The sequence below is a fragment of the Grammomys surdaster genome, unplaced genomic scaffold (genome assembly GCF_004785775.1).
Source record: "Grammomys surdaster isolate TR1022 unplaced genomic scaffold, NIH_TR_1.0 60, whole genome shotgun sequence".
NCBI lineage: Eukaryota > Metazoa > Chordata > Mammalia > Rodentia > Muridae > Grammomys > Grammomys surdaster.
The window spans coordinates 759019-814920 of record NW_021604562.1 but is presented as its reverse complement, the minus strand read 5'-3'; the positions used below and the strand labels follow the sequence as shown (position 1 = coordinate 814920).

At 39.3% G+C, this 55902-nt stretch overlaps 2 protein-coding genes across 4 annotated transcripts; one reads left to right on the top strand and one right to left on the bottom strand.

Moving 5' to 3' along the window:
• Positions 1–9903: 9903 nt before the first annotated feature.
• Positions 9904–42922, top strand: Slc25a14 (solute carrier family 25 member 14). Of its 3 annotated transcripts, none has more exons than XM_028766189.1 (11): positions 9904–10152; positions 10285–10530; positions 15325–15418; positions 16971–17118; positions 22074–22168; positions 24441–24526; positions 27622–27717; positions 34122–34246; positions 35361–35496; positions 41131–41211; positions 42499–42922. In XM_028766189.1, exons 2-11 carry the CDS (start codon positions 10456–10458, stop codon positions 42538–42540), a joined length of 978 nt encoding a protein of 325 aa, XP_028622022.1. In that variant the 5' UTR covers positions 9904–10152; positions 10285–10455; the 3' UTR covers positions 42541–42922. The 3 variants fall into 3 exon arrangements, with proteins under 3 accessions (XP_028622022.1, XP_028621942.1, XP_028622097.1); XM_028766264.1 differs by lacking the exon at positions 10285–10530 and adding an exon at positions 14183–14231 and having other exon boundaries at positions 10104–10152; XM_028766109.1 differs by lacking the exon at positions 10285–10530 and having other exon boundaries at positions 10005–10152.
• Positions 42923–48179: 5257 nt separating this feature from the next.
• On the bottom strand, positions 48180–54492 carry Gpr119 (G protein-coupled receptor 119). The gene is made up of 2 exons (XM_028769284.1): positions 53259–54492; positions 48180–49225 (listed from the first exon to the last, which is right to left on the bottom strand). Exon 1 carries the CDS (start codon positions 54268–54270, stop codon positions 53263–53265), a length of 1008 nt encoding a protein of 335 aa, XP_028625117.1. The 5' UTR covers positions 54271–54492; the 3' UTR covers positions 48180–49225; positions 53259–53262.
• Between the last annotated feature and the right edge of the window lie 1410 nt (positions 54493–55902).

Genomic DNA, 55902 nt, shown 5'->3' with positions numbered 1-55902 from the left:
TCTCTCTCTCTCTCTCTCTCTCTCTCTCTCTCTCTCTCTCTCTCTCTCTCTCTGCCTCTACTATCCTCTCCATTCCCCTCCCCATGCCCTGAATCAACTCTATTCTATACTATACCGTCCTGTGGCTGGTTCCTCAAGGGGAAGGAATGCCTCAGCATGGGCCCGCCAAGACAAACCCTTCCCCCATACCTGACTACACACCCACCAAACATATTCCTTCTCTCCTTATCTTTTCATAAAACACAACACCCAACAAACAATAAATATCTCTACATGGCTACTTAACTGGCACTTTAAAAACAACTCTCTCGCTAGTGATCTGTAGGCTTTCCCCCTCCCCACTCATTCTCTTGATGCCGGAAAAGCAGCCATTGCCCACCCCCACCCCCACCATCATGCTTCCACTGCTTGGGACTCATTCTGCGGTTCTGCTGAGACGTGCATGCATGCTCTTTTGCTCTCTTGCTCTCTCACTCTTGCATTGCCTGCGCAACTCTACAGTTCTGCATTTTGTGACAGAGGTACTAAGCTTTCTCACACTGCCTGAACTGAGTTGCTAGAAGACAGAACTCTACTTCAGGTGCTTCCCTTTCCCTGCGGATTTCAATGGGCTGGGCCGGGGGCTTCTGGCTTCGAGGAGGGAGCTCAGCCATATGGGACCAGCCTGGTGCTGCCCTGCCCTTTAATTCTGCAGCCATGGAAAAGCAGCTACGGCCCCCTATCCCCACCCAGAGCTCTGCCTGAGACACTGTTCTGCTGGGACTTTCCTGTGGCCACCTGCCCCACCTGTGCTTTCGTCATGCCTGGGACTGTGGCTGGAACTACCTCTTGCCCTGCCCGACTCGCTTGAGCATATGCAGTCCCGCCCCCTTGATTCTGCTGCTAGAGCCACCGCTGAGGCCTCAGCAGCCCCTGCCACAGCCCCAGGCTGCAGCCCTGCTGCCCAAGCCACTCCGTGGCATAGGCTGGAAAATGGGCCTGTGCACTGGCTTTCTGTCCCTGCCCACAGCTTGTGAGTCACCATCCTCTGTACCTGTGCTGTTATGCCCGATCCTCCATCTCTATGCATTTCCCTGAGAAGACTGCTCAAGGAGAAATCCAAACTTAGGTGGTAGGCTGCCAAATGTATCTCCTTGTTCCTGTTTTGATCCTTGTTCTTGTTTTTATTCCTGTTCTTGTTTGTGTTCCTGTTTTGTGGGGAGTATAAAAGGGAGCTACGCAGTTGAAAATACAGCATTTGGTTCTTTACCAGATGACTCCTTGTCTTTGTTTCTCTCGCCCTCAGCCCTCTGCTGATCCAAGGAACTCAGTTAGCTATGCTGTCGTAGCTGACAACAGCTCACACCACAGCTGTCAGCTCTCTGGTTTCTTTCCATTCTGGTCCATATAAGCTCTAAGCCAAGTGTACACTAGACAAAACTTGGCCATTTGTTTCTTTGTATGTGTGTCTCTTCATGTGTTTTTCTCTGTTGATACATAGCTGCAAGGCTGAGATTTCTAAACAGAATAAAGGTTAAAGATCACTGCTTTATATATGTTTAGCCTTGGTTTTGCTATTGCCATCAAGTTACAATATGTTCTCTTTATTTGCTAGATGCATTCTCAAATGAGTAATTAAACAAACACAGGTTGTCTGACTCAGATTCTGCTTAATAGAGACTGCTCTCAATCTTGTCATAAATCTGCTAAATGTAATACGTTTAAGCTTATAACAGAGACTGATAGCTTACAGCCCAAGGTCTCTGAGGAAATGATGGAAACAGCAACAAGAATCTACCTGGACTGTGGTATGATAATCACTGAGAAACACTACTCCATTGCCTTGTCCATGGCCAGGGCTTGGTCTACACTGTGGACAAAACAGGATACCCTAAGAGTCAAATGTCTCATATTGCCTAAGTCAAGGAGGGTCATTTCGCATTTCACAGGCATCTCCTCCACAGGAAAAAGTGTGTGTATGTCCAGGCAATTACTACAGGACAGCTCCAGAGAAGCAACCCCCAGATGCTCCAGTCTACTCTCACAGACACAGATGCCCCTGGAATTCTGCCAGGCTAGTTTCTCTAGGCCAAGGAACTTCATAATACATACATACATATACTTTGTACTATATTGCCTCACACTTATGATGCTACACATTCTCCGATCTTTAGTTTTGCCTAGAGCTATGCTTTGTTCAGTTTTTGAAAGTCTAATCTAAATGCTGGCAGATCTGCACATATATTAAAGACATAACCTTTGAATGGTAACTCCTTCTTGCAGTAACACTTAGTTCAGGTGCTACACTTGAAGGTCTGGTGATTTTACAGGAACTATGTAGGTCACACCAATCTACTGTAGTTGTTTGTATGTAAAAGAAAGCATTGGTATACTTTAGTGAGCTATGCAAATTGCATTTGTTCCTTACACGATTCTCAAAGTGAAATATAGTCTCCATAATGAAAAAAGAAAAAAGAAATTGATGTGTTTGTATGTAAAGTTGACAAAGGATGGAGTTGTTTAATTTTCAACCTGATACAACTTAGAAACACATGCAAATAGCACCTCAATGAGAAATTGTCTACATGCTGTTAGCCTGTGGTCTCATCTATAGGGAACTGTAACAATGACCTTAGTTGATGTGGCTTCCACTTAGCCCACTTTGGGTAGCACTAATGGCAGGGAGTTCTAAATTGTATAAGAGTAGAGAAATTGATCTGAGTGCTAAGAAGTAAGTATGTATGTATACATTTTCTCTGTTCTTGACTGTGGATGTGATGTGCCCAGCTGTTTCAAGTTCTTACTACCATAAATTTTCCTCATTAATGCCCTGAAACTTGAAGTAAAATAACCTTTTTCTCCACTAAGTTTCTTTTTACTAAGATATTTTTCATAGTAACACAAATGAAACCAGAAGAGTTACTCATGAAAACCTGATAGTAACACCCTGATGCTGAAGACACCAAATGAATTTGATTGTAACAAATTTCTAAGTTACATTAGAATTGGATTCCTCTGTCCTCTTGAATAGCTTATATTTTAGGTAGAATATAAGTTAAACAAAACTCAAGACACAATATGTATGGTTAAAAACTGGACTTTTGGGAAGAGACTAGATAGTAGAAGGCAATTTATAAGAAAAATGGCCAACTTTGAGAAGGAGGATTATGTTTTTGTGTATTATAGCATTAAAGATGCTAAAACTGAAACAATGCAACCAAGATGCAAATGTATTAGTGTAGCAAGATACTTATTCTTCTACATTGTATTCACAGTGGAGCTCAGTGATTAGGCAGTAGAAGAGGAAGTGGAGCTGGGAGAAGAAGAGAGGAAGGGGAGGGAAGAAAAAGAGAAACGGGAGGAGAGAAAGAGAGGAACGGGAGGAGACAACTGGAGAGGAGGTGGTGTGAGACAACCGGAGGAGAAAGAGGTGGAAGGACAATGGAAGAGAAGTACATGGCCTGGAAAAACCTCAAGTTATAAGGGATCTTATAGATGGGGAATAAAATAGGGTAGTGGTAAATCTGCCCAATTTAGGCATGCAGTTTGTATTCATCAATATTGAGTTGTGTTTTCTTTGATTGGTCCTATTTGGGTTGGAGATTTAACCCAACAAATGGTGCCCAACTTATTGCTTAGAACTCAACTAACCTGAGATAAAAGTTCACTGCTCCCCCCAACCCCCTGAACAGACATCCAGGGGCAGCACCTCAATCTGGAGCTGGGCTTGAGCAGTGTAAGAATTGCAAGGAGGGACAGGAGACCATGGAACACAACTGCCTGTGTGGTAGTTTTTGAGCAGACACAGTGAATTAATCTGGGCATCTTCACCCTGAGAGTCTTTCTGTGTTTGCTTCTCAGTATCCCCAACCCCCAGAAAAGAAAGAGGGGCTCTGGATTATTTGCTTGTGCTGCAGGTGGCCTGAGATCAGCACATAAGTGAGATATATAACCTTTTGGTATTTAAAGATGAGAAACACAATAAACATCTTTTGGGCTTTATATGATGATATTGTCAATGGTTTGACAGGAAATAGACATCTTACCATTTACCAGTATTGGAATATTAATTCTTTTGATTTACTATGTCTTTTCAAAAGACAGGGCCCTAGATAAAATATTCCTTGCCTTAGAAAAGAGATTACAAGTAACACTGGAACTAAAGGTTTAGAATTTTATTGGTCAAAATAAGCAACAGCAAGGAGATAGAGATAAAATTTGGAAGCAAAGTATAGAGGAAAATTTACTAAAGCTATCAAATCAAAATAAAGCAGATGCTGCAATATTAGAGTTACAACATAAAGAGAAGCTAAGATTATGGAAGCAGGGCCTAGAACAGAAGATACAGGAAATTATAGAGCAGCATGAACAACAGAAAGAGAAATTTAAGACTTGGCAACATGGCCTAGAGGAAACACTAGAAATGAAGACACAAGATATTATAGATCAGAATAAGAAACAGAAAGATGAAAATGAAGGTGGGAGACAGGAGGTGGAAAAGATGATAGAACAGAGGATGCAGCAGCTCACTGATCAGACTGAGCATCAGAGAGAAAATGATGAGAATGGAAGCAAGACTTGGAGAATAACCTTTTAAAATTAATCAATCAAAATAAAACGGATAACAGACTATCAGAAATGCAATATACAGAAAAAAATAAAAATGTGGAGGCAGAACCTTGAGCAGAGGCTACAGGAACTCAAGGAACAGGAAGAGTGACAAAAGGAGAGATATGAAACATGGACACAGACCTTTAGGGAGGAATTTAAAATTTCAGTTAAGGAAAATACTCAGGTAGAGACAGAAGTTAAAATTAGAGGAAGCCAACCAAAGTTTATGAGAAAACAAACTTTAATCTATCCGGTTAGTATACAACAAAGACCTCCAGATATTGATTATCCACAGAGTTATCAGGAATTTGAATGGCAACCCGTAGATGTGTTAGATCTGAGAAAATTTAAGGAAAGTGTCACTAATTTTGTAATGCATTTGCCATTTGTAAAACAAATCCTGACTTCTTGTGCTATTAAAAATAAAATAATCCCCAAAGACTGGAAAGATATGACAAAAGCAATACTAGAACCTGCTGCAAATTTACAATGGTTTGAATGGTGGAGAGATGAGGTGGGGGAGATAGCATGACAAGATAGAACCAGGGGAAGAGAGATTTCCATAGACCAACTGCTTGGTGAAGGTCGCTTTGCTGAGTTAGAGGTGCAGGCTATATATGATGAAGAAACTCTAGCCTTGTGTCAATTGTCAGCCTTAAAGTTCTGGGACAAAATTGCAGAATCAGAGAAAAGACTTGAACCTTTTACGCAAGTCATACAAGGTCCAAAAGAAAGCTTTCCTGACTTTTTACAAAGCTTTCCTCACTTTTTGCTTCAGCTGTGGAAAGGAGTACATCAGATTTAACAGCGAGAAAGGCAACAATCAGTCTTTAGCCTTTGAAAATGCAAATGCTGAATGCAAAGAAGTAATCAGACCACTGAGGACAAGGTCAGCATTGATAGATGAGTGGATTAGATATACAGCTGATATGAAGGTAATGGGAGAAGCTGCCACTAGACACCTAGAGATGACCCAAGATTTCAAATGTTTTAATTGTGGTGAGCAGGGTCATCTCAGAAATGACTGCAGGAAAAACCAAAGTAATACAAAAAGGGGGCCTATGACTTCTGGAATATGTTCAAGATGTGGCAAAGGCTGACATTTGACTAGGGAATGTAGAGCAACAACAGACAAATGGGGCAACATCTTACCAAAAAACTCCCAGGGGGGCCTCTCGCAGGTCCCAGTGCCAGGCAGGGAGAGTTCTCTTCCTCAGGACAATTAAATGTCACTGCTTCAAAAACAGATGTTCTGAGATCAGACTATAGATGCATAGCATATTTGGGATTCCAATGGGCAACTGCCTTAGCGTCAGAAAAGGCTGATTCTGTAATTACACATTTGTTAGAAGTCATGGCCATTATGGGGCTACTCATACAAATTAAAACAGACACTGGTCCGGCCTATGTCTCTAATAAGATGAAGGTTTTTTTTGCATATTATAATATAAAACATGTTACAGGCAGATCACACAATCCTACGGGACAAGCAGTTGTGGAGAGATCTAATGGAACTCTAAAGGAGATGCTTAATAGGCTAAGGGATCAACAAGAACCCTCACAGATAGATTACATAGTGCTTTATTAACCTTAAATTTAAAAAAATGCTAATGAACAAAACACCACAGCTGCTGAAAGACATTGGATGGTGGAAAAAACTATTGAACTAAACCAACCTGTTTATTCTTTTATTTTTTTGGTTTTTCTTTTTTTTCTTTTTTTCTTTTTTTGGTTTTTCAAGACAGGGTTTCTCTGTGTAGCCCTGGTTGTCCTGAAACTCACTCTGTAGATCAGGCTGGCCTTGAACTCGGAAATCCACCTGCCTCTGCCTCCCAAGTGCTGGGATTAAAGGCATACACCACCACTGCACAGCTACCAACCTGTTTATATTAAGGATATTCTGACATCAGAATGGAAAATGGGAAATGTGTTATGTTGGGGGAGGGGTTATGTCTATGTTTCCACAGGAAAAGAAAAGCTGTGGATTCCTTCCAAGTTGATAAAAATCAGACATGACAAGGGGAGACCTCCTGAAGACCTTGGCAACACAGAAGAAAAAGGAGACCAACACAACCAACCAAATAGATTCACGATGGACTCTAGTGCAACTACATCGAAGCTGCTTCTTTTAAAGACTTGCTTCCAGAACTTTTCCAGAACGGCTGGCTTGCCTGTCCAGCCTTTCAGACTGTCACAGTCACAATGTCAACTAAGCAATGAACTTTCTCAGCACATAGTGACTGCAAGGCAAATGATGCCAGGTAGCTCTCCTTTGACTAAGCCAATATTCCTACTTCTCTTTGGGGCTTCAGACACTTTTTTATTAAAGATTATTTGACTAGAGACCTATCTGCTCCTGACAGCTTCCCCTTCTTGAATAAGAAGAAATTGAGTATCTTTGGAGTTACTCCAGTAGTGGTGAGACAGCCACTAGGCAAACTGCCTCTTCATCTACAGACAAATTACTGTCCAGAAAAAGGACACACTTGTGGAATAGTCGACTGATTATATCAGTCAAGACAAAGTAATCAGCCCTTAATAATTCTGCATCACTAGGTCTGTCAGATGATCCTGGGCCAGAAGGCTGAAGATCAAATGCTTCAACATTTTGTAGTATAAGGGACTGTTCAAGTAATCAGCAGTCTATATAATTGGCTATGTTTTGGAAGCTATGCTTTGTGCTTCCCGTATCTTCAGTTAATTCAGTCATTCTGGATTTCTGACGGGGTTGAAGACTTATAGTCTCTTAGCTAATCCAGGCTATTTACTTTGAGAGAACATATTTGAGAGGATGATTTTCAGATGGCATTCTTTCTAGAGCCAAGACATAAGCCAGGTACAGAACTATAGTCTTCTAAGTCAAGATCAACAATGGTCTTTTTATTGACAATATTGGATTGGGTATTAGGTCTGTCTTGTACCTTACTATTACAAATTGGTAATAGTTGTGCTCTAATTATATTTTGAGGGAAAGTTTTTTCTTTTATTCTAACAGAAAGGTAAGATACTTACTCTGCTACATTGTATTCACAGTGGAGCTCAGTGATTAGGCAGTATTAGAGGAAGTGGGGCTGGGAGAAGAAGAGAGGAAGTGGAGGGGAGAAAGAGAGGAACGGGAGGAGACGACTGGAGAGGAGGTGGTGTGAGACAACCGGAGGAGAAAGAAGTAGGACGACAATGGAAGAGAAGTACGTGGCCTGGAAAACCTCAAGTTATAAGGGATCTTATAGATGGGGAATAAAATAGGGTAGTGGTAAATCTGCCCAATTTAGGCATGCAGTTTGTATTCATAATTATTGAGTTGTGTTTTCTTTCATTGGTTCTATTTGGGTTGGAGATTTACCCCAACATATTAGTGTGCTGTATGTTTATAATGTTTCTACAATTGCCATTTTTTTACTTACATGTAGAATTTAAAAAATGAGTCATTTGAAAACAAAAGGCCTTTTGAAAATTTACCTAGTGGATGACTAGATTAACTGTTGGTAGAAGCGGCTGAGTAGGAAAATATAGTCTTCTACAAAAACTAAGATAGCAATTTGATCAAGGGACAGAGCATAATTCTACAAGTTTCAGTGAGTTGGATGTGAGACACAAACCTAGGAGACAGCTACACAAATACTTCATGTCACTGAAGAGAGCCCAAACCTTCCAAGTTATAAGGACATTAAGGTATATTTTCCCATCCCTCATTTGTCTGAAAGGGTGTTGCTTTGCCGATGTCTAAAATGAAAGTGAGTTCACCTTTTAAACTAAAAACTCTATTTTATGTGTAAGGGTGTTTTGTCTATATCTGTTTCTGCACACCACAGGAGTGCCTGGTGTCAGTGGGGGTCATTGGTTCCCTTGGGATTGGAGTTACAGAGCTTTATTTGAGCCTTGGGAATTGAGTGGTAGGAATTGAACCCCTGTTTTCTAGAAGGGCAGCTAGTGCTCTTAACTGCTGAGATGTCTCTCTAGCCTCAGAGAATTCACATGTTGTAATGCATGCAGATGTTTCTTATTTCTGGAGTAATGAAGTTTCTGACATTAACAGAGCTTGGACTCAGAAGTCAGTCTCACGTTGAAGTTTGAATTCTGCCAGTTATGATTATAACTCTGCTTAACTTTTATAACCTTATTTTTTTAGTTGTTAGGAGGGCAAAATAAGTGTATCCACTTTATAAGGAGGTAGCAAGCAAAGAAGCTCTTGCCATCACACAACTGTTAACGTTAACATGGTTAAGTACTCTATAATGCTGTCTACTATTATCATATGTGCCGCAGTAAGAATTTATTTAAGTGAAAAAATGTGAATGAGATGAGGAAGATTCTTTTGGAATAAATGAATTTAAAACTTCATTCAACAAATAATCTTTTAGGACTATGGGCCTTGAAGTCACCTATTTATACGTATGTAACAACAATTACTATTATTAACTCTCATGTGATTGTGAAATGGGCATAGCCTTAATTTAGCTAACGGATTCACCTAGAAGTTTGTGGTTCTCCTCTAATGCCACTGGGAACTGGGGTCCTAAGCTGGGGTTTAAAGCTTTACCTAGCTGATTATGAGGGGCGGATTAACTGCTACATTCTTTCAATTATTCTCTCCAGATTCATTTGCTTTAACTTTGCATGGTTCCTTTTTTGTTTCCAACTTGTTCCGAAGTTTGTCTCTGGGCTTTGAGAGCAAGGCATGTACATAATTTTTCAGCCACTGCTGTCTGACATTCAGCAGATGAGAATTATTTGCTTCCTCTATTTTTATTTTTCTTTCTGAGCCTAGGTTCAGTCTGTAAATTCCGTTCAGCTTCCAGTCCTCAGTTTCATCTTAAAATCTCCCACTTAAACAATATTTATTCTTCTCTCATACATTAACATCCTAACCACAGTTTCTCCTCCCGCTTCTCATCTCAGTCCCCTACCCCCTTCCCCTTTCCCCTTCCCCACTTCCTTTCAGAAAAGAACAGGCCTCCCAGATATATCAACCAAACAGGACATATGAAGATACAATAAGACTAGGCACAAACCCCCTCATATAAGGCTGAATGAGGCAACACATTAGTGGAAAAAAAGGGTTCTAGAAGCACGTGAAAGAGCTCCTCCCACATTTATCTTAAATCCTTTGCTCCACCTTCCTCCACGTGACGCTCCGTCCGCCTTCTCTCATTTTTTTTTTCTTTTAAAGGCAAAGCGGAGGCTCGGGTCTGGCTGGTAAACACCGGTTGGGAGGGTGACAAGGCGCCTCCCCTGCTCACACCGGTGAGCTCCTTAGCTGCAGAAGCTCCGATACCCTCACGCCTTAGCTCCCTCTCCCAAAGCCTCCTGAAAGGCAGGTGGCTGGCTGCCGTCCTTTTTGCACAGGCTTCTGGACTCTGGCCTTTAGAAGTTAATGGTTCCCATTCATTCGCGCCTTGTTTTTTCAGGCTAGGAGTGGGCGGAGTTAGAATGGCTGCGCCACTGTTGCCGAGGCGACGCCTTGGTTACTTCCGCTGGTTTCAATGCTTCCGGGTTGGCGCTGCGGTGGCGTTTCCTACTGTGGTTGCCTCCGCTTCCCAGTCGTCTGCTGAGCTCGAGCAGGTGAGGGGGAAGCTCCTGGATTTCCAGGTTAGGGAGCGGGGCTGGGCCGCGCCAGGCCGCGCGGGGCCGGGCTGGCTTGGTTCGCGGCCTGGGAGGGACTTAACGGTCCTTTGATCTCTCTCTCCCCCTCAGCTGAGTCCCTTCCCTGTCTTTCACTCTTCTGGCATCGGTGGCTTTACTTCTTCGATTGAGCTCTGCTTCCTCGACCCCCCCGGGAGGCCGCCTCCTTCAGGCGCCTCCCTTCTCTCTACGAACTCGCTCTGACAGCCGAGGAACTGGCAAGATCCTGCACCCAGAGGGTGAATGGGTATCTTTCCCGGAATAATCCTAATTTTTCTAAGGGTGAAGTTTGCAACGGCGGCAGTGATTGTAAGCGGAGTAAGCAAACACCTCCATTGTATCAGTGTGAGGGATGCTGTTGAAAGATGCTCCCCATCACTTTCTATCCCCCTGTCACTCCTGAGGTTGAGGCAATGAAGGCATCTATTAAAATGCAGTTCAGTTACTTGATTGGGATCACAGCTGTTATCAACATGAATTTTGTTTCTCAGATAAAGTAGTAGCAGGGACATTTATAGTTTTCTACCAGTGTTTCCTTGCCCAACCCTAGAGATGCTTAGATTAGACATTAACTCTTTCCTCCTCTTCATTTATATCATGAAGTACTTTTTGTCTCCATTTCAACACTTTAACCTCATTGTCAACTAGCCTTCTTTTCTGCCTACTTCCCACTCTTAAGCTATTTCCCTACCTCTTCTGTTTGCAATCCACCGTGCTTGGAGTCCCCAGTAGCTAATTACAATAGGCTATTACCTTAATTCACTTGCCTATTAATAGAACTAGTCTTCCTCCAGCACCTTGTTTCCAAGCCTTTTAGTAGAACCTACCCCTTTACTTGTTTCAGCGAACAAGCTTATTGCATACTTTGCTTGGGTCCTTCATTTCTGTCTCAGTACAAACGATATTGATGTGTATTTCTACGTAATTGTGTGTGTTTGCACATTTGTCTTTATACATTCTATTTACCCCTCCTAGATGTCTTCCTTACCTGCTCCTATCCAGATTCAGTCTGCTCTGTGGAAACCCAACTTCAGTTCTCTCACTTCCAACAGCTTTTACAAATCTGTTTACAAGATTGTCTACAAGATTGTTTTCTATGTTTCTCTTGCTCTTATAGACTGCTATACATTTTAAACACTTCTTTTTCTCTAAGAAAGTATTTGATTTCATCAACCAGATGATTGTGCAGGAAAGATAGGAAGAATGGCAAATACTGTCTTATGTTAGATTATATTTGTCAATTTATTTTTGTTTTTTGCAACAGGGTCTCACTCACTGCGATCTACCTTTTTTATCTCTCATGTGCTGGATTCAAGGACAGACATAACCACACCTGGCTGTGATTTTTTTTAAAAGACCAATTAGATTCATAACAAATGGCTGGTTTGAGTATCGTATGCCTTCAACACATAGTTTTAGGCTCCCAATTGCTATCTTCCAAACATGAGAATCTCTAATACCTACTCTTTCTTAAAGGAGAAACCAAGAAGGTTACCCAGAATTTCCCGACCAGACTTTGAAGTAAGTGTAGGAGCTATATAATATGGATTCCAGGATACTTTTATTATTACTTGTTAGGTTATCAAGATAGCCAAAATCAGATCTTATGAAGAGATGTACAAATCCTGAAGCCAAACTTTACTGGCATCTTTATATAATAAACATATTTAAGGTATGGTATTTATATTGTTTCATAGATATGACTTCTGTACTTTCACCAAAACTGAGGTTAGCCTCTACAAATCAAAATAATTTCATGAGGATTTTGGTATGCTTTACAAAGCAATTCTCTGCAACAAAACCAAGAGGCAAGGGTTTGTAGGCATAGAATCTGGAAATGAGAGTGTTGAACAGGGTATATAGTATTGTCCAGGTCCAGCAAATTTCTTTTGTGGCTTGCTCTGTAATTGTTTATATACAGTTGCATGTCAATGACTGGTTTGTTTGTACTCATTCTATGATAGCTCCTATGAGGTTTATAAGAAGTTTTGTGAAATGTGGTGTCATCTTTTCAGGAATCTTACCTATTTAAGAGGGGAAGAGACAGGACACCTAGAGAATAAACCTCAACCTACTCATGTAAAAGAAACAAATTTCTCAAAAAAAATTGCATAGCTGTAGAACAGGTGGGACATAACTTGCATACATGATATACAGCCTTATGTGACTCTGGTGTTTGCTGGAACATTAATGTTTCAGTTGTGTGATATGCCTCTCTCAAAAGAAACTGAAGTTTTCAGCTAAAGTAACTGAATTAAAACACATAGGATGAAGAAAATGATGAGGATTGTTTAGCCTGAGGAAGAGAAAATATAGAACCATGAAAACTGACTTTAACTATTTGAAGGGCTCCTTTGGGGAAAATTAATTTGTTCAGTGTGCCTCTAAATTGTCCTAGTGTGAAGAAGTCTAATCAAAGTCTAATCAAAAGTGATACAGAATTTCTTTCATGACTTTTCATTTCTAACATTGGAATGAAAAATTTTACTATCTAATGTGACTGGGGAGGTGCTATAAGGGACAGTCTTGATTTTGGTCAGTTGTCTACAGGGTTGTATAATTTTATGGGCTAATGAAATTTAAATCAATGTATGGTTGAGGGGATACTGATAAAGATCAATATGCTTATTTTATCAAATGGGATTAAATATTATCAACTACTTGCTACCATTATCATTTTATATGGGGTGATTTGTCACTATCCCAGAGATAATGATGTAGTAGCCATTTAAATGACATATATTTAGCTGAAAAAAAAAAAGCTCTAGGCATTTTTTTTATAAACCCTGAATTGTGAAAGCTTCAATGGGGAACCCATGAGCTACGGGACCTAGGATCCAGTGACTGATCTTTCTGCTTCCTAGTGTGACTCTGTCCCCAACTTTCAGCAATTCATTATTGTTCCTGCGCCCTAGGCACGTTTTCCTTAATTAAAAGATTGGGTAGGGGCTGGAGAGATGTCTTGGCTGTTAAGAGTAGCAGCTCTTTTAGAGGATCCAGCTTCAAGTCTCCGCATTCACATGGCAGCTCACAACCGTCTGTGACTAGTTCCAGGGACTCAAAACAGCCTCTTCTGACCTTTGTGGCTAGGAGATATTCATGCAGTACAGAAACATACACTCAAAGACATAAAAACCAATGATGAAACACTAACTATCTTTTAAAATGTTGAGTAGTAGGTAGTAAGGTTGTGGTAGCGTTCTTTTGTTTTCTCCTGTACTGACAAAGGATGCATGAAGTTGGAAAGGGAAAGATTGGTGGGGCAGCACACCAGATATCTGAAACATCAAAGGCTACTTAGGGAAATCTGGAAATTTGACACCAGAGAGTAAGTTTTTCCCTTCTCTTTTTTTCCCCATGCATTCTTTTGGAGACAGTCTTCTGTGGCCCAGGCTAGTCTCAAACTCCCTTTGTAACAAAGGGTGACTTTGAACTACTGATCCTCCTGACTCTTACTTCCCAAGTGTTGGAATTACAGGCCTGTGCCACTATGTCTGATTTCAAATTTCATTTTCTTGTAAACTCAGGAGGTATGCCATAGTCTTATTTTTTCTGTCAATTCCTAATTTGTTCTTTAGAGTTTTAATGAACTTTGCTCTGATAGGGGTTATCTCTGACATATGCAATATGTACTCTATTTGTAGTGTGTACCTAAGGCATTTCTCCAAATGCTCACGAGCCTCTCTTTGCTTTGTTTCAGAGAATTACTTTTGTAAAAAAAAAAAATCAATCCAAACCCGGTTTCCTTTAGGAGCAGACTGTGGCTCCGAGGTACTAACCCAAATTGGCAAGGGGAACATTGACAGCAAATGCTATCTACTAAGATGTAAATTCATGTAGTAGTGATGATAAATACTACTATGTAGTATTGATAATTAACTTATTAAGCAGATTTTTCTAGGTGTTAGATATATATTTATATACAACACAACAACCTTATGACATAAGTTTTTATTATTATTATTTTCAGAAAAATGGAGGCAGAGAAAGATTGAATAACTTTCCCAGAGCCACAACTAGTAAGTGCTAGACAAGCATTGAATCTGGACCCATGATTCAACTTTAGATGATCTAATTTCAGAGTGTTCCTTTTTGACTGTAAATCCTTTTGAAAATGGGTAGTTTACATACTTTGAAGCTCTAAAAAAGAAAGAAATTTCTAAAGAAAATTGGAGATTGTATAAGAAAAAAGTATTTCCAAGTGGACCTGGATTTAGGAAGTGATGCATACAGCAGTAGTTTTTAAAGGAGGAAGCATTGGTATTCTTTGAGAACTGTCTGATTCTCAGGGCAAGACTTAAACCACAAACTGTGGGGAGAGGCTTAGCAGTCCATGTTTTAATCTACCTTTTAGATGATTTTTTTTTTTAGATAATTCTGTTACATGAGGCATGTAGCAAAGGGTGAGTTTGAACTACTGATCCTCCTGACTCTTACTTCCCAAGTGCTGGAATTACAGGCCTGTGCTATTGTGTGTGATTTCAAATTTATTTTTCTGGTTAACTCAGGAGATATACCATAGTCCATACAGGCAGAAGCAAGGTGAATTACTGCTTAGCTCAGCCTGGGTCTCACCGAGTACTGGGTTTGGTGTATAGCTAGTTTAGTTCCTAGAACTGAGATGCTAAATTTCAGTGGAGAGCTGAGAAGACTGAGAACATTACTGGGTAGTGTTGGGAGCTTGTGCTTTGTGCCTAAATCAAGCTAACTGAATACCACGAACTGCTTTTATAAGATGCCTCAGCCTAAGTAACTTGAGTTCCAGTTTCCTTGACTCGTGATTGTCTAGTTGAATGTCAGAGATGGGTGTGCTGGATGAGCTGAAGCTTCTTTGGGTGGGGAAGAGTGTAAAATTAGAGAGAATGAAGGACACATGTTGATTTTTTGAGTGATTGCACGCCTCCCCTGTAGAATGACATTAAAGAACAAACTCATGATCATCCAGCACATAAAACAGGCCTCTCCATGTTGTCTCATTCCACTTGGTGGTTTTTATTTTTTTCCTCTACATTTGTTTGGTTTGCCAGTTTTATTTATTTAAATCATATAATCAAGTATTAACAAATGCTCTCTTCGTTCTTGTGCCCTGTTCTGATTCGTGTTTATTTTTAGCATCAGAAAAGTTCCACTTTAAGCCATGAGATGTCTGGTCTGAACTGGAAACCTTTTGTGTATGGCGGCCTTGCCTCTATTGTTGCCGAGTTCGGTAAGAATTGAGAAGAATGACAAATCTGAGTTTCATGCCACAGACCGTCATGTATGGTATTAATTATTTTTGGAGAAAACCAGCGGGGGGAAAATATTGTCATCTTTGTTTTAAAAATTGCTGTTGCCCGGTTATCAAGTAATGTTCCTGAGGAGGTTCTAGTGATGATATGGGGAATGAAATTAAGAAGTCAGATTTTGAACTTTTTTGATAACTTAGTGAATTGTTAATTTTTTCAAGTCAAATACGCATGATTGTAAAGGGCTATATCTGATGGTGTTTTCTGTGTATTCCTGTACTAATGGTCTTTCATTTATGCTAAGGTTATAATTTCTTCTAATCCAGGCTTCTTTGTTGCAAACCTCTCTTCCATTTTAGAAGTAAACAAGATCATTAGATTGTGACTTCATTTTCCAGATTCTTCTTTTTCCTAAATGATTCCTCGGTGTCTACAATCCAGCAGTTTTTATTGACTTTTTTTTTTTTTGATTTTCTAAAACAGGGTTTCTTTGTAGCCCTGGCTGTCCTGGAACTCACTCTGTAGACCAGGCTGGCCTTAAACTCACAGATCTGCCTGCCTCTGCCTCCCAAGTGCTGGGATTAAAGGCGTGTGCCACCACTGCCCAGCCTGTTGATTTTCTTGTTATATGCTCTGGTCTTATACAATCCAGGTCATAAAAGTTCAGGACTACCTACATAAAGAGCTTATTAGTTTTCAATCTTTAAATCTTTCTTAAATCCCATTTTGTTCATGCTGATATAAGAAAAGGGAGCTTTACTGAAGAGTCATGCTAGGGAGACAAGATGGCTCAGCAGGTAAAGTAGATGCATGCTGCCAAGCTTGATAGACCGGAGTTTGAGCCATACAAACCATGTGGTTAAAGGGCAGAACTGACTCCCGTAGATTGTCCTCCACACATGAGCTGTACCCACACGCATACATACATGCTCACAAGTAAATAAACACAATTTAAAAATGGCTCAAATACTCTGCTGGTATTAGTCTTCAATCATCTAAGGCACCATGGTGAGTAGACCCACGTGAAACTACCATTTTCTCTTATAATATTAGGAAGTTGTAAACATTCTCTCTCTCTCTCTCTCTCTCTCTCTCTCTCTCTCTCTCTCTCTCTCTTGTAATGGCATGTAAGAACATCTAATGCTTTTCTATGCTTGTAATAATGTGAGTTGAGTAGGTAGGGAGACTTGAGATGGGAGAGGATGGGAGGAGAAGAGTAATAAATGCCATTGACATTGACATTGGTATGTTAGAGACAGAGTCAAAGACATGTCTAAATTCCTTTGCATTTATAGTATATTATCTTCAAGCGTTTTCTGTGTCACAGTGTCAGGTATACTGTATGGCAAGTTGTATTTCCTAGAGAGGCTAGTACATTTCACTTATAGCCTTTGTCCTCTGGCAGTGACAGTGGAATAGATATCCAGGTGTTATTAAAATGGCTGTCCTATATTTCCAGTATTTTCATTGCCCTTATATTTAACCATAACATAACTGTTTTTTGTAAGTACTTAGGAATATGTTCCTTCATAGGCACTTTCCCTGTGGATCTTACTAAAACACGGCTGCAAGTTCAAGGCCAGAGCATCGATGTCCGTTTCAAAGAAATAAAGTATAGAGGGATGTTTCATGCCTTGTTCCGAATCTATAAAGAAGAAGGGATCTTGGCTCTGTATTCAGGGTAAGGCTGGCTTCTTTTTTATATATATATCATGAACAGAACATTTTGTTTTTAAAGAAACCATGGATTTCATCTGCATGATAGTTTACACCCTTCACGTCCACCATTTCATCTTATAGTTCTGTATCGATTGGCTTTTGCACATTTCATCTGCTTGTAAGTCTTGAGCTTTGGATTTTGTGTTAATCTAGCTGTACATAATACATGTGAAAATGGATAATATCATTGCAGCAAAAGCTTTTTTCCTGGTTTCCTGGCATTCTTTGATGGCTGTTGTGAAAGCAGCACCAATTAGCTGCATGAATCCTTTTTTTGGTTTTTCGATTTTTTGGTTTTTCGAGACAGAGTTTCTCTGTGTAGTCCTGGCTGTCCTGGAACTCGCTCTGTATACCAGGCTGGCCTCGAACTCAGAAATCCGCCTGCCTCTGCCTCCCAAGTGCTGGGATTAAAGGTGTGTGCCACCACCGCCCGGCAGCTGCATGTATTCTTGTGAGCATTTTTTCCGGATTTGGCAAATGTTAACATTCTTTAAGATTTCTTATATGAAAGAAATGTTATGCTGGCTGCTTAAATAGTAGTGAAGAATAAAAGAAAGGGAGAATCATCTTTTTCCATCACTCTTTGATTACCTGTCAGTTTATGATTTAGTGTTCAGTTTGTCGTTCACCTACGGCAGATTTCCTAGGTCATCCTAACTCTAGGCTACCAGTATTGCTGAGAGGATTGAAATAAAATTTACCAGTAACCTATGTTGGACTTATTTGAAATATAATTTTCTTGGAGAAAAACAGCAACAACCTAAGCCAGATCCCCATGCAGAAGTTAGTGATTCCTGGTTCACCTTTTACTTTGTTCTTTCATTAGCATAGATAACCTCAAGATTTTCTTTTCCCTATACAAGTTATGGAGTCAGAAATATGCATGTTTAGTCATCTGTTTCTTTTTCCTTCTTCAGTCCTAACCATTTGAGCTGTTGCTTTACTTCTATTTATATCTCCTAAAGTGTAGTTCTGCAATTTGGAGGAATCTCAAAGGAGGCATGAGTGAGAACATCTTCAGTTTATGAGCAGAATTTAAGTAGGTTGAGATCTTGGCATTATTGCTTCCTTTTTCATTGGGTTAAAGATGTATCTACAGTTGTTAGGAAATAAAGGCTGATTTTATTTTTTTAAATCTGTGTCGTATGGGTAATGTCTGACTCTTTTTTGTTGATACACTCAATTTGTTCATCTTTTCTAAACGATTTTTTGCATCTAAGTTTGTGAGAAATATCGGTGTGTGTGTTTCTTTATGTCCCTTTTAAAATTTTTTATTTCTGTTTTTTTAATGTATGACCGCTCTGTTCACATGTGTGCATGCATGCTAGAAAAGGACATCAGATCCTATTATACATGGTTGTGAGTCACCATATGGGTGCTAGGAATTGAACTCAGGACCTCTGGAAGAGCAGCCAGTGCTCTTAACCTCTGAGCCATCTCTCCAGCCCTGGGTCTATGGTTTTTATTTGTACTGTTTTTGTCTGGTTTTTGCTATCAAGATAATAATAGCTAAAATGATTTGGGAAACATTCCCTCTTCTATTTTTGGAAAGTTTTTTTTTTTTTTAGTAAGATTAATGTTAATTTTTTTATTGAAACATTTTTTTAAATTTATTTTTTTAAATCAAATCATAATTTTTACTTATTCACACAGGGGTTATAAACACAAAAAGGCAGGATGTGGGGAAGGGGATGACACTGGAGTGTGAGTGTTCAGGGGCAGTACGGATATCTTCCAGAACAGGGTATTGGTTGGGTGAAGGTTCAGGGGACAGGTCACTATGACTCTGTCTATGATTCACTTGTCCTTATCTAAGCTGGTATTATCCACCAAGAATATCTATTTACAAGGTCAATGACTACTCAAGCTGGTAAATTTCCACAAAAGCTGCCTATTTACAATAGCTTATAGCCATCTGTTTCAATGTTTTTCCACAGAGACCCAAGACTTGGTGTTAGTATACATGTATGACAGGCCTATTGCTGATTTTAGGCCTATGGCTGATTTTAGGCCTTCAGTGTATAATCAGGGCTGCCCCAGACATCTCCTCCCTTCTCTAAGTATAGAAGGGCTGTGGCGATTCTAATCTTGTGAAGGTGGGGATAGAGGCCTGACCTCTAGTATTTGAAGGGGACCTTGTAATGGCTCCAGTCCCCCTGTCGTTGTCCAGTGAGGCATGAGGACCATACCCATCCCTATGTCTTTTTCCTGAGAGGGGATACTTTTGACATCAACTCCTATGCAGTCAGGCTTGTCTCTCAGGGAACCCAGAGAGATATTTTTAACTATTATTTATATTTCCTTGTAGTGCTTAGCCTCGCAGCCTAAGCAAGAATTCAGATCTCCAGTCAGAGGGGGTTCTGTGTGGCCCCTCTCTGCTTGGTCTAGGGGCAGAAGTCCCCTCTTTTAGGTTGGGTGGAGATGGGTTTTGGGAACACACTGGATAGAGTAACAACCTCATCTTGAGTCTCGTGGTCCTCCATAGCTAACTTATGATAATGTATCTGAATAGGTTTTGCTACCAAATTATTTATCTGTTGTTTCACAAAGTTAGTCAGCGTATTTAAGGCCCAGGGATCAAAAGAAATAAGCAAAAATAACCCAATTAATGGTCCCAAGATGGGAGAAATTAGGGTTGACAACCATGGTGAGGCTGAAAACCAATTCTTGTACCAGCTCTCATCTTTCTCTTTCTCTCCCTGTCTTTTCTCATGGCCTTCTCTGACCTATTTCATGCTCTCTTTAACCCTCCATGTCTTGTCTATGTAAAGGCAACCTTCTTCTTTAAGAGCTGTACACAGTCAAGAGCTGTACACAGCCTTTTCTATTGTAAAAGAGTAAATCAAGTCCAATAAAGTCCTTTGAAATTTTTGGAGGTTTCTTCAGACAGCATAACTAGGGATTTCTTCAGATTAATGATGTTAATCTCTAGCTGTTTGATATTCCTGTCAATGGCCCGTCGAAGGTCTGAGTAGTATAAGTTTGGAGGCCAGTGTCTGGATTAGAACTTCTAACAGCAGACATCACGGGTGATTCATTTTTACCTGGAAAGGAAAGAGAAGGGAGTTCTCAGGGAGATTTCTCTTCCCTGGATGTAAATTGCTATTCATCTTATTTATGGTTGGGCCTGGCTTTGTGGGGGTATCTATTTCATTAGACTTTTTGGTAGCCATTTAGCTGTGCCTTCTGGGTTATCAAACAGACATATCAATCCTTGGCCCCATAAGAGAACTGGGTCTGGGCCATTCCCTTTAAGGGTAAGAGGGTCCTCCCACATAGCTGTGGCATAGTTTTTATTGGTCTCGGTGATGCCAGCGGCAGTCAGCAGCAGATTTGCCATGAACTTTCAGGTTTAGAGAGTTAAAAGTGAACAAGGCATGATGGAGAGTATTTTGGGGGACTCCTGGTGGGGTACCATTCCCCCTCTTTTATTTTTAAAGCCAATTTTTCAGAGTTCGTGTAAAATCAGGGCAGATGTGCCAGCAGCCGCTCCTTCCACACTCAGAGAGTCATGAAGACACTGAGATACTGCCCGGGTTAGGGCTCCTGGGAGGCCCTCTTCCTCTAGGTTTTGTGAGGTTGGGTACAGAGCTACCGCCTGGGATCTGCTCTGTGCTCGGGCCCAGACCGAAAGTGCAATGTTAATTCTTTAACAGTTTTGTGGTGTTCTTCAGTAAACTTTTTTGGACTGGGAATTTGTATTTTTTTTTTTTAGCTTTAATAATACAATGAATTCCTTGGGGCTAGAGTGATGGTTCAGTAGGTCTGCTTTTCCAGAGGATCTGAGTTTGATTCCCAGCACCTACATGGCGACACACAGCTGTCTGTAACTCCAGTTCCTAGTAGATCTTGTGCCTTCCTCTGGCTTCCATGGGCACTGCATACATATGATATACAGACATACTAGTAGGCAAAACACCCTTATATATAAAATAAAGATAAATAAAATCTGGAAACTTAAAAAAGTGTAAGTTTAATTATATTTTTTAAAATTTTAGTACTGTTTGGGCTACTGTAAGACAGTGCCATATACTTGGTGGCTTATAAATAGCAGGAATTAATTTTCACAGTTCTAGAGGTTAGATACCGGGGAGTTTACTCTGTAGTTGTAAGCATTTAACTATAAATTATTCTCAGGTATGCTTTGGCTGTGTATCTTTCCTGCCCCCATTGTTTCCTAATATTGGTGATTGAACGCAGGACCTAACACATGGTATGCAAGTACTCTATCAGTGAGCTACCTAGTCTTAGTTTACTTTTTATAGTAAGAGAGGGTCACAGTAAGCTGTTCAGGCTGGCCTTTTACTACCCTAGTTCAGACAGGCCAGGAACTCCTCATTCTCCCACCTTAGCCTGCAAGTAGCAGCTGAGATTGCAGACCTGTATTGCTAAGCCTGGCTGTGTCCCATGTTTTTAAATTTTTTTTATAATATTTTTTATTTTATATTTATAATTACATAATTTCCTCCTTCCCTTTCTTCCTCGACCCACTCCCATGTATCTTGTTTCTCTCTCTCATATTCACAGCATCATTTTCTTTAGTTGTTATCATCCCATGTATTTTATAGGATATATTTGAAATTTTACTCAAGTCTGTACATTATTTTTTTTTACAACTTTCTATAACCCACATGCTGTTTAGGTGCATGTTGTTTGATTTCCAAGCGTTTGAGCATCCTTCTTATCAGTTTCTGATTTGTTTCCACTATACATTCTGCATAATTTCAGTTCTTTTAACTTTGTTGACATTTGTCTTATGATCTGGGATGTGAGCTTTCTTTGACAGTTTTTTCATGGACGATTGAAAAAAAAATGCTTGTTAATTGCTTGGAAAGATACAGATATAAAAATTATAAAATCTACAAATGTGTGTTAAGTAAAATTAACTTTTCTTTATTTCTCTCTTTTTTTGGGCAGAATTGCCCCTGCTTTACTAAGACAGGCATCATACGGCACCATCAAAATTGGTATTTATCAAAGCTTGAAGCGGTTATTTGTAGAACGTTTGGAAGGTCAGTATGCTCAACTTTCTTTTGAGGTTATCCTCAAAGGGATTGTTGAAATCATGCTTAGTGTGAAATGTTTGTCATCTTATGCTGGCAGTCAATGAAAGATACTTACTGCATGGATAAAGGTGAGCTTGTGTTGATTTGGGCTAAATCCCTGGAGAGGGGATACATGTGTTAGAGGCACCTGCTCTTCACATTTGTCTTTTACTATCAACTAAAAAACTTCTAGGCTGGCAAGATGGCTTGATGGTAAATTTCATGCAAGTGTGACTACCTGAATTTTATACGTAGAACCTATGGATGGATTGAACACATTTCATAAAGTTGACCCCTGACCTCCATACATGTGCCATGATATATGTCCTCCCCCAAAATAATAATCCATTTTTTGTTGTTGGTTGGTTTGTTTTTTTCCAGAAGGGTTTCTCTGTGCAGTGCTGGCTATCTTGCAACTTTCTCTGTAGACCAGGCTGGCCTCAAACTCGGAGATCTACCTGCCTCTGATTCCCAAGTGCTGGGATTAAAGGTGTGCATCACACCACTTGGCTTAAAATAAAAATTCTTTTTTTTTTCTTTTGTTTGTTGTTTGTTTTTTGAGACAGGGTTTCTCTGTGTAGCCCTGGCTACCCTGGAACTTGCTTTGTAGACCAGGCTGGCCTCAAACTCATAGGGATCTGTCTGCCTCTACCTCTCAAGCAATGGGACAAAATGTGTATACCACCACCACCTGGATAAAATAATTCCTTAAAAAAACTAAAAAGATAAAAAGCCATATTGTCATTCTTGAAGAATCCTAGATCAGCCATGTCCTTGAAAAAGAATGCACTCTTCATCAGTTAGAGGGCTTCAAGGCACTTTCTAGATGTTAATTTTGGTAAGCTTTGGGTAGGTAGATAAATTTTAGTCTGTTATAGTCTGGATTCTGATACACCTATGGCCAGCCACCTTACCCAATCCAGAGTTGTTTTATGTTTCTCCATTTCAACTGGATATTTGCATGATGGCTATTTTATCAGAGGCCTGAGTTTCCTGGTGGTTGGGGAAGCTGAAGAGACTTCCTATTAGCAGTATTTCTTGAGACACTTCATTATTCTAAATCACTATTTTCTGGAGCCTCTTCTGTAGGACTTCTCAAGGATTCACTTTCATGTTTCCTGAAAATATTTTCCTTTCATAGATTACTTATGTTGATTTACTAATTTTCTATTTCTAGACTCTTCTGAAGAGAAGGAGTGGTGAAGATGGGATTTTTCTCTGTAGAACACTATGTTCTGTTGTTCCTCTCTTTTCGTTCACAGTTGAGGGAATTTACTTGTAAATAATTTCTTCTGGACCTGAGGGTATTACTGGGTAGCGGAGTGCTGTCCTAGCATGTCTAAATCTTTCCATTCATCCTTCCAATGCCAGGGATTTTACTACTGCTTTTTGATATTTGACTATAGAAGCCTTCTGTACATAAATGGAGGCTGGGAGATACATAAAGCCATTCAAAGTTAATATTTAGATAACTTTGTTATACATAAGATTTTATTTTTTAACATCTAGTTATGGAGTCTTTAAAGTTGACTATCCATAAAGAGACTGAACAAGGATGTTACCAACTGATATGCCAAATTAGACAGGGAAAAGTCCACAAGGCTTCAACCATAAGCAGCCGCAGAAAGCTGGGAGCGAGGAGGTGCTCTTCCCTAGGGAAGAACACACCAATTGGTCATCCAATGCCAAATGGTCAGCCCTGAAAACATACATGCAAGTAATGTTATGTAGGGTAAACATTATATTTAGGGATGTATATATAGATCCATATATACATGTAATAACAACATGTGAAAAGAGGGCATGAATTTCAAGGAGAGTGAGGAGGGGTATATGGGGGAGTTTAGAGGGAAGAAAGGGAAGGGAGAGATGTTGTAATTAACTTATAATCTCAAGATAAAAATCAGATACGTTAATATGTTTGGAGTGGTTGAAATGGAAATACCATATTCTAATTTATGTAGTATACTGACAGTTAAGTAAAAGAATATTATATATTTAATCTTCAAGATAATGTTTTTATGGAAATAATGGTTTATATTGTATAATTTGTATGCATTTTGTATTGATTTGGGATTGTCTATAAATATTTGAGTGGTTTTACTTTGATAAACCTTGAAGTTCATTTTTAAGTCATTGCTTCAGACAAGAGTCCCTTCATACAATATCTCAGGTACTCCAGAAATCAGTACTTAATAAAATGAACCTTCCTTTACGTGTTTCTTTTATATTTTTACAGATGAGACTCTCCTAATTAATATGATCTGTGGGGTAGTGTCAGGAGTGATTTCATCTACTATTGCCAATCCTACTGATGTTCTAAAGGTAAGAGATATGGCTGTCATGGAAGTTGAAAGGCTGCAAGCTTTAACTCAGATTCAAATTAACATTCTTACACTGTCTACTGTTAGTTCTAAAATCTCGGGCAAATCTCTTAACTATGTGGTGTCTCATTCAGTCTTTGTTTTGAAATGAAGATAACAGTGTTTACTAGCATTATCCTTCATAGTAGATGTTCAAAACTAGTTTAATGTGATGTGCATTAATCCATTGGTTTTCATACTAGGATTTGTAATCATATAAGTTTGGTTCAAGGCTAGGTCTTAGGGTTTCGTTGCTGTGAGCAGACACCATGACCAATGCAGCTCTTATAAAGGACAACATTTAATCAGGGCTGACTTACAGGTTCAGAGGTTCAGTCCATTATGATCATGGTGGGAACATGGCAGTGTACAGGGAGACATGGTGCTGGAGGAGGAGCTGAGAGTTGTATGTCTTGATCCACAGGCAGCAAGAGGAGACTGCATGTCACACTGGGTGGAGCTTGAGCATATATAGGAACTCAAAGCCAGCCTCCTCAGTGCCATACTTCCTCCAACAAGGCCACACCCACTCCAATGAGGTCACATCTCCTAATAGTGCCACTCACTATGGGCCAAGCATTCAAACACATGAGTCTCATGGGGGCCATCCCTATTCAAACCACCACAGAGCCTGTGTAGTTTAAGGGAATCGATTTCGAGATTTCTTACTTTGTATTCTTGCCTTCAAGTGGTGTGAGTGAATATGTTTCCGATAGCCCCTTTCCCGTTTTACAAAACAAAAGCATATTCCTTATCTATTCCAAGTCTTCAGATGCTGTGTTGACCTGTTGCATAATTTGGGACGTCAAAGGGATAGATTAAGGTAGAGATCTTTACAGGAGTTTCTTTTTTATAACTGCTTTACTTTAAATTTATATTATTCCTGTCTTTCCTTATCTTGTCCAAATTTTTATAAGGATGAGCTTTGGCTTGTGCTAATTTGATAAGAATTCAATTGTACTTCTATAGTGTTTTATCGATCACAGAATGAAACATTTATTTTAACGCCAGCCTTCATCTTTATCTGGCTAATGGTAAATTTTTATTTAATTAAAACACTAAATGTATGATTAAACTGTGAGGGAACCTCGAATTAGGATTTTTGTTTGTTTTTCCAAGACGGAATCTTATGTAGCCCATTCTAGCTTTGCACTCACTAAGTAGGAAGAAATGATCTTTAATTACTGGTCCTCCTGACTTACTGGGAATAGTGCTATTTGCAACTGTGAATCTCGGGTTTAAAAAGTATTATTTTATGTGTGTGGGGTTTTGCCTATATGTATGCCTGTGTGCCGTGTGCATGCAGTGTTCATGAAAGCCAGGAGAGGGAGTCCCTAGAATTGCAGTTAAAGATTGTGTGCGACCACGTAGGTACTAGAATCAGACCTGGGTCCTCTGGAAGACCAGCAAGCACTCTTCGTTGCTGAGTCTGATCTCCAGCCATGAGTTAGGAGAAAAAAATTCAAGTTCTTTATTTATAATAGAAAATACAAATCAGGATCGAGGATAATTCAAAGCAAGTGTAGGAGACTCAGCAGTTAACAGCAGAGCTTATCAGGCATAAAAAATACTAATCCTTCAGAATCTGTAAGGGTTTTGCTTCCAGGGCTTTATGCTGGTAACAAAATCCTTGGATGTTCAAGTCCCTTGCATAGACCAAAACACTATTTGTGCATAATCTGAGTGTATTCCCTTATATATTTTAAATCCTCTTTAGATTACTTGTGTTTAACATAAATGTATATGAATACTTGCTGTATTATTCCAGATATAATGATAAGGAAAAAATCTACATGTGTTTATTACAAATACAATTTTTTGGGAAATATTTTTTGATTGGTGATTGGTTGAATCCACAAATATAAGAAAGACTGTTGACTATTTTGATCATTGTTTGATTGATATAAATTATCATTCTTTTAAAAATTAAAAATTTAAATATGTTTTGTATATGTGTGTTTTGCCTGCATGTATACGTGTGTACCACATGTGCCTGGTGCCCATAGACCGTGAAGAGAGCACTGATTCCCATGGTATTGGAGTTAAGGAGGGTTGTGAGCCACCATGTTGGTGTTGAGAACCGAACCCAGGTCCTCTGGAATAACAGCCAGTTCTCTAAATCACTGAGCCATTTCTCTAGCCCTTAAATTATTATTGTTATTATTATTATTATCCATCATTATTATTTTATTTGGGGAGGGGCACAGGTATGTACATGTAGAGGAAACTTTTTGAAATCAGTTTTTAACACTGATAAGAATTATATATACTGGTTTGGAGCACTTTTCTGTTTAGCAATCAATTTTTAACACTTTTTTAACATGTAAAGTCTATGTCTATTTTAAGGGAAAATGTTATGATTCCACACTATTCTGTTAAATGAATGTGTCATCATTTATGTAACCAGTGCATTGTTGCTATTAGTTTTTGGCATTTGAATCACCCCTAATTTTTTACTGAACTAATTACATATATTTGTTTGTTTGTTTGTTTCTTTTGTTTTGTTTTTTTCCAGACAGAGTTTGTCTGAATAACAGCCCTGACTGTCCTGGGACTTGTTCTGTAGATCAGACTGGCCTCAAACTCACTGAGAACTGCCGGCCTCTGCCTCCAGAGTGCTGGGATTAAATGTGTGTTCCACCACTGCTTGGCTAATACATATGTTTTTATTTAAACAGGTTCTAACTATGTAGTTGTGAGTGTCCTGGAACTCACTTTGTTGATTAGGCTGGCTTTGAACTCACAGAGATCCATCTATCTCTGCCTCCTGAGTGCTGGGATTAAAGGCATGTGCAACCAAGCCTGGCTCAAACTAGTTATATCTCACTGAATACTCCAAAAATTATAGATTTAGTATGGGGAATATGAGGTCTAATGGAAATCTTCATAGATATACCTTGGCACAAATTATGTTATATCTGTGTACAATTTAATTCATTAATTTCACCCTAATAGTTTTAAAAACATTTTCAAAAATCAATTTTGTTAATTTTAAAGGAGTGAACTTTCTCATTTTGGTTTTCTCTGTCAAAATAAAACATTCCCGTTTTGTTTTAGATTCGAATGCAGGCTCAAGGAAGTTTGTTCCAAGGGAGCATGATTGGCAGCTTCATTGATATATACCAGCAGGAAGGCACCAGGGGTCTGTGGAGAGTGAGTACCCTTTTATTGATGTTACATAACACACTATCCTTGAGTCTTCATATTAAGCTGGGAGATTGTGACTTACAACTTCAAGCAAGGCAAGACGCTCCTGCTACCCATGAAAAGACCAAAACTTACCAGTGGTTCCTATAGTGATACATATGGGTTGTATGTGTGAGAAACATGTATAATTCGAGATGGTCATTTGTTTTCTTAAACTTTACAGTGAATTTGTTTCAATATAGTTTTGTCAGTTGCAGATTAAATACATTAATATTTGTCTATGATGTTCTCTGTAGTACGTGTGTTCAAAGAGTATAACAGTATTTTTAACCTTATAAAGCGAAAGATATATGGTAAAATATTAAGTTTATAAAAATATGAGGAACAATTCCAGTACTCCTACTACTTAAAGATGATCGTTTTTATCATTATCTTCTAATCTTTATTTATATTTTTCTTTTGTTGTATTATTACAGTATTTTTTGTTTTTATTTCGAGACAGGGTTTTCTAAGTAGCCCAGGCTGATCTTGAACTTGTGAGCTTCCTGTTTCTGTCTCCTTAGTGTTGAGAAGTCAAGTCTCTTCCACTGTACACATCTTCTGCTGTAGTAACTTTCCTTTTTGAGACTGGAGCTTACTATGGTAGTCCCGGCTGTCCTAGACCTCACTCTATAGATCAGGCTGGCTTCAAAGTCACGAGCTTCCTTCCCCTGCCTCTACCTTCTCAGTGCTAGAATTAAAGACTTGCGACGCCAGAACTAGTTATTGGATAACTTTTTCCATCTGTTGTGATCACTGAATTATTCTAACAGCAAATAAGAGTATTATTAGAATATGCGGACAGAGAGAGAGGGAGGGGAGGGAGGGAGGGAGAGAGAGGGGGAGGGAGGGAGAGAGAGAGAGAGAGAGAGAGAGAGAGAGAGAGAGAGAGAGAGAGAATGAGAGAATAGGATGGAAAGCTCATTGATAGTTTTAAATAAAGTTTTGTTATTTTCTTTATGCTTTTTTTTACAGCTAATTTTACTTTAAAACTTCAAACAAAATAGAGCTGAAAGAATTGAAGTAGAAACACATATCATCTAGATTAGACAACTGATAAAGTTTTGGCATAATTATTTGATCAGTCTCTGATTAGATAAACTCATACGTTATTTTGCAAAACAATATAATTGTATATTGTAGACATTATAAAAGTTCCCTAAGCCGGGTGGTGGTGGCGCACGCCTTTAATCCCAGCACTTGGGAGGCAGAGGCAGGGGGATTTCTGAGTTCGAGGCCAGCCTGGTCTACAGAGTGAGTTCCAGGACAGCCAGGGATACACAGAGAAACCCTGTCTCGAAAAACCAAAATAAATAAATAAATAAATAAATAAATAAATAAATAAATAAAAGTTCCCTAAACTGTCTGTGATGTGTCTCATAGGAAAATGGAGAGATGTCTCCGCCGTTAAGATCAAGACTGCTCTGGCAGAGGACAATGTTTGGGTGGCACAGGATGTATGCACCTCTGTTCATGTCTACAAACCCTTTCAGACATACACATAATTAAAAATAAAAAAATAAATTAAAATTTAGAAAAAGAGCAAGATTCTCTGTGTTAACAATACTGTTGTTGACTAAAAGAAAGTTAATATTTAAGGGGCTGGAGAGATGGCTCAGTGGTTAAGAAAACTTGCTATGCACACTTTTATGCAGATAGATATGTTTGAGGCCAGCCTGGTGTATAGAAGAGAGTTATTGTTACACAGAGAAACTCTGTCTTGAGAAAACCAAACCAAACCAACCAACGAAACAAAAAATACTTGCTGCTCTTACAGTGGACAGAGTTGGGTTGCCAGTCCCCACATGGCAGCTAACAACCATTCATGGCTCCAGTTTCAGGGGAATCAAAGCCCTCTTCTGACTTTTTGCAGGCACCAGGCACACACATGGTACATAGATATACATGTAGGAAAAACGTGTGTGTGTATGTGTAATAAATAAGTCTGAAACCTAGACCATATTAAAAATTCACCTATTTGTGAGCTCAGGATATAGTATATGTATGTATACAGTGTGTGTGTGTGTGTATATATGTATATGTGTGTGTGTGTGTATATATATATATATATATATAGTGTTTTATAGTGTCTTATAGTGTTTTCATGTGGTCTTTGGGATGTTCCTCTATTGCCTGAAACTTGAGACCACTGGCTTTATTATAGTCATTCTAAACCTTTTCATCAAGGCAAGATGTGCATGTTTGGTTACACCACAGTAAACGGTGCAGAGATTCCCTACTTAATCATATGATATCCAGCATGTCTTGCTGTTGTAAAAGGTAAGCTTTCTTTTGGCAATTAGCAAGTAATTTATCAGGTGAAATTCTGAAAACATGCATATGTCCCAATACCTAATAATCAAATGTAGCTACTTTTATGGTCATATTACTTGTATGATCCTAGCACACAATATTACAGAAACAAAGTACATTATGTTATGTATTCTTTTGATAATAGACATATCTTTTACTTAATGATCATAGCACCCAGTAATGATCTTTGAGGTTTGGTTCTTGGTAACAGTCTGGTATACTTTCTTGATTAATCTAATTTAAAACCAGAATAGAACTAACTAGAACATTTTTATGAATTGATGCCAAGATACAAAGACCAAACAGCAAGATTATAAATTAGGTAGGGGAACCAAGACATTTAATTTTATCCATTGGTAATTGTTATAAAGTACATACAAAATTTCAATGGTATTGGATCTATTCACATTATTTGCTGCCAGGATCCAGAATTTAAAAAAAAATTAGCATGTGCTAATAATGAGTTCCATTATATTTGAATCCATGTATCTGATGTCTTTTTATCATAGTCACTCCTCACACCCTCTCTTGCTTCCCTCCCACTCCTGCTGACCCTTCCTCTCTCCTGTTTGTCTCCTCTACTTTCCTGTTTTTAGTTGTGAACTGATGTGTTTCATTAGTTTTACTTACAGGAACATGGACTCCTTACCAGTATGTACACCACTGAAAAGAATGTCTTTTCCTCCCCCAGCAACAGTTAACTGTCTATAGAGCCTTGGGCAGGGGTGGGGCCTCAGGAGCCCCTCCCTTCTAGCAAGTGTTCCTCCATGCACAAGAAAGTTTTTGAATTTCTTTCCTGTTAAAGATTGGAAAAAATATTATTTATACATTTCACACACTCACATGTACACACACACACACACACACACACACACACACTTTATCTATTCAACCATTGATGGATGTTTGGGTGTCTTTCACTTTTGGGTATCATGAATGATGTTGCAATGAACATGGGTATGTAAATTTCCTTTCGGGCATGCTGTATTTAATATTTTTGGATATATCTAGAAGTAGAATTGCTGGATCATCTGGTAGTTCTATGTTTAATTTTTTGAGGAGCTTGACAGTTACCTTTATTTTTCCAGACTACTTAACATTATCCAGGTACATAATGAAAAGAAAAGTATATTGTTTTATGTGTTGCCTTGAGATAGGCATATTTTATATAAATATAAATGGTTCTGAGAAAATACAGCTCAGTGGTGGATATTTTGCCTAGCATGCATGAATCCTTAGGTTCAATCCCTTGTATGCCTGCACATCAATTTATATTAAAACTTTTTCTTAACTCCAATTTGTTTCAAAAAATTTAAAAATTTCAACAAAGAAATATTTTTGCCCCTGCAGATATGTGATATTTTTAGTCTGCTTAATATTCTTGTTTTGGTTGTAGCAGTTGCTCCTGGTAATTTTTTATGCTGTTCCTAACTCCACTATACACAGAAACAGCAACAAACTAGAACTTATTTAAGATTAGGAGAAATAGTTGTGTGGTGAGGCTTGTCTGGTGAGCTGGAATACACCTCTGTTCAAGAGGATACCTGCTCCTTAGTTGTGGCCTGTTGCTGGCACACATTAATAGGAAACTGGATATGGTTAAATTTTCACTTTTTTCAGATTTTTATGCTTATTTTATTTATATGAGTATTTTGCCTGAATGTTATGTAAGCGCACCACATGCATGCAGTGCCAGCAGTGGCCACAAGAGGGCACTGAGTACCTTGGAACTGGCGTTAGAAAATGTTGTGAGCCACTATGTGGGTGCTGGAAAGTCAATTTGGGTCCTCCTCAAGAGCAACAAGAGCTCTTAAGTCTGAGCTGTCACTCCAGCCCCTAAAGTCTGACTTTTCAAGAAAAGCTAGAAACTTACATTTCTTTGTGAAACACCTTAATTAGACAGCAAACTGAATCTTAAAAATATTCTGTAGGCCACATATATAAATACATCTGTGGGCTGAAATCTTCCATTAGTTTTGGGCCTTATTGTTTATCAGCATGGTCTCACGGGGAGGTCACACTGTTTAGCAGAGTGAAGCAGGTGGAAGGGTCAGCCTTGGCACAGTCACATCACCTGGAAATAGGGTTTGGGAATTCAGAGATGGTGAAATACTTTAATATAAAAGTTGCATCAGAAAGTGGTTATCTACATAATATGGCATTTTCAGCTCTTAAAGTTTATTTTCATTGGTTATCTTTATTCAAGTAGCCTTTTACATAATGCATCCTGTGGATTTTGGAGATATTTCTAATGGTAAAATGTTTGATGTACAAATGTGAGGGACCCAAGTTTGATTGCCGTAATCCCCATAAAAGTATCAAAAGCTGGGCATAGCAGTGTGTACTTTAATTGCAGCACTGGAGAGGCAGAGATGGATGAGTCTCTGAGCCTCTCTGGCCAGCCAGCATAGGCTAATATGTGAAGCCCAGGTCTCGGCGAAAGTTTCAGTCTCAAAAAAAAAAAAAAATCAAGGTACACCACTCCAGAGGCCTGCTTACATGTACCTGCCCCCACACAAAATGAGTAATGTTCAGTTAAACTCATGAAGGTAAAAATCTGTTGTGAGTACGTAAAAATGATAGGGCTGGCGAGGTGAAGACACCCTCTGCAAGCTTGCCAGCTTGAGTTCAGTCTCTGGGACTCACACGGTGCAAGGAGAGAACTAACTTTTGTAAGGTGTCCCTTGACAGCCACATGTGTAACATGATGTGTGTACCCACACATATAACACGCACATACATGCACACATGCAAATAAGAAAAAGGGAAGGTATAAAAAATGAAATCATCTTATATCTAATCCTACAAACCTAAACTATTTTAATATATTTCCTTCTAATCCTTCTGAAGAGTATGTATTCCTTTTTCTCTGAACTTAGAATAGCAGTGCTGGACATTTCATATCATGGATTTTTTGAACAATGCATTAGGATGACTTCCTTGTATAATATTATTCAAAGACCTGCCCCCTTATGTGTGTGTATGTGTAGTTGCCTATGTACATGCAGCTTCACTTGTGTGTACTGTATGTGGAGGCCAGAGGACAGCTTCAAACATCACCGTTTTTGGTTTTTTGAGACAGAGTTTCACATTGGCCTGGTACTCACTCATAAGGCTAGAGTCAGTGTCCAGAAAGCCCCAGGGGGATCTGCTTGTCTCTGTTCTGGGATAATAAGCAAATTTGCCTTGTGGGGCACTGCCAGCCCTCTGTGGTCCTGAGAGTTGAGATAGGGATAGCATGCTAGTTCATTGGTATCTCAGCACAGGAGGACCTTCAGGGGAGCACCATTTCCTCTTTGCTCTTTCCCTTTGGCCTCAGACTTCTGCTTTCACGTACTCTCATCTTTGGTTTCGGGAATCAAACAGGGAAGTTTCCATCTCCTCACTGACATTTTTTAAAAAATGTTATTTTAGAGACAAAAAGCTCACTGTATCTCTGGCTGGCCTGGAACTTGTTATGTATACTTGAAGTCTGAGACCTACCTGCTTCTGCCTCCCAAGTGCTGGGATTGACGGTGTGCACCTTATAATGAGTGTGTACTCATGTCTCAACTTGTTTAAAGAAATTCTTCCTCTAGTACTGCAGACTGAGCTTAATTACAGGACTCCATCATCACGTCTATCATAACCTTTTTATCAGTGTATATTACAGAAATGTGTTTCATGCTGATATTTTCATATATGTATATAACATACTTTGATATCTGTCCCTTATTGCATGCCCTTACCCTCTCATTCCTTTCATCTTCACAGAGTATCCTCTTTCTGCTTTGAAGTTGTGGGTGTGTGTGTGTGTGCACATGTGTGCACATTTGTGTGGGTGACAGAGAATAACCTTGGGTGGCATTCCTCAACAGTTGTCTACTTTGTTGTTTTGAGATAAAGTCTCTCACTGGAAGGAGACTTCTCTGCCTCCTCGATACTGAGGTTCCAAGTATGAAAGAATGAACTATGTACATTTCAGATTTTTTTTCTGGCAGTTTCCACTATTGACATTTTTTTCACTTTAAGACATATGTTACTCTCAGTAGTTCTCTGATATCACTTTTGTTTTATAGGGTGTGGTCCCAACTGCTCAGCGTGCTGCCATCGTTGTGGGAGTAGAGTTGCCTGTTTATGATATTACCAAGAAGCACCTGATAGTTTCAGGAATGCTGGGGGACACAATTTTAACACACTTTGTGTAAGTGAACTATGTTTGATTCATTCTCTGTGTTTAGGAGTTTGAACATAAAAAGTGTCTTTTGCTATCACTTATCTCCTATGGCCAATACTTGAAGCTTTCTGAATATTTTATAATTTTTAACTTGTTGCTATACACTAATCATATAAAATAGTGGGTTTTTCTATAAAATTGTGGAATTTCCTATTTTACCTTTCTCACTACTAGTTCATTATAGAAGATTATGTGGTTCAGTATGACATTTTCTTACATGAGTATCATATATTATGTTCATATTCATAACTTGCATATAAAGCACTCTGATTATATTTCCCCCCACGCATTACCCACATTTATCCTCAGATCCTGGGGATACCTGGCTACTTGGCAGCTGGGTGTAGCATAGAACCCTACTAGATGCTTTTGGATATTCTTAAACAGTTGGTACTTTAGAGGAAAGGTCTCATATATATGAGAGTGGCCTCAGACTGATCCGCCTGTCTTACAGAGTGCTAGGATTATAGATATGCAGTGTGCACCACCACAACCCGTGTATGTGGTACTGGGATTAAAGCCAGGGCTCGTGCTTGCTAGTCAAACATTGAATGAGCTACAGCCCTAGCCCCATCAACTTGTTATTCTTTTTTCTTTACCAGAAGGCAAATTTCTTCTCAGTGGAACTAAGGGAAAAAAGGGTAAAATTTTTTTAGAGTTTCTGAAGCTAAACACTTTATGGCTGAAAACTATTTCTGTTCTCATATTGCATTTTCCTTGTCATGTAGCCTCTGATATTTTGCTACTTAAATGCATTTGACATATGCTGTGGTCTGACAGTTTTATGTAACTGATCAGTGTTCTGGGACATGTCTTGCTAAGGGATGTTGTTAGGTTTATGGACTGTCTCCTTTAAATCTGAGGCTGTGTTTCAGAAGGAAATGAAAGGAACAACAACCTTTGAATGATACTTCATTAGAAAAGATTTTTTTTCTCTTTAGATTATAATTGAAGGGAGGCCAGATTTTATCTGATGGATCTGAGTTATTTATGCTTTTTGCACTTGGCCTACATTCTGTTTAAGTGGGCCAGTGACGGGAGTGGGTGTAACCTATGATCTTAAATAAGTTCTCACCGTTAGTTCCAGCTTTACCTGTGGTTTGGCTGGAGCTCTGGCATCTAATCCTGTGGATGTGGTGAGAACACGGATGATGAATCAGAGGGCGATCGTGGGACATGTGGACCTCTACAAGGGGACTTTGGATGGTATTTTAAAGGTATGGACGCTGTGCAGTTCATTACAAATTCTGTTTTCTTTGATGTTTGAGACCTTTTCCAGGCCTTATTCTTCTTGCTACATATTCTAAACATCAAACAGCCATTATACGTATTTTTTAGTAGCCTCTGAGAATCATTCCAAGGCAAATAACCCATCTCTTAGGAAAATTGTTAATACATATTGCTTCTTAATATTATGCCAATTTGAGTGCTTGGAAATACAGGATACATATATTAGTAGCACTATGAAGAATTATTGATATTAAGATTTAATGTATCCGAGGACGTGGAAGGGGGAGTTAGAAGAGGGCAGGAGGAATGGAGATGTAAATGAGTACTTATCTGTGAAATGCTAATTTTTTATTTAAGAGATTGGAGAGATAGCTCAGCAGTTAAGTTCCAAAGGCTTTGTGTTCAATTCCCAGTACCCACATGGTACTTATAACTCCAGGGGATCCTTCCCCCTCTTCTGGCCTTCATAGGCACTGCATGCACATGGCGTATGATACACATGCAGGCAAAAACATCTATACACATGAAATAAAAAAATTTAGTAAGATTTACTATAGCCCATATTTGCCAACCTCAAATAAGAGAGAGACTCTAGTAGAAAGCCTGGTACTTAACAAACCTCAAACCCCAGTCCTTGATTTAAGTTCCAGGTTGTTCTGTTGATCACATTTTGCTTTTAGTATTTCTGTTGGGGGCTGAATATCATAAAAGTATACAGATGGATTGGTTACATTACTGCTATAAAATCAAATTCATGGATAAAATGTGGAGGGGCCAAATGGTTTTTCTGCTGTTATCAGTTTCATTGAACACCAATCTATTATTTATGGGACACTATTTTAACAGCTACAGGGAAATTATCGCTATTCCTAAAGCACTGGCAGTTCCAAACAGATAATCAATACAGCCTAATAAGTGATAAACTAAAAAAATCTATGGTAGGAAATTATAGCCCACACTTGAGAAGTTTGAAATAAACTCTCAGGGGATGTTCGTAAATTGAAGAATAATAGCTCACCTCTGTTGTATGCTTTATTGTATGACAGGAGCTGTTCTAATGAGACTTACATGTATTCATTCATTTAATTCTCCCCATTATCCTATGAGATAGATATTGAAGCACTGAAGGCTCACCTCCCTCAGACTTTCATGGTTAGCAAGTAGGAATGCTGCAATAAACTCAGACCTTTGTGTTATGGGAGCAGTCTTAACTAATCCACCTGGCACTTTTCTCATATTAGTGACTGTAGGTTGGTTGGGTTATAAAGTGTACTGAGTATTGTACTGAGATGGTTGGAGATACTGAAAGCTTTAACCAGGCTCCATTTGTATTTTAAGCAGATCACTTTGTCTGTGTGGAAATAGGATCTAAGATGGTGGATCTCTATCTTGAGTGCACATTGGAATCACTAATTTCACAGCTCCCACGTTATCAATACGAACCTGGGTTATCAATATTTTTAGAATTGCACATGTGGTTGTATGTTCATTCAAGGTTGAAGACTACCAATCTAAAGGGGAATATGGGTGGGGCAGTAAATGGGTCTTCTAAGTTTAACTTGCTTCAGAACTACCTGATTAACTTAACATGGGACCTGAAGAATTTTTATTTCCAGAAAGGTCCCACATAGTACTGATGCTGATCTGATTGACTTAAAGAGACATTGACTTGGAGGTAAGGTTGTTGATTAAGTCTTAAATTATCTGAGTGATGAAGGATGAAGGCCTGAGCCTCAGTATGACTGAGGCAGAAAGATGGGACAGAAGTGAGACTAGTTTAGTTGATTTAGTCAGTACAGTTTTGTTGGGATGATGACAGAGAAATGCAAGGAAGAGGGAGGTATCAAGGATGGCTTCCTGGATTTGGATTTGGTAACCAGATGATGGCATTTGATGATAGATAAAACATAAGAATGGGGCTCAGAAGTTAAAAGAGCATTGGGTACTTTTAAAGAGGACCTGGGTTCAGTTTTCAGCATCCACATGCCAATTTATGACCATTTCAACTCAGTCCCAGGGAATCCCAACACCATCTTCTGGCCTTTGTGGGTATCAGGCGTGTATGTGGTATACAGACAAACATGTAATCAAAGCATCCATACATATAAAAAAAGAACAGATTTTGTAGGAGACATGGTCTTTGATGGTTAGTTTGATGTGTATGGGGAACAGCCAATGGTATTTGGAGACAAAAGTTCTAACTTGGGGGAAGTTTGTGGTGGAAGGTAAGCATCTGTGGGATTGTTCACATACAAAAAGGTATATAACCAAACTGAGAAGGAAGAGTAGTTCACAGCCTTTTTACTTTCTGAGGATGCTAAAGTAGTATACAATCGTTTGTATTAAAGTCTTGTTCCAAACTGAATCCTTCAGAGAATCAGTGCCCCAGTCAGTCACTACTTCTGTAAGGGAATGTATAGTTCTTTAGGATCCTTTTCATTCCTATACTTGTTATTTTTTCCCTTTCCTACATTCCAGATATACTGAAAGTTGTTCAGCCCTAGATTTTTTCCTTCCAAGTGCTCATCCATATACTTTCTTAGATACCTGTGCCAACACCTTAAATGTGCCTTCTGCTTTTCCCACTCATCGCTCTCCAGATCTCCTATCTTTTCCCACAAAGGCCTTTACTAACCATTGCACTAGGTTATACGTGCAGGGTTTTTTCTTTTTTGATTTATTTTTATCTTTCTAAAAATTAATGAATTGAAAAAGTTTCTGGCTATATGGCTGAGACTAGTGTGAAACTATTTACCCCACACTGGTCTCAAATATATGATTCCCCATGCTCTGCCTTTTGAGTGTGCAAGAAGTTTCTTATAGTTCCTGTCATAGTATTACCTACCCCTACACATACTTTCCTTCTCTCTCTCAATATATATTTAAATCTTCCCTGAGAATAAATTCACATATTGTCAAAATAATTTATTCAAAATGGGTTGTAGTAGACAGTATTGTAGTAAATAACAGTGAGATATGCATAACACTTATTTGGTCAATTTTAGAACATTTCTATCACCTGAAAAGTGACCTATACATCCTTTACGCCATGTCTGTTTCTCTCACCCATTTAGCCCTAAGTAAATATTACCTTCCTTCCTATTTCTATGAATATATCTGTCCTAGATATTTCATAGAAATGGAATCATAGTGCATGGCTTTTTTAATTACTTTCTTTCAAGTAGCATGCTTTCAAGGTTCATCCCTAGTAGCATATATCAACTCTTTGCTTCTTTTTATTGCTGAATAAAGCAGTATATTGCATAGCTATATCATATTTTATTCATAGTTAGTACATTTTATTGGATTTGCTTTTACTGGTTGTCTCAGTAAAGTTTCATGAAAATAGAGATACAAATATTTCCATTTATCACTTTTCCAGGACAAGTTATTTACTAAATCACTTTATTTATTTATTTATTTATTTATTTATTTATTACACATCAAGAGATAACTTATATAGTCCATGCCCTATAGATTTACGTTCTAGTGAAGTTGACAAACATGCACAAATTAATATAGACAGGTATTGGTAGATGTTAACATATTGACACATGTATTTTTATATATTTAATGCAGAGTCCTGTTATCTGTGTTTGCCTGCGGAAGTTCTTACTTGTTTACACACAACCTGATTCATCAAATATCCCAGAGATTTATAAGGATTCAGATAAGTCTTAGAACTGTTAGAACATCATACTATTTTTGTATGTCTTTATATTAAACAAATTCTTCATTTTAAAGATTTATTAATTTTATTTATATGGGTACACTGTAGCTATCTTCTGAGGGCATCGGATCCCTTTATAGATGGTTGTGAGCCACCATGTGGTTGCTGAGAATTGAACTCAGGACCTCTGGAAGAGCAGTTAGTGCTTTTAACCACTAAGCCATCTCTCCAGCTCACAAATTTATATTCAACAAAACTTTAATGTTCCAAGATCTGTGAGGTGGTGGAGATATAAACATGAACAAGGCAGACACTGTTCGTCCCCTATTGGAAGTTGTATTGTAGTTGAGAAAGATAGACAAATAATTTTAGAAAGAAGTAAATACTATGAAGAAAATAACAGAAGTAAATACTATGAAGAAAAATATTGAAATAGCAACTTGGTGGTCTGAATTCCTTCAGCTAGGGTGCTTAACAAAAGCTTCTGGATAATTTGAATGATGAGAAGGAGATGGTCATGTGAAAATAATTTCATAAAGAACAGATTATAAAGGGGATGAGTTGAAATGGGTTTGACATACTCAGAATATGACATTGGCTTTTGACCTTTCCTATGTCATCTAGTTCTTGAAACCATTTGGTGCATATAGAGACCCCTACTGTATAAATCAGAGCACCAAAATGCAAAGTAGTTCCTGTTATTCCCCACATACCATCCTCAAAGTATTCACATGAAATATTCCATGGAGTCACACTAATTTAAAAGTAGAAAACATGAGTCAGAGAAGGAGAACAACAGTGACTTTCTCAAGTCCTCATTCACTTCCCTGGTTTTCTTTATCCCTTTTATAACTTCTGGATATAATATGTGTCAACATATTAGTATCTACCAAAATCTGCCTATATTTATGCATTTGCTTGTCAACTTCACTAGAATATACATTCCATGGGGGCATAGACTGTATAAATTATGTATAGCTGTGTGGTCTTAAGAGAACACTTATTCTTTTCCAGGTTTTTCAGGAATTGAGGAGCAGCTTCATTGAGTGATTGTAGATTAAGACCCCCTAAGAGGTTGTATCCCATGTCAGCTAGGGCTTCAGTCATCCTTGAATAGAGTTAGCGTATCTGCTTAATATAATAGCATAATATGGGTATTAGTTAAATGCCTCAGTTCCCTATGGTGTAGCCGGTTCGTCATGGTATGACAGCTGCTTTCTTTCAGAGTGAATAATTCAATAAAGGAGATAAGTTACGCTCTGTTCTTTTGGGTGACACAGAACAGGCCTGATATGCTATAGTGTGAGGACTACACACGGTCATGGATGACTAGGGATAGAGTCCTTTACGTGTGCCATCACTTTATGTAGCTATGTCTGTTACTGCAGACATTGTCCCTTTGAACTGTTCTTCACAGTGTCATTACACATATGCATATCATGTGCTATCATGTACTTGGATGAATTATCCTGCATTATCCTGTCTTATTCCTGTTCCTCTCCCTCAAAACTTCTTTGTACCACCCAACACCTCCTATTTGTCTTTTTTGTTTGTTTGGGACACATTACATTTAATTGGTGTTTTGTTTTGAGAGAGAGGGTATCATATAGCCTAGCTTGGCCTTAAGTTTACTGTGTAGCTAAGAATAACCTTGAACTCCTGATTTTACTTCCTCTGTTTCCAGAGTGCCATGCCCCGCTCTTATTCACAGTTATATTCCCAGCAGTAAGAAGTATGTTTTGTAAATGGTGGGTACTCAGTAAATAATTGTTGAATAAATATAATGAATGGTTTGATGGGTTTACACTACAAATTTTTTAGACTACAAAATACATCTTCAGAAAAGAGACTATAATAGCGATAGTTGCTGGGGTGGGCATGGAAAATGGTTGTCAAATGTAAAAAAAAAAAACCCTGAAATTCACTACTTTTACTTATGCTTTTACCTCAGATGTGGAAACATGAGGGATTTTTTGCACTCTATAAAGGATTTTGGCCAAACTGGCTTCGACTTGGACCCTGGAACATCATTGTATCCTTTTGGAAATTGAGAATGGAAGACAGTGCTTCAAATTGACAGGTGATTCTAGGTTATGGTATTATTATTATTATTATTAAATCCTTTCTAGGCAAGTAAGGAAAACAAGCCTCCCATTGGAGATCACTGTGAATGGAACCAAGTAGTGAAACGACTTTCCCTTGGAGGCAAATACACATTTAAAAGGAAGAAAAGATGTGCCAAATGTTCCTCTTTAAATAAAATCATCTGATGAGGTGGCTCAGTGGATAAATGTTCTTGCCTCTATACCTAATGACCTGAGTTTAATCCCTGGGACTCGTGGTGCAAGGAGAGTATTGACTCCTGTAAAGTTGTCCTCTGAACTGCACGCACAAGTTGTGACAGGTACACGCCCTCCCCACTCCAGAAAATAAATAAATAAGCAAGTGAACAAGCAAATAAGCGTAATAAAACAAAATGTCAAGCATAACCAGTCTTAAAAGGGCTATGAAAGTTTTAGCAATGCCAATGGAAGATGCTCACAGGATCATCCATGCTATTGTGGTCAAGATTTCTTTTTTTTCTTTTTTTTTTTTTTTTCTTCGAGACAGGGTTTCTGTGTAGCCCTGGCTGTCCTGGAATTCACTCTGTAGACCAGGCTGGCCTTGAACTTAGAAATCCACCAGCCTCTGCCTCCCAAGTGCTGGGATTAAAGGCGTGCGCCACCACCGCCCGGCTAAGATTTCTTACACTATAACCATGAGACCCAAATAGCTGAAAAATACTAAGACGACACAAAGCATTCATAGAATGAAAGAACCCATAGCCAAGTAGGAATCTTTTGCCATGGGTGCATCTCACTCTTTCTGATGTGTTGAGTGCCTCCTATGTACAGAGCCATATGCTGGATACTGTGTGTGGGTGCTATGTGTGTCCTGTGAGCTTAGCAGGGTTGAAAAATAATTCCCTGCCCTTCTGGAATCTAGAGGCTGAACAGGCAGAATATCTCTTTATTTTGAATTGTGTATAAGAGCTTTTCTAGCACTGAGGGGTGTGTGTGTGTGTGTGTGTGTGTGCATATGCATGTGTGCGTGTGTTGTTCTGTTTGCTTTTGAATACTCTATTATAATTTGTTTTCATTGCTAAGTGCTCCTGATCATAACGGGTACATGGTAGGCACTCAACACATTTTTATCTCAAGAAAAGTCTTTTAATCCAATTCCTTTAGACTAAGTAAACCAAGAGAGTGAAATGCACAGTTTTCAAAATGGGCTTAGCTTTCAATATCAACCCAGTGATCTTCCATGACTCATTCTTCAGTTTTTTATTACATATGAGCAGCTCAAGAGGCTTCAGATCTAAGAACTGGAAATCCATCGGCCCAGCCCCGCCACCCTTTCTACCGTTCCTCTTTGTGTTCCTGATCTATTTTGACAAAGATGTATGTGTTTACAGAACCAGCGGTCTCACAGGGCCCCCTGACTGAAGAGTAGTAGGGTGACTTAAGGTTGTTTATGCATTTGTGTTACCTCTTCCCTGAGAGGAAGTATTGACTTTGAGTGTGACCCCAGATTGGTGTCTTCTGTGAAGATGGATACTGGTGGGTGACATTCAGAAGGGCCTTTTCAACTGTGGCTTAAATGTAGTTGGTTTTCCCCAGGCAGGCTACAGCAGCAGGCTACAGCACAGTTACTGCTAGGTATGTTTTTGACCTTGGTTCTCATTAAAGTATTTATTGGTTGAACCTTTTTGAGTTTGTCTTCATTTACTCTCCTTTCATAACTCTTAAGTTGCATTCTCTAGAACGTGACTCTGAAATGGAGACTGGACTCCTAAAGCCCATTTATGAAGGTAGAACAGGTGTATTGTTTTTTTGCAAGGGCATTTGTCAGCATAATGCCACTCCCTTTTAAATATCAGGCCTGTGGTTGTTTCTAGAATATGAAACAGTCAAGTGGATCATTTGGAAAGTTCTACAGAAAAAATGCTAACCAAGGTTTACAATTAGAGTCCTGCGTTCAGAGTGAAGATCTTCATTATCCACTCATGCGTTTGTTCAAATGTTTATTGTGTGACTATCATTTCCTCAATGCTAGGGATATGAAGAATGAGTCTGTCTGTTTTTTAAGCGAGTTATAGTAGGAACTGGTTTGAGAGTTAAGTCATCACAGGAGGTTCTAAGTACTATGAGAGGAGCGAGCTGCAGGAGGATGGAAGAGAAAGAGCCTTAGAGGATTTGTCAAAGCTTCATAGTGGAGTTGACATTTAAGCTGAGTGAAAGGAAGAGTGGATGTTACTATGTGGATAAGGCTGTATACATCTTGACAAGTGTTTTACCAACATATTTCTGCCATCAGAGAATCATAAAGAATGGTTTTATTGTCCTAAAAATCCTCCTAGCCCTTGGCAACCAATAAGACTTTTACTGTCTCAACGGTAGTGCCTTTCCAGAGTGTCACATAGTTGGAATCATATAGTAGCCTTTCACACAGGCTTCTTTCACTTAGCAATGTTCATCTAAGTGTCCTCTGTCTTTTTTAAAGATTTCTTTATTTTAATTTGTGTACATGGGTGTTTTGCCTACATTGTATGTCTATGGACCACCTGTGTGCCTGAGTGTTCCTGGAAGCCAAGAAAAGGGGAGTTGTATACCCTGGAACTGGAATTACAGAAGATTGTGAACTGCCATGTGGGTGCTGGGAACTGAAGGTACATCCTCTGCAAGAGTAACAAGTGCTCCTAACCACTGAGCCATCTCTTTGTTTCTGTTCTATGTCTTAATGGCTGTATATCTCATTTTGGTTTAGTGCTATATTTAGACAACATTTTGGCACTGTGACAGAATAGCAGGGAAACATAAAGAAGGAGAGGTTTATTTCGGCCCATGTTTTGAGAAGTTTCAGTTCCATTAGGTGAAATGACCATGTTTTGGGGTCTTTGATGAAGCTCACTGTGGCATAAAACCATAGAAGAAAGCTATCTACTTTGTAGTAGCCAGGAAGCAATGAGAAAGAAATGAAGGGATCTTTGTACCAATATTGCCTTCAAGGATGTAACTTCAGTGATCTATTTCCAGCAACTAGGTCCTACCTCGTCATTTTCCACTACATCCCAGTAGTATCATCAGCCAAGAACTAATCCCTCAGCATAGAATCCTTAAGGGGGAAACCCTTAAGATCCAAACCTAAATGGTGTTGAATAATGCTCATCTCCTCTGTGCACAGCAGTTTATCCATTTACTCACTGAAGGATATTTGGTTGCTTTCAAGTTTGGGCAAGAATAAAGGAGTGGTAACCATTTGTATGTGGGATTTTGTATAGGTGTAACTTTTCAGTTTGTTTATGTAAACATCAAGGAACGTGGTTGTGGAATGGTACAATAAGGTTTAATTGTACAAGAAGTTGCCAAACTGTCTCCTTTAGTGACTACAGTTTTGCATTTCCAGCAGCAATGAACAGGAGTTACTGTTGTCCAACATTCTTCCCAGATTTGTTGGTGTCATTGTTTTGATACCTAGTAGGTGTGTAATAGTTTCTCCTTGTTTATGTTTATTTTGCTGTTATTTTAGCAATTCACATTTGGCAATTTTTTAAGCTTGTTTTTTGAAAACTTGGAACATGAACACTGTGTATATCCCTCCCACTCCTCCTCCTGTCCACTCTGGTTTCTCCAGTGCCCCACATCTCTATTCTCTTTGTTATTAGATTCCTTAATAGAAATCTTTTAAGTCATTTCCTTTGTCCTAATGCCATTAACTTTCATTGTTATAATTTTTTTACAGTGTATCACAGTTTAATAACTTTACATTATATTTGTGTGCTCATTCAACTAGTATCTACATTTCTGTTCACGCTGTAATCTCTTCAAAGAAAGGAATGATACTGACTTTGTTCACTTCTGGATTCTTAAAGCCTACCAAAGAAGTTACACACAGTAAATATTTGTTTAATGACTACATGAATTAATCTGTAGCCAAAGGATCAGATAGACTACCCCAAAATATGGTAAAGGTTCAGAACATACTATGGTATATGTTAATTTAAAAATTGAATTACCAGATGATTTATTATAAGGATCACTTCAAATTTTAGCCAATACTAGGAGCAGTACTGTCATGAGTCTAAATACTTCCTGTGTACTAATGGCTTCCAGATGTACATCTCCTGCCCATGTCTTTCCTCTGACCTGAAGACTTGTTTTGTGCACATCTGCCATTATCTACTCCATATCTCTGATGAGAGAGAGAGACTTGAGTAATTTATTATGTGCCAGATACTGTTATAAGAATAGTGTATTTATAAAACCAAGTCTTTAAAACCCTCCTGTGAGGCAAGTACTAGTCTCATATTTCAGAATAGAAATTGACATATAGAAAAGTGAAGTACTTGGCCCATCGAAGGTAGCAGTGCAAGAATGTTAAGGTCTGGCTCATGAGCCCTTGTTTATTATCATTATGTGAGCCATTTATTACTTATCTTGTTAGGAGTCACTGAAAGTTTATAGCAGGTGAGCACTTAAAAAGTCTGATTCCATTAATTCCCCGATACTTACAGCACCACGCGAGAGAAGGAGGTCAGTAGATTCTTGTGATTAGTTACTCTTTGACACACGTGGTACTGAATTTTGATTGCTTTCTCAGAGACTGTGACTATGTCTATATAATTCCCCCATTATTTTTCCACTTCCTACAATTTCCCTTTGTTGGTCTCTCTTCCATTACCTCCATTGTTACCCTGTCCCTTCTTCCTCCAGTTTAAGCCAGTGCAACTCACAGTGGACAACACTGCAGGGTTCCGATGTTTAGAACGTGGAGTTATTAGTGTAGATGAAACTTTGAAATTTTTAAATTTGAACATGGGGCTAGACTTCTAGTCCTCTCTTCCAATGTAAAGTTATATTTTGTCATAAAAATTTATAAGACAAATGATTATGTTATTAAGTACCTGATTATAAATAATTCTCTGTTCACTAAGATTTTAATCACTCCAGTCTCCTCTCGTAATGCATTACATGTAAGCTAGAGTAAAAAATTGCCTTCTTGCGGCCCGGTGTGATGGTATACATCTTTAATTCAAGGAGGCAGAGGCAAACATATCTGTGAGTTCAGGGCCAGCCTGATCTACAGAGTGACTACCAGGACAGGCAGGACTACACAGTATGAGACCCTGTTACAAACAAAACATTGCCTTCCTGGAGCTCAGAATTTAAGAGTTTTTGCTGCTCTTACAGAAGATCCAGATTCAGTTCCTAGTACCTACATGGCAGCTCACAACTCTAACTCCAGCTCTGACAGATCCAGATCCCACTTTTGGCCTCTGCAGGTACCAGGCACACATACAATACATATACATACACACAGGCAAAAAGAAAAAAAAAGCCATACATAAAAACGAATCTTTTAAAAGGTTCACTTTCCTTAAAAAAAAAAAAACACACCATTCATGACTTCCCCATTAGAAGTGTAATAATCATTTCTAGTTTTAGTGGAAGGATGCTTCTCGCTATTCACTATCTTAGCACCAGACTCCACTTGGTTGAGCTGTGTCTTATTCATTCTAAACACTTTATAATACATCTATGTCTCTACCACTTACTTAGTAAGAAAAAAGTTTAATGTCACTGTATATAAAATTATGAGGGGACCTGGCGCTTGAGACTTTAAGGTATAAAGAGCCACTTATTCTGAATCAGTTTTTACACTTGAAGTAACTTCATAGCCATTCAGCTATAATTTATTGGGTTTTGCATCTCGCCATTTCCTGAAGTAGTCCCAAGCTGATATGACATTCAGTTGCCTTTCTGTATAAAGTGTTTTCACATCTGTTGACTGTCTCAGTGAACAACTTTATAAAAACGCATTTAAGAGTTTTGTAAGGCAGCACAGCCTTTTACAGGACCTGAGACAGCGTTGTCTCCTGTATTTATCAGTTGTATAGTGCCTTAATGTCAACACAGTTGAGACAGAACTGGGACCAATGCACAGTTATTATGGTGGATGGGAAATGGGATTAAATCATGTGATTGTCAGGCAGCATATATAAAAAAAAAAGAACTAACATATGTGGAGTTTCCTCTGGCTTTCCACCCTGTATGATCTTACTTCCTCTGGTACTCGGGAGCAAATGAGTCCTGCCTGGCCCAGTGTAAAGGAGCGGAGTTTAAAGAAATGGGAGTGCTTTGTCAATACAGACTCTTAGACCCTTAGCAGCTGCATTGGTGGTTTCTAGGCTTCCTCATGAGAGGGCTGCTTGAGCCCAGCAACTGATTGGGATCCTGACAGCTTGTAAATCTAGGGAACATATGGCTGGGCAGCATGTTAAACTCTCGTGCACCTTAGCCTGCCATGCCTGACCCAGTGGCCAGAGCACACCCTTCCCCTTGCAGTAAGACTTTCAGAGGACTACAGCTTCTCATCTTCATCTGCACAAGAATCACCTCCCAGCTCTGTGTGCAAATGCTTGGCTCTTACTCTTGCTTAATAGTTTGTGATTCCATACAAAGATTGCTTCAGAAAAATTTGAGTGGCCATGTTGAAATCGATACCTGAATATCACACTGTGCTGTATTGATGGAATTACATGGTAAAGGGCTTTATTAAGCTACTGTGTTCTGTAGTCCAGCTTTCTGAATTTCAGGAGAAGGATTAAGCATTGTGATAAGCAGGACTTATCAAAAGATTTCCTTTTGTTAAAACAAACCAGAGCTAACGTAAACCAAGTTTTCTTAGAATGTCTCACGTTTCAGCAACTTGTGGGCTTTTATTTCCTTGAGATGTGTCAGGGCTGTCCATTCATGTGCAGTTTATAGATGATGTCCTCTAGTAGCTATCCCATGGAAATTTAACCTAAATCTATTTTGTTCTTCTTGTTCTTGTTGTTTTTGAGACAAGGTCTTTAGTTGTCCTGGAATTCACTATGTAGACTAGACTGGCCTTATACTCTGCATCTGCCTCCCTAGTGCTGGGATTAAAGATGTGTGCCACGACACACAGCCTAAATCCAAATTCTTATCAAGACATAATACTTGTTGATTTAATAACGCTGCTTTGAAGACTGTATACTTCAATAATTGAACAGAAGCACATTAGAGATTTGTGCACAGGTTATTTATATTGATATGATGATGATAAATACTAAATTAGAGCACAACTATAGGAAGTGACTAAAATGCTACATATTCATTTGTTGAACACATACATACAGCTGTTATGGTATGCTTTTGAAGAAGACGCAGTGACATAAGAAAATATGCATAATATAAAGTGTAAAAATGGTAGAGGATAAAAGTGGCCATCCCTGGAGGGTGTAATTATAAGTACCTGAATTATTTTAAAAAATTTCTAAAATGAGTAAAAGTTTTAATAAGAAGAATAAGAAGAAAGGGCTAATACATATCTTTCATACATCAATGTGCAGTTCGAAAAGGAATCCCAGGATAGATGCAATTTTATAACACTTCACTCTTAAATGTTTTGGGGATAGACAGGTAGACAGATTTACAATTAGTGAATGAGAGTTAACATTGGTAGGTACCACCACTGAGTTGGTAAGATTGAAGAACTAGCAAATGAGAATTCATGGAAAAGGAGGTGATTCCCGACTGCTCAGCAGCTTTGAAGGAATAGTAAGGAAGGTACTGAAGTTAGCACTCAGTTTTGACTGACCCATGATAGTCAAGGAGCTGTAGTCTGTCCTGGAGTATATTGCTGTTCTTATTGTCCAGGTGTTGACATCTTATTTCCTCTTATTTCTATGCATGTCCTCGGAGGATCTCTCATGCTTGCTCATTTCACGTTGGCCAGTTACCAAACTTGCTGAGAATGAAATCAAGCTCATAACATTAATTCTCCTTTGAGTCAGTTAATACTTCATCTGGGGAGATGATATCCCAAGGGCGGTTCTGGCTGGCTGACTCCTCGAGATGAACTGAATGGTCATGTAAGAGTGTTGGCAGGTCAGGACAACCTGCCTTTACCAATTGTAAAACACTCAAAACATATCATATAGAAGGGTACGTGATTTCATGTCCTTGAGAGAAGTCATGCAGCTGAAACAGAAATGTGATATGGATTGGTTTAGTTTCCCAAGGATTTAATAGGAAACTTGATCATGAGACAATTTTTACAACAAATTTACAGCAAGCTGCTCTTGGAAACTGTGAATGTAACTGATAACTCTACATTGATTGTGTCAGTGTCTTAATATCTTTTGGGTGTTTTGATCAATTGCTGAATAGAATCTGGCTTCTTTGTAAGTCTGTGGGTTAACATTGGCTGTGTAAATAAAGTCTGTTTCCTCTTCTCTGTGACTGAGCCTTCATCAAAGGAAGCCACTAACTTTTGCATAGCATTTTGCATCTCTGCTCTGGGAAGCTTATATAACAGTGTTCTTAATTGCAGTTATTCTTATACTCAAGTGTGTACTACTAAAGCCTTGTTGGTGTCTTGCTTTGCCTTGATGGCTGCTAAGATATTAGATTTCGTGGGTGGTTTTTTTTTTTTTTTGCACCTTGAATCTTTTATTTTGAGGGGATTTTATTTATTTCTACTTTATCTTATTTATATGAGTGCTTTCCAGAAGGTATGCCTGTGTACTACATGTGCGCAGTGTCTGTGGAGGCCAGGAGAAGATGATAGATCCTGTGGAACTGGAGTTACATTTGTAAGCTACCATGTGGAAGCTGGGTCCTCTGGAAGAGCAGCCAATTCTCTTAACCACTGACCCACCTCTCCAGCTCCTCTTCCTGAATCTTTTTTTTTTTTTTTGAGACGGGGTTTCTCTGTGTAGCCCTGGCTATCCTGGAACTCACTCTGTAGACCAGGCTGGCCTCGAACTCAGAAATCTGCCTGCCTCTGCCTCCCAAGTGCTGGGATTAAAGCCATGCGCCACCACTGCCCAGCTTCTTGAATCCTTTTTTATTTTTAATTTTTTGATTGTTTTGAAACAGAGTCTCTCTCTATAGGCCTGGTTGTCCTGAAATTCACTATGTAGACCAGGCTGACCTTGAACTTCTGCATATATTTCAAAAACATTATATGTATTTGTGTAAGCCTGCCTGCATGCTGAGAATCATGTATATATATGTGCTCACAGAGGCCAGAAGAGGGTGTCGGATTCCCCCAGACTGGAGTTACAGGCCTTTGTTAGCCAACATGTGGGTGCTGGGAAATGAAACGGGAAATCTGCAGGAGCAGCAAGTGATCTTGACCATTGAGCCATTCCTCTAGACCTGTATACTGAATCTTATCTCTCTTAAAAAAAAAAAAAAGCTTATTCATTGGGTGAAGGTTTCACAGTTCTGAGCCAAATTGCCCTTTCCTTATAGATCATAATATCTGAATATGATGGACTCCTGTAAACATTTCACCTACATGTTTCATTCTTTGGGATTTTCTTTAATGAAGAAAACTAACCATGTCTTATAGTTTACTAGGCATCTTCACAAACGTATCTGAGTGCTCCTCGTTATAGTTGCACAGGGTTGATCTGATTACCCCAGTTAACAGAATAGGAATTTTGTTTTAAGAATTGTAACAAGTGAGGGCTGGGGAGTTGGCTCAGTGGTTAAGAGCACTTGTACTTGCTTAAAGATTCAGGTTCGATTTCTAGCACCCTTTTGGAGGGTTACCACTTCCTTGGGCACCAGACACACATGTGATGCGCAGACATACCAACAGGCAAAACATACATACAAAATAATACAAATAAATCTAAAAAGATAAATAATTTTAGAATTATTGAGTGAGTCACAGTCTGAATACTTCTCTTTGGTTTCTCAGCTCCAGTATGCTGACTCAGCACATTGGATGGTCCCCCTCGCCCATCACCCAGTGTCCCCTTAGTTCCTACTTTTCCCTTGCGGCTTTAAAACACCTTTCTTTTTCTTTTATTTCTGGTTGAAAAATAAGTGTATATACTTATGAAGTGCACTGTAATGCTTTGATATGTTTATGCTATGAAATGATTAAATCAGGCTAATTAAATAATTCTGTTCCATGTAACTTACATTCTCTTAGCAAGATCTGTCCTTTCCACCAAAGCCAGGTATTAAGCTGTGAACACCAACAGACAGGGAATTACTTTGAGCCAGTTTTTAATTTTAACTGAAATCCACTTTTCATTTGCATTTTATCTAGTTCACAGTAACTCAGACTAACCATTACTTGATGATTGCTTTGTATTTTGAGTCTTATTGGGTTCTTTAATCCACCCAAGAAGCAAAAACTTCCTCAGGTGCAAGAACATAAAATCTGCTGCGGTGAAAGCAATCTCTATTCTCCTCCGAGGCAGTGCAGCCACAGAGCATCTTACACAAGCAGGGTTAGATCAGCAGGAACCAGGCTCTTAGAGGATGAAGATAGAAAGGATGTTTTAAAGGGCATAGAATTGCAAAGAAGTCATTATTATCCTCTGAGTGGCTGATGCAAGAAAGCTAGGAGTTAAGACTAAAAGGAGAATTAAGAAAAATCAATTGAAAAACAACAGGTTGTGATGACATCCTGTGGTGACGAGGATGGCTTCTGAATAGTATTTCAGATTCGAAAGAATCCCAATGGTGTCTTGGAATGAGCCTTTGCATGTTGGTCACATGAAGCCATCATCTTAAAAGAGAGTGAGGGAATAACATTTTTGGGGTGTTTAAAGTCTAAATCAAAGAAGTTTTACTTTCTTCTTGCCACTTTTTGTTATCAACTGTCTTTCTGGGACGTTATTAAGCTTGGCGTTCAGAGAGTCATACTTTAATAATCTGTGGTGGAAGCCAGGAGGATGAGGAAAGAGAGGAAAGCAGAGGAAGGCAAAGCATAGTTCCTGAGTTCCTGGACATCCCGGCCCCCAATTCTGCCCTTAAGTATTGTCCTGGGGGCAGGGGGAGCTCTAGCACTATCCCCAGCTGGAAGCATGGGCATTTGCTAGGGGTGGGGCTCTGAGGATGGAACCCAGGATCTGGTATGTGCTAGGCCAGTGTTCTATCATGGGGCTACATCCTCACCCTTCAACACTGTCATTTTCTATACTATCCAGGAAAAAAGAATGAGCTAGTTTCCTGTGCAATTTTAGTGGCTTCTTACATGATGGAGTTTCTTAGGAAAACACACATTTCAGAACAAATTCAATCAAAAACGTGGAGTTCTGAGGAGCAAGGTGGGCTCACGCTTCCTTCCCTTACAGTGTCTCCATTTGGGGTTGTGTACTGTCATCAGCAAGTAGCTGTAAAGTGACATAGGAGGCGATAGCAGGAAAGGTGCACCAGAGAGTTAAAAAGGTGGTGGACAGTGGATGGGGTGTGCTAACAGAAATGATCACTAAGGAGGGGCTTTACTAAAAGAAACATTGATTTGAGCCCCATGACAACAGACATTGGGTTCTATAATCTAGGATCTCATATTCAATGTGAACTTATGTGTAACCTGTGATATAAATTAGGGAAAGTAGGGACTCTGATGGGAGTGATTGTTGGAGTCAATCACCAAAATAAATAAAGAGAACTGGGTTGCTAGTGCTGTGCTGTCTAGTATTTTGAACACACAGGGTTAAATAAAACATCAATATTAATGTTTAAGGTGATAGAAATGTAACTCTGATTTGATCAGTATATAATATACACTTGGAAGTATCACATTATACCCCATAAACATATACAAGTAAAATAAGAATTTAGAAATCAAAGCTGAGACAGAAAAACCCTTAATTTTGCCTATTTCTTAACGTGATTCCTAGAACATTAAAATTGTGTGTGCACCTTACACTATATTTCTATTGGAAAGCATTGCTCTGGTATAATCAGAAATAGAATCTGATGTATAAATACCCTTTCACTCCTTGAAGCAAGTATACCTGTACAGTAAACAGGTCTATTTCCAAAGGGCAAGAAAGGCTGGAGATTTGCAGGTACAGAAAGTGGTTAGAGATGAAAGTCAGGATCCAGCCTCATTTGCGTCATTCTGAAGGTGTAAGACATAGGAGGTTGGTGGTCAGTTTGCTGAGGGAAGTTCTGACGTTGTGGAGGATGTCATATATTATCACCTAGCTGGGATCCAGAGTGGGAATGGGAAAGGCACTTTGAAACATTCCTTCCTTACCATCTTAGCCATCTAGCTCCGGATGGCTGATAGTGACGATATGATAGGAACTTTCTCTGGTCCTCTTTGGACGATGATTCCTGCCTGAGAGAAGGAGGGGGATTGAAGTGAAGAACTTCTTTACTCCCAGGGCCATGTGGCAGAGCTGCTGCCGAACCTCCCTCTGCCAATAGGCATAGATGAGTGGGTTGAGCAGGGAGTTGACAACTCCAAGGAGCCACAGGTACTTTTCCAGCACTTGGTAGAGGCAGCACTTGTGGCAGGCCACCTGCACAATGCTGGTGATGAGAAAGGGAGACCAGGACAGAGTGAAGCTCCCAATAAGAACAGATACAGTACGGACAGCCTTGAAATCGTTGACAGGTCGTGGGGGCCGGTAAGCTCCAGCCATGGCTCCTGCATGTTCCATTTTCCGGATCTGCTGGCTGTGCACAGAGGCAATCTTGAGCATGTCACAGTAGAAGAAGACAAAGAGGAGCACAGCTGGGAAGAAGCCAGCACAGGAGAGGGTCAGCACAAACCTTGGGTGAAACACAGCAAAGAAGCTGCAGGGCCCTTGGTAGGTGGTCTGCTGGAATATGGAGACTCCGAGTGGGAGGAAGCCGATAAGGTAAGATACCAACCACAGTCCTGCAATGCATGCTCCAGCCACAAGCCCATTCATGATCTGGAAGTAACGGAGGGGCTGCTTAATGGCAAGGTATCTGTCAAAGGCAATCAGCATGACTGTGAGGACAGAGGCAGCTGCAGAAGAAGTGACAAATGCCATCCGAAGGCTACACAAGGTCTTCTCTGTGTGCTGAGCAGAGCTGGAGAGCTGGTCTGTAACTAGCCCAGAAATAGCCACGCCAATCAAGGTATCAGCCACGGCCAGATTCAAGGTGAAGCAAAGGCCAACACCATCATTCTTGTAGATTGATAGCAGCATAGCCACAACCACGAGTGCATTAACACCAATGATGAGGATGGTCAGGACAGCAAGGATCACTCCAAATGAGAAGGATGACTCCATGGTTCCAGGTAGCAGGACTTCCACTCACAAGGGCATGCTGGGTCTCGAGCTCAGATTCTCACGGGACAGGATTAGATGTGCTGTAGGTTCAGAGTCACAGCACAGTTCTGGCCATTACTGGCAGGCCAGTCTGGCAGCTTGCCATCTTTGGTTTCCTGATGTCATTAAAGCTTACTCATCCTCTCCTTTTCAGTCCTCAGCCTCCGGCTTTTCAAGCTTTCTGAACGCAGCAATCTCAGAACAAATCTGTCCCCAGGCCCCGAGCTAGTCCCTCCCCTCTACCATCCAAGTTACTAGACAACTCCTGAGTACTTGGTACACACTGTCCATTGGGGCCCTGTCCCTTCATTGATGCTTCAAGGGCTATGAACAGATCGGGACCTTTGTCAGGCTTCCTGTCTGACAGATCTAACTGACTCTAATCATACTTTCCCCCCTCCATAGCTCCATATTAAACTTTCATTTCTTCCTACGTGTCAAGTGCTAGATGAGTAACTAATCTCAGCTTAATTAAACATTTGCTTAATAAATAATTCTCAGTTACTATTATGATTACTTTTAATCAAGCAAAATGATCATAATCAGTTGAAGTGAAGTGAGGGAGATAAGCTATTTGAGGGGCTCAGCATCCTTTCAGGGGTGTTCCCACACATTTATGCTATTTTTTTCTAATTCCCAGCACGTCAAAGCCAATTCTCTCAAATAGGATGTACACCTTCCCTATTTCTTCTCCTTTGGATGTCAAGTCATTGATTCAGAAGGACACTAAAGACAAGGCAAAGAATTCTTAATAGCTACCATTTGGTTTAGAAGGGAGCCAATTTCCTATCTCTGTTGTTTCATGGGTGCAGTGGTTGGTAACTGTTTCCATACAGGTGGGCTATATCTCTGGTCTGTAAGGAATGGCTGGCAGGTTTGTTACTTTCATCCTGCAGACCCAGGATTATCTCTGAGGAGAAGAGGTGAGCTCAGCATTTGGCAGTGGAATTTTCCAGGGATGGAGCTCATGGGAGTTAGGTCAAAGGGTGAGCCAGTTGCCAAAGCAGATGAGATGAGTACAGAGAGGCCAGCTGTGGAAGTCAGTCCACTTCAGGTTGTATATCCATTTACTCAGGTACATTATAACTAACCTTTTGCCTCCCTGCTGCTCTCATCTTGGATACCAAGAAGAGAGGGGTGGGAAGAAGCGTGGTTAGAAGCTATTGACTCAATCCAGGTGGAAGCACAAATGGGAAAGGTTAGTGTTTTCAGTGAGAGAGTGCAGGGCAGGAGCAAATATCAGGATGTTTTGACAGTTGGAGAGGGCTTTGGGCAGATGTCTCTCCTAGGCTCAGAAAAAACCTGTGACAGGGGAAGACAAAATTGTCATCTTTGTTACCTTCACTTAGGAGGCTGATCAGAATCTGCCCTAATCCTATACCTGGACTTTATTTGTGGTTTTTCCTTCTACAGCTTTTGACTTCATGTGGAAAGATAACTTGTACAGACTTGTGTGGACATCAGAGTGACGTGGAAGGCTTGTTACAAGATTCTGTTACCGACTCAGATTCTTTATTCAGTAAGTTGGGATGAGCCTTCAAATCTGTAATTTTTTTTGAGACAGCATTTCATTTTTCCCAGGTTGGTCCTCAA

Excerpts from the sequence above, each read along its gene's own strand:
- Gpr119 (XM_028769284.1), bottom strand. The coding sequence starts at position 54,270 with ATGGAGTCATCCTTCTCATTTGGAGTGATCCTTGCTGTCCTGACCATC.
- Slc25a14 (XM_028766109.1), top strand. The coding sequence starts at position 10,021 with ATGGCTGCGCCACTGTTGCCGAGGCGACGCCTTGGTTACTTCCGCTGG. Across the intron at positions 15,419-16,970 it reads CTCTATTGTTGCCGAGTTCG|GCACTTTCCCTGTGGATCTT; the intron begins GTAAGAATTGAG and ends GTTCCTTCATAG. Across the intron at positions 22,169-24,440 it reads ATTTGTAGAACGTTTGGAAG|ATGAGACTCTCCTAATTAAT; the intron begins GTCAGTATGCTC and ends ATATTTTTACAG.